The sequence below is a fragment of the Psittacula echo genome, assembly GCF_963264785.1.
Source record: "Psittacula echo genome assembly, chromosome: 9".
NCBI lineage: Eukaryota > Metazoa > Chordata > Aves > Psittaciformes > Psittacidae > Psittacula > Psittacula echo.
The window spans coordinates 22,159,883-22,230,634 of record NC_137745.1 but is presented as its reverse complement, the minus strand read 5'-3'; the positions used below and the strand labels follow the sequence as shown (position 1 = coordinate 22,230,634).

The following is a 70,752-nucleotide window of genomic DNA, read 5'->3' as shown; positions in this document are numbered from 1 at the left end:
CCACTCATGAGCCTTGGGTATCAGGAGAGCCCTCTCTGTTGCTAACAGTGCCATGCTGTTAGAGCATTCCCTGGTATCCCTGTGCCTCCTCTGCAGGGATGATAAGGTCCATCTGAAACTGTCCTCTTCGGCACTTTGTCGTCTTTCTGTTCTTTTTCTGTACTGTGGAATTGGATGGAGGCCCTGGATCAGAGTCAGGACCCACCAAAGAGCCTGTTCCTGCTTTCTCCAGGGCCATGCAACCTGTTGGCTAGTTTACAAGCATAGGGACACCGTGTTCCTCCCCAGGTTTTGCCATGATGTACCATGCTGTGCAGCCATGAAGTGGTTTGTTTGTTCTTTTCCCAACTAGTTCTGATCTTTATCCCACTGTTCAGCTGTGTTCTCTTTCTTCTCAAACCTGATGCATCTCTTTGCGGACAAATATGGTCTCTCTCTGTGCCAGGAAAATATGATGCATCTCTATGCTGACAAATACGGTGCGGATCTTTATCAGAGGCTCTTTAAACACGCAATAAAATGACCCAGTGTACACACACAGGTCACCTCTACCCATTACCTTCCCTGCATACTGATTCATTGGTTGAAGGGTTTTTATGGTGCTTGCTTGGAAACAGAGAGAGCCGAAGCGTGATAAACTCATAAACCCTGCCTAGTACAGGATGCGTTGCTGCTGGCATGTTTCAATGGTATTTGAGTCATTCAGGCTCATTACTATTTCCTTTACGTTTATGGTTCTGCCTGTCAGGAATCCAGTTGGCAGATAGAGTGGCGTACAGGACTAGGGATGCACAGAAATTGTCCTTTATCTGCTTGAGGCCTCTGTGAGATTTTAACCAGAATTAGGCCTTCGTGCTGTCACTTCTCAGTTCCTGGCTGGTGTAAAGAAGTTGGGTTATTATGTGTGGTTATTACAGGGGTTTCATTAGCCTCCCTCTTCCAGCTATTGTGGGCTTTTTCCCCAGTTAGATTAGCCAAAATATATTCCTTTGTTAGCTTTCAGCTTGGAGGAGACACACGTCCACACCAGGAAAGCTGGGAGTGGAGAAGGCTGTACCAACACACCAGCCTAGGAAGCAGCAGAGGGCAGCTAGAGTCTCCCATCTCCCTAATCACCTGCGGGGCAAACGCGTATTTTATTCTGTCTAACCCTGCCAATGCATTTAGCTCCAAGCTGGGGACCCTGTCACAAGGACAGAGTCCACAGGCCATTAATCTTTAGGTCTCTCTGCAGAGGGTGTCAGGGAAGGGGTTGATTAGTGCAAGAAGTGTAAATAAGACAATGCAGTTTAAACGTTGGATTTGACCTGGACTGAGAAACCTGTATCTGTTGTGCCCATCGCTGAATACTTGCTTTCACCATTTGCCTTCACTGGGGCATGGCTGGGTTTGAACCTGTGGCTGGATAGGGAAAAAGCTCAGTTGCCAATGTACTAAACCCTTCCATCCTAAATGGTGCTTTTAAATCACTTCAAATCCAATTAGTTTGCCCAAATTCATTATTAGAAAGGAGCCCCCACAAAACCTCTCTTCCTTGTGCGTGTGACTTTGAGCTTAAGTCTTCACTGACCTGGACGCTAACTCTTCAGCTGTATGCAGCCATGGTGCAGCTCTGGTGCTTGACCTTGTGTTGACTGTTTCACCATGGAGACGCTGGGATGAGACCCCCTCTCTTAAAGGTAGTACTGTGCAGCAGCAGCATGTTTCCCTTTAGGACAGGAAGGGAGCCCAGCTCACAGCATGCCAGGGAAACATTCACCCTTTCTCTCCCTTGCCTCCTGTGCAGTGAGATTACAGAGCTACCTTAAATAAGCTCCAGCTACGAGTCTTATCTTGGCTGTTGCAAACTAGCAGAAAGTTGAAGTGATGACAGCAGATAAGGGTGTTCGCTTTTCAACCTTATTGGTTGGTTCTCTGGCTTATTTCCCCCCCCTCTCCCCAAAAGCCAGTCATTCAGAGGTAAGGCTGGCATAGCCCGACCGTTCCAGTCCCATGGATACCATGGAAGGGACAAGAAGGGCCAGGTTCTAGAAGGGCAGATCTCTCACCACCCGGCTTAGCTGTGTCACCGGCCAGGGCTCCAGACCTGCGTACGGTCGTCAGCTGTGAGGAACGTGAACTCGTGTTGGCTTTGACCTTTCTTCACCTTGAAGGAGAGCAAAACGGGTCCCGGGTGTTAACTCCCCACCTCCTTGGCCTTGGGACAGCGAGAAAAGTTCAGCGTTGCTTCTGGTGGGAGTGAGGGAGCCGGGGCTGGTTTCACAGCAGGCTTACCCATTAAACCATCGTATCAAAGGCGAGCTGCGGGCTGACAAGAAGTGTAACCTGAGCAGAAAGGACACTAGTGCGTTAGAGCACGCTGAGGGATTCTGGCGTGACCTGTCACTCTTTCAGTGCTGTAGCCTGAGCAGGTCTTACTGGTTTTTAGCGAGGTGGTGGGAGCTGGATGGGGTGTGGGCTCGTTTCTATTCGTCCACAGACATCTCCGCAATCTTCTTTTCTCTTTTTTAATTCCCCCCTGGATATAAACCAGAGAAATCGGGTCCGTCCCGTTTGCTGCCACCTGGGCTCAACCCAGCTGCATCCGTTTTGGAGGATACCCTGGCTGCAGCCCTCTGGACGTGCTCCTCGGAGGAGAAGAAGCTAAAGCAATTTGGCATCGTTGCTGTAGTCGGAAGCGAAGAGACCTACCAGGAGGATCTGTGGGATGTCCTGATCTCCCCCCATTTGCCCTGCTGAGCATAGGGTAATGGTGTTTGACCATGGTGGTCACCCAGTTACAATTGGAGCTGTGCTTCCATGGCAAGAAGCTGAGAGGTTTCACCTGCAAGTTGATCAGGTCAGCCAGTGGATTTCTCCCAGAGACTTCATTCTCCATTGTCTCCCAGGTTTTCGTGCCGTTCCTCCTGGCTGGCTTGGGCATGGTAGCTTCTGGCCTCTTGATGGATGTTGTTCAAGTAGGTACATGTGGTTAGACTGCTTTGTAGTGAGAGGGTGGGCTTATTCACTAACCTTGAGTATCTGTATGGGTTTGTTTTGAGTATGTGTGGTTCTATAACCAGTCAGCAGGAGGGCTCTAGACTTTTCCTGTGCTAGAGAGACACTGTCCATCTCCTTTAGATCATTACATGGGCTCCTTTTAATGTGGGATAGGGGCTTTCAGGCCCTGGTAGCGTTGGACTGGGTGCTCCCTTTACTGTATCTGGCTAAACACTTGGGTGATGACTGCTATGAAGCAACTGGGACCAGACTGCAGCATATTCCCCTGTTGCATGGTGTTATTTCTTTCCTTCAGAAAATGCTGATAAGGAGGTCTGGGTCAGGGCTGGTATTAACTACCTGTCTTACTGAGAGACAAGTTTATGCTTTCGGTTCTTTGCAAGCAACCTAATGTAATCTTTGGTCTAGAAGGCATTTAGATCTTGTGCTAAGAGGCATGCCAGCAGAAAAACATTACCATTGCCTCCCAGCTGAGTGCTCCCTGGCCAGATTCTGAGGCGGGTATAAGCATGGAATATGGAAGTGTACTTATACGCTTGCATTGACTTCCAAGCAGTGCTGCTGGATTTACACCGCTGTGCCCACAACCAGACTCTGTCCCGTCTTGTGGCACAAATAGAAATGCAACATTTGAGCTAGTTTGGGCATCTCGTGCCAGTGGATTTACAAATCAAAAGGCTGGCAGAGTTTCCCAAGGATATATTGTGCACTCTGATCTCACTGGAGTACACTGGATTCTCTGGCATTAGTACCACAGCAGGAGCTAAATATGGATACTTGAGTGTTTGGAAAGACAATACCTTGCTGGTTTTTTCTTGCGTTGGAATAAACAAAGGAAGAAAGGGAATATGAGGGCTATTGAAGAAAGGGAATATGAGGGCTATTAAAGAAGGGTTAACCGGAGTGGCACACGCTGTGTTTGTCGTCTCCACCTTGTGCTGTGTTTAGGCAAAGACCTGTCTTGCAGCATTACAGAGGTTCTCAGACTGCCCAAGATGTTGTGCTAACAGTGAGCAGTTATCTCAGAGAAGGATACAGACGTAGGACATACCCAAACCTTGGCAGGTGAATGGGTCTTTGTCTAAAAGAAATCGGATGTGCTTGCCAAGAATTGGGCTCTGTGACTGTATCTAAACTGATGGAGAACGCAAGCTGTGTGTACCTACGTTGCATGTGTCCTTTAAATACCAGAGAGCAGTCTACTTTGTGTATTTCTTCACTAGACTCTTACAAATGGGGTCATGCACAAAGCACAATCATAGGAAGTGTGTATTTTGGTGACCGTGTTTCCAGCTATACTGAAATAGAAACCATCAGCCAGTGAGTTCAGCTCCCAGAGGAGGGAGTTAGTGCACTGAGAGTCACAACTGGCATAGCAGAGATGTTAGCGGGGGAAGCTGCCATGGTGTCAACAACCCCATATTTAAAACCAAACCCGTAGCTGGGAATACCCAGGGGTATTGGCCTTTAAAGGCTTGGATTATTTTTCTGTGCCTTTTTGCCTTTGAACTGCCTGCTGTCAGCTTTTCTTCCTGTGAGAGCTAGAAACTCACTGTCCTGCCCAACTAAAACCGGAGACTTAAGTTTGTTTGCTTAAGGCCAGGTACCATAAGGCTCATATTGATAATCATGAGGGTTCATGTGCTGATACTACGGGTTTTTCTGGTCCAGGAGTCTGTGATTTGCCCATTTTCCAGGGGATGGTCTGGCTGAGGAATGCTTTCCTTATTTGCAATCACTGCAAAACATTCCTAGGAGGCTCCGTGCCTGCCTTTGGCAGGGAGATATATGGGCAAGCTCAGGATGGTATCTAGAGCATATGTGTGAGTTTAATGGTGCTGCCCTTGTTTTGTTACATACCGAATATCTCGAATAACACAGTTCTGTGCTGGAAGTACAGGGCTGATGTTGTAAAGTGAAGAGCAAAGTGGAAATTGCCTGGGTCCTATCGAACTATCAGGGTTTTACCGGTTTCTTTCAGTCCTGGAATGAAACCAAGAATCATTCCTGTTAGTGTGTAAAACACCCCAACCAAAATCACAGGAGAGATTTGTGTGGCCCGGCTGACCCCAAGGTTCAAACCTGGGTGTCTCCTACTGTGATAAAAGGATGCCCAAAGAAATATAGCCATTTGCCGTTGTCTCTCTGGTTGTGCAGATGATGCAGTCTCTCTGCAGGGCTGGTAGCATGGCATGGGTCTGGATGTTTCTGCTTCTGCTCCGGTGATCCTTGGCCAGCTGGTCCATCCGGATTCCGGGCTGGCTGGCATTGCTGGAGACCTCGCAGGGCTCTGCCAGTGTTTGGCCCAGTCTTTTACAGTGAGGTGAAGAATCAGATTGAAGCTGGACGATCAGATTTCAACCCAGAGGCTTCAGGAGGAAAGCTTCCCTCTCATTCTCCTCTTCCGCGTAGTCCACATCTGGGACATAGTCCAAATAAAAGTCACAGATAGAAGATATGCCTGTCCTTTGATGAAAGCCCATGGGATGGTTAGCATTGAAAAGGATTTTGAATTGGCTTGTTTTCTAGTCCAGGATCTTGTGATCCTTATGTTGTTCAGGGCAATGGAAAACCTGTGAGCTTTCTTAGCTGCTGCCATGGATGGATGGATGCACTGGAGAGGTAACAGGACATGGTTGGGACTGTGAGGGCAGTGTAAAGAGGGACAGCAGGGCTAGACTCCAGCTGGAGAGCCTGTCCCAGTACATCACAGCCTCTCCTCCTCTGTGGGACCCCATAAGCAGATCCACCTTGCATGGGTACCAACTGCAGTGGGTTATGGGGTAGCCAAGTTTCCTCAGAGCTGAGCTTCAGAACTTTAATCCATTATGAGGACATGAAGTGGGAAAGGTTTTCAGTGTCCCTGTGCGGGTTTGCAATGCTGCAGGGAATGTTGCCATGCCTCCTAGGCCAGTTTTCATCTGAAAGGATAGAGATGCAGCCTAGGCTTAACCCAACTGTCATCACTGAGGCAGATACCCAGCTCTGACCTGCCTCATTCACCTGCTCCTCCAGCTGACAGTGCTGCAAAGGGATGGCACAGGGATCATCTGCTTATCCTGTACTTCTGCAGTCTCTAACACAGTGGAGTCCTGGCTACTGGGGTATAAATCATGATGAATCTGTCCTTAGGCTCTTGATGAGTCACTGATGAGACTCAAACAGAGGCACTTAGCTGTTTTTATTAGTACAGTTGTGTGATTCTGTATTAATCATTCAAAGCTTTTCAGTGTAATTACATGTAAGGCAGAGTCCCCCCAAAACACACCTCATAAGCTGAAACGTCTGTTATGGCTTCGAGACCTGCAGAATTCCTCTTGAACACAAGGATTGGAGCTGACATTGATACAACAAAGTCTTATCTCCCAAAGGCAACAGAAAATACAAGCAGTTGAGTATTGCTGTTGCTTTTTATTTGTGCATCTTTTTATGTGCAGAATGCAAGGTTTTAAGTAGAAATATCTGCACACGGGTGTATTTGAAATGATTGGGCTTTTTTACATTGTGACTGTGAAGTCCGGTCTTAATCCTCTCTCTTTTCAAGGTGTCAAAGATGTATTTGGATCTTTACTCTTAATTAAGGAGGGAGGAGAGGGGGGATCTGGATCTCTGAAAGAGGTGCCTGCCCCTAGCTTTTCCCAGGTATTTAAGCGTCTGTTATTTCCTCAACACTACCTTCCCTTTAACACTCGAAACGTGCCTGTTTCCAGGTCCCCGCTGCCAGGAAATGTGCCTCTTTCTGTTGATAACCATGTTTTGCCCGTTATCTGCATCTCTGACGGGTGTCTGACTCGGTCATCCTGACTCTGGAGGAAGCTGGGGGGTTCCCAGCCACGTTTAGTGTGAGGTGTCCCTGCGCATGGCAGGGGGTTGGAATTGGATGATCTTAAGGTCCTTTCCAACCCAAACTATTCTATGATTCTATGAACTTCCCACAGCTTCCCATGGCACAGCCAGAGCAAAACACGGGCCTGTTGCACCCCGTTTGTGTTTCCCAATAGCTGCACGTGTTGACATTTAGACTGTGCAACCCCCTGGATTTTTAAGGTTATAGAATCCCAATGGATGTGGAGAAGGTGGGCAGGGATCTGTTGTTCATTTTGCCACCAGGATTTGGGACCCTCAGATGATACTAGCCAGCGACAGAATGAATGAACACCTTGATCCTTCCCATATCCTGCAGCGAAGCTCTGAAAGTGTTTGCCCCAGGAGGGCACATGGGTTAGAGGGGGGGAGTTTGGAATTGTACCTGAAAGAGAAATCCTTTGAGCAGTGGTAAGTGGGCAGAAAACCCCACAGGCTCAGTAGAGAAATACACAGGAGAATGATCCGGTCTACTTGTCATACCTGTAGATTCTTGCTTTATACATCTGAATTTAAGTGCTGGTGGAGATAAGGATAGGTTGGATGTATCTCGGGTCTGGCTATTAGACCCGCTCCTTTCTTCTTGTATTCTTCTCTTAGATGCTGGGCTACTTGGTTTTACTGTGATTTCATCCTGATGTGAACCTCTCTGGCTACAGTGGGACTTTGCCAACATCCATGAATGCATAAGGGGTGAATAACTAATGTTCCAGGGCACTGTATGGTAGATCAATGAGAGAGGACATGTGTTAATCAGCATTGCTTCTTAAGGCTTCAGATCATTTCTAGGGCTGCAGCTGGTTCCACAGCTTTGTGCAGCTCGGCTTCAGAGGAGCAATGATAATGAAGATATTTTCCCAGCACTTCAAGCTTATGGGATATCTTAATTCAAAATCCTTTTTCCAGCTGTGCTGGGAGCGTGCTTGGTAACAGGAAGATTTGGAAACTGCGTGTGGAGAAGAGATAGGAAAAATCCCCTTCCCTCCCACTACCAGTCATAGCTGCTTAGTTAGAAGCTTGGTAAGAAAAGACAGACACAACTTCTTGTTGTAAGATGGTTCCCAGATCTTTGTGTTTATGGGTCTGGATAACTACAGGTGTTCCTGTATCTACACTCAGTCCAAAGGATGGAGACCATGCTGTATTTCGTTCGGCTTATGGACCCTAATGACTTTTCATGGTGTTCTTGGCTGATGCTAAAGGTACATTTTAATGTGGGGCTTTCCAAAACCTTCTGCTGCCTTCAGGAAGCAAGTTGATGCTGTTAGGATGGGGCTTTGCTGTGCAAGAGATCAGAAGGACTATTGCAAGCTAAGAATTCCTTCCTTCACTCCCAAAATGCAACATCGAATCATAGAATAGTTAGGGTTGGAAAGGACCCCATGTGCACAGCAGACACTGGTAGAGGAGGTGGTGAGATAAGAAGCTGCTCTCCTTTGAAGCAGCAGCACTGGGCTGGTCGGCATCACAAACTGAGGTCGATCCCTTGTTTTCTTCCAGCACTGGGCTGTATTTCGGACAATTACGGAAATTTTTATCCTGGTTCCTGCCTTGCTTGGCCTGAAGGGTAACCTTGAGATGACGCTGGCATCCAGGCTCTCTACTGCTGTGAGTGTTAACAGGGTGATGGTGGGGTGTGTGGTGGGGGGGATTAGAAGGGGACATCAGGAGATGCTGCTTCTATATAAGCACACTGTGTGGATGAGACGTGCCCTTTTCTGCTAGGCAGAAACCAGTGGGGTGTGAGGGTTAAAATAATGTGTGTGCCCTCATTTTGGAAGTGGAACAGAGAATTCTCATCTGAGCTCTGAAGGTGAATTCATCCCTGGGGCCCTGTGACACGTGAAGGAGACAAAGCCAGGGCTCCGTCACTGTCAGCTTCAGTACTGGATTGCTTCTCCATGGGTATTGTTCCTTGAGAGACCCAGGGCTTCCCAGCATTCCTGCCTTGAGGGATTCAGAACAAGGCTTTTGCTGTCCTGGATTTGATCTCTCTTCCCTTCCATAGCAGTTTTGTTGACTTTGGGCTGTTTGTATTGCATGTCTTGGGAGAAATGGGAGCTTAACAGAGCAATTCAGGGGGAATGGAAGAGGGAAAACGGTTTAATTTGTTCAGCTTTTGGCCTGAATGGGATGTAGTGGATGTGCCCACTCCACTTGTACCTGGGTGCCCTGCAATGCCTCTGCACCTCCATGGGAGCCTCTGATGCCGCCAGGACACTGGGCTGGAGCGTGATGGAGATGTGTCAAGAAGGACGTGCTGGGAAATCTGGCCTGCACTCGTCTGTGTGGCTTTAGCAGCCCCTTTCCCCCAGGGATAGTGGGAAACTGCCTTCAGCAGAGACCTGCGCCATAGGAACAGGTTTTCAGAGTGTCTCTCTTGGCTCCTAGGCTAACACCGGACAGATGGATGATGCGGATAACCAATGGAAAATGGCCACCTGCAATCTAGCCCTTATCCAGGTGAGTCACTTCAGGCTCTTTCCTCTTGCTACACTGCAGCCCAACAGCATCTTTTCCCAGCTGGATCCAGAGCTGTTTGGGGCAGGTATCCTCAACGGAGCCAAGCAGAGCCTAGGACCTGACCTCAAAGCTTGCAGTTTAGCTGCAAAACGCATCCAGAAATCCACAGAAATTCACTTTGTGGACAAAGTGAAATGTTGAACACCCCTCCTTTTGCAGGGGCAGCTGTGGCACAATCCCTGTTTCACAACAGCCCCTAGATAAAGCCTGTCATTTACTGGCACTGTTTGGGAATCATCCTTGGGCAGGGAGCGGAGAGATGGGAGAAGTGTGCTTCTTGCAGCTCTTTCTGTGTGTTAAAACCCAGCAACCAGCCTAGAGGTTACAGGGCTTGCAACACGTGTCTGTGTGCTCTCCCTTATCTCCTTCCACAGCTTTCAGCTTGCTTGGAGCGCTCTGTTGATGGAGAGCCCATTTCTGTGTTGACCAGGGCTATTCCTTTGCTGATGGCCTCAGTGTCCTTTGCTGAAGTGTTATCTGCCCTTCACAGGCATCCAGAGCTTTCCTCCACAGTTTTGTCAGGATTTTAGTTTTAATCTAGTGGAGCCTTTACAGAGATGCTGCTAAATACAGAAGCAATCAGCATCTCTGCAAGGCTTTGTCCGCCTTGCTCTGTGGCAGTGATGAGCCAGGACTGCCTGGGAGCAGATCATAGAATCATGGAATGGTTTGTATTGGAAGGGACCTTACAGCTCCTCCAGCTCCAACCCCTGCCACAGGCAGGGACCCCTTCCACTGGAGCAGCTTGCTCCAAGCCCCTGTGTCCAACCTGGCCTTGAACACTGCCAGGGATGGGGCAGCCACAGCTTCTCTGGGCACCCTGTGCCAGCGCCTCAGCACCCTCACAGGGAAGAGCTTCTGCCTAAGAGCTCATCTCAGTCTCCCCTCGGGCAGGTTAAAGCCATTCCCCTTTTCCTGTCCCTGCAGGCCCTTGTAAGATGCAGATGGTTCCTTACCAGCTGTCTTTTGGTCTCCAGCTCCAGGCCACTGTGGTGGGACTTCTGGCTGCTATTGCTGCTGTGATCCTGGGAGCCATCTCCAAGGGCTCTGTGGATCTGAACCAGGCTGCCGTTCTGTGTGCCAGCAGTGTCATCGCGGCCTTTGTAGCTGCGCTGTCTCTTGGTGAGTCCTTCTGGTTCCTCAGGTCACATATGCAGCACTCGGGTGTTGCTGTCCCCTCTGCCAGGGAGGCCCAGCTGACATCCCTTTGGTCCAGCACAGGGAGGAGGGACGCAGGGATCACTGGTCCTAGGTCCGCTGCTTTCATCCTCTCAGCATCATGCCTTTGTTTCTCTTCTGATTGGTCTCTCGGCGTCCACAGCAGCAATCAGAATGTCCCACTTCACCTGACACACACAGGGAAATGCCACATACAATGTGTGGGTGCACATACGCATGCACACACGTTCTCTGTATGTCTTGGGTGACATGTTAGCCATCTGTCTCTTTCTGGGGAGAGTGAACTAATGCTATGCAGAAAGCAGAGTATCGAGAGTCGTTCAGACAGCTCCAGAGAGATGGAGATGGGTCACCCATCTTGAGATGGCCTTGGGTCACCCAGTGCCATGCAGAGGACTGTGGCTTGTCTGATGTGAGCTCTGAGCCATCCATTCCTCTGGCTGTTATTCCCCTTGGAAGCCGATGGGGTGGACGGTTGGGAGCTGCTGTCTCCTGCGGAAGATCAGTTTGTAGGTCTGCCATACGAGGGCAGCATGATACCCTGAATAGAGGGAGCTGGGAGAGACGGATACAGCAAGTCTTCTAAATGACAGGGACAAGTTAGAGCAAGTGCATATCCTGAAGCTGGAGTCAAAGGGCGATTGTAGATGCCTTTGATGAAAAACATGGGATGAGGCTGTTGTTTAAAGAGAAAAGCAGCAGCTCGGCTTTCATGAAAGCCTTCCCTGCAGTCTCCCTGCTCGGTGTGATGCACAGAGGCTTTGCTGCTGCGCCAGCCCAGCCTTTCAGCCAGCGTTAGTTGCTTCCCTGCATGTGAGTGTGCATGATGGGAAGCTGTTGTTTTTACGGCCAAGGAGGGAAGTAGCGTGAACTGTGCTATGGGAAGGCTTCTGTGGGTAATGCCACGTTGTGTGAGGATGTGCTTCTGTATGGGGATGTTGTAGCAGGGAAAGGTGCATGGCATTCCTTATGGGAGAGCTGATGCTCCCGTGCATGCTCAGCTTTGGTGAGCCCGTGAGAGCAAGGCACAGAGAGGGTGTGAGCTGGAGGAGGCACCATCTGTGATTCCATGATTGTATTTCTCAGGCTGCCTTTGGTGCATCCTGTCAGGCACGGAAGGACACTGAGGAGTTGTCATGTGTCTCATTTCCAGGCTGCCCTTGCCAGTCACACAGCAGTGGGGAATGGCCAGGAAGGGTTTATTCCAGGTGGCTGGCTGAGGAATTCCCACAGGTTCATCAGGGTTTGGGGTTTGTGCTCCTTAACTTACCTGGGCAAGCAAAGCTTCCCTCCTCTCCAACAGTGCTGAAGAGCAGTGGAGTTTTCCAGGTGCAGCTCAGAGGACAGGGAAAAAGGAGGGATGTGGGACACCTCCATAAGCCCTTGACTCTGGAGCTGCTCATAGCACCGACATCCACCCAGTGCAAATTAAAGCAGCCCCAAAGACATGAGTCTGGCTCTGGTGGCTGGGCTGTGTAAGGCTGAGTCAGGCAACTGTAAGGGAGATCACTGCTCCTTGGTGGTTCAAACTGAGAGAAACTTTGGTCTAAGATGGAGAACATCTTTGTGCTGTGGCATCCAGAGCAGGGGATGGCACCGGAGGGTTCTGCATGCCTGCTATGTGCTTATCTACGAGTGTGCTTCCTGCCTGCTCCTGCTTCAAGGCAGCAAAGATTAAGCTGCTCAGGAGGGGAGCTTCTCCATTTGCGCCGCCTGCTGGCATCTCCTTTGATCCCTGGAATTTGCCTGTGTGCCTCTGGGCCGCTGAGGCAGAGCCATGCTCTGCAGGTTGGTGAAAGCAGGAGGACGAGTTCTTGGGGATGTCCAATCTCCTGCTGTGGGGTACCGCTATGGGCAATGTGCTGCTTGCTTTTCCCACACCCTGCATCCTTCTGGGAAGCAGAAGAGCAGCTCTGGGGCGGAACGCAGCGGGATGCGTTCTCTGATGCCTGCTCTGTGTCTTCCCTAGGTCTGGTGATGATTGGTGTGATCTGTGGAGCCAGGAAAGCTGGGATCAATCCAGACAATGTCGCCACACCCATTGCAGCGAGCCTGGGAGACATCGTAACCCTTTCCCTGCTGGCGGCATTCAGCAGTGTGTTCTTCAAATACATAGGTACGGTGTTCAGCAGCGGGGTGGATCCTTGTGAAACTGCTGCAGGGAACTTCTGGGGTGTTTCGGGATGGAGGCTGCCCCTGGGGTAGAAAAACATCCAAAGATGCTTTTCCAGGCTGTCTTTTAAGAGCAGGTGGGAAGGCAGAGCCTAAGAAACACAACTGGGATGTGTCAAAGAAATGGCCAACATATATTGCATAGCTTTGGAACAGAAGGTTGACCTCTGCTCCTGCATCTCTTGCTAGCCAGGCTGTGCATGCGTAACAGCAGGACCTTCCTCACAAAGCAGTGTCAGGGGGCTGGCATTTGTCTTCTTGCATCTTCTCATGCGGAGAGTCACGGATGACTTGATGTTATCAGAGTGGAGGGAGGAGGCAGTGCTGCCTTGTTTTATGCTCACAGGACTGAGTTGTGGCTATCTGGTTAGCTCTGCTGCTGGTTGGCAAAGACTTAGGTACCCATTGACACTGAAAAGCTCAAAGCATCTTGCAGCTTGGTGGTGTGTGCCTGACTGCTGCTTGTACAGCACTGGGCTATTCGCTGTGAGCCTAACCTGGACCGGAAACAGGATCCAGCAAACTCAGTCCCATTTGAAACCCAAACTGTTGCTTCAGTCTGTGAGCAGAAGCAGCCAGGCAGCTGGTCTCTGTGTAACTCCTTCCATATGCCAGCAAGTGAGGGAGCAGGGAGAGGCCCACGAGTCTCTTCCATCCTCCTGGAGCTTCAGAGGTGCATTGGAACAGGCTTTTTCCATGATGCCATCACCCTGCCTCGGTAAGGCTGGTTTGTCTTGCAGTCACTGTGCCTCTGATAGCATCTCTCAGGGAGCATATGGCAGAATGTGATAACATCTATGGTTGTGATCAGAGAACATCTGTGATGTTGTCAGAGTACTTTAAATAGCCTCATGGGCTGGAAAACACTCAGCACATAGACACCAGGTCATTGGGAGCATGAAGTGAAGCAGGTAGGAGGAAGGCACTGTTGGTGGTGCTTGAATAAATCCAGTTCTCCCCCAGTGTGTGGTAAGGGACAGGTCATGCCGTGACAAATCTGGGTCCTATGAAAATATATCCTTCAGAAATCCTGGTGAGTCTGTAAAGTTTGGAATGCTGTGTGTCCAGATGCAGCATCCTATGGAATACCCTTTTTCCCAATGAAGATTTTCAGGTTTTCAAAGGCCAGCCCTGGTCCTTCCCAGTCCTGCATAATGGAAATACAAACTGTGCCAAAGGGTTTCGGTTTGCTCATGGGCTGTGCCTGAGAGAATGTGGCAGAACTGGAATGTGGAGACTGACGTCCATTCACCCTCCCAGGAGTCTTCCTGTGGGCTTTGATAAGGTTTGATCCTCCAGCGCTCCGTGTCTGCGTTATTTAGGAAGGAATTAATTGCCCGAAACAAGGTGTGAGGTAGGTGATCCAGTGCAGCAGCCAAGCCTATCATGCAACCATCTGTCCTGATCTAGTCCAGGTGGTAAAGCTGCACTGACACAACAGCAGCTTTTACACCCCAGAAGTGGCTGCATTTCAATGCCCGCTAAGCCACAAGTCAAGAGCGCACCTCTGTGTAAGAGCCTTTGATTGATGCACGGTGTCATCACATCAGTGCTATCCCAGCCCAAGGCCCCGGCAGTGTCAGGGACAAATGCACACTCTGGGCCTGCTGCACCTCCCGGGTTACCTGCAGAGTCTGTGTTACAGCCCACCGCCTCTGGCCCCAACACAGAGACCAGATGGAGAGCTTGTTGAAGATGGATTTTTATATCAAAAGGGTTGGCATCATCCCCATTGCTCGCAGGTGTTTCTCATGCTTCTGGGTCATGTTTATTTTCTTTCAGTGCTGCACATTTACTTATGAATTCCTTTGTTTCTAAGGGTCACTTCAAGGTTATGCCCCTACTGAAGAAAGGCAGCTCATGGAAACATAAGCTAGGCAGAAGAAACCCGGGATCTTAACTGGCTTTTACGTGCAAGAGAGCATTAGTTCCTATAGAGCAGCTAGCTTGCCACCAAAGTACTGATTGCCCCTTGTTTTAGGTGAGGGTGTGAGGTGTCCACGGTGTGATACAGCTTCCACACTGGAGTTTCCCCCTTGCCCTGCTGTTTGATTTGTACCTTGAAGCCAGGCATTTTGTAACTTCTTGTCTTCTTGGCTGGAGATAGAATTGGAGACTTCTCCTCTTCAAATAGAACTTGCTTTGAATCCTGCTGAGTTTCAAACAACATCCTTTAGCAGTGAGGTTCAGGGATTCCTTATGGATCTCTGTGGTTTGGGGGGAATATCTTGGTTCATGTGATTTGTATGCTAATGTAACTCAGTCTGACTTCCTTCCAGACTTTGTGCAGTAGGATTTGGGCAACCTGTGAAGCTTTTAATGGGTATTTAATCCAAGATGTCTTTCTTACCAGATATTAAATGCCTCTCTCCTCTGATCTGTGCTTTCTTCATCGTCCTGACCCCTCTCTGGGTTTCCGTCGCCAAGCAAAGTCCTTCCGTTGCCGAAGTCCTGAAATCTGGATGGCTGCCGGTCATTGTTGCTATGGTCATCAGCAGGTAACCCAAGGAGCTGCTCCTGAGCCCACGGGTGTGTGCACACAGCAGAGACCCTGTGCTCCGTTAGAAAGCCATCAAAGTGAAACTGGAAGGGGGTAGCACAAGGGTATTTGTGCAGCGGTCCTCAGCCATGGCCAGCCTCTGACACGTTGCAAGGTAGATACGGAGCCCCCAGATGACTGGAAAAAGCAAGTCATCATTCTGAGTCTCACTCACACATCCACACACCATGTGGGTGCAAGCCAGGAATCCGAAAAGGAGATGATGACTGTCACAAACAGTGACATTTTTATCCAGCTGTAATGACAGAAGGCTGGTGAATGTGGAGCCAGGTAGTTCGTTCCCCTGTGCTACATCTTTCAGAGCCAGCTGAGGTCTGGCAGAGAAGGTAAAGAAACTGGTAAGGACAGGATAGAGGTGTAGCAAAACTGGTGGAAGGATGCTGAAGCTTCCCTGGCTACTGTCAGTTTTGCTCAAGGGATGCGCCAAGGTCTTCCTGATCTCAATGTGCCATTAACAAAAGCTGTAAGGCTATTTATTGGTGAGAAGTGAGCTGTAAAGGAGTAAATGGTGAATAGTCCAGCCCTGGCAAGAGGAAAGAAGCTATAACTCATCTCGGTGTTCTATTTTCACAGCGTAGGAATTGCATTGGGATGGGGGATTGATCCATCCTCACTGCCTGTCCTTTTTTAACAGCATCGGTGGGCTTATCTTGGACAAAACTGTAACTGACCCAAAGTTTGAAGGCATGGCAGTTTTCACACCCGTGATTAATGGTAGGTTGGGCAGGGGGGGTTATATGGATGCTTTCATTTATACCTTCCCCTCCTCCCCAAGGTTTCTGTTCTCCACTGTTGCCCCAGCACAAAGGTCTGTGTTCAGATCCCTGCTCCCATCACAGTGGAAGTGAAGCTGCTCATTACATCCCTACTTATTGATATCTCCAAGTGTCTCTGGAGCAAAATAGCAGGCAGGGCTGAAAAATTCTGGCAGAGCTGTGGGAAAGGTTAACAGCATCTGATAGTTGTGTCTGAGAGCTACACTGACACCTTTCATAACATCGAACCTACTGAGGATGTCACAATAAACCCATTTTCCCCATCTCGCTCCACTTAGTAATTCGAGTTGTGCAATCATCCCCTATACAGATTGTTGATAAAGACTAACATATCAAGATCATATGCGTATATATATTATAAAGATTTTTATATATGGATTATATATATACATATATCAGCATCTTTTGTGTGTATACTTATATATTTGAAGCCTCACAGTACTGTTATACACACATGTACCTCTACAAACTGCTGGGGATCCACTGCGTTATTGTCCTACTGTTGTACCCCCTTTAGGCACTGGAGCTGCTCTAAGGTCTCCCCTTAAGGAGCATTTGTTTTCTCCAGGCTGACCCAGCCCAGCTCTCTCAGCCTGGCTCCAGCATCTCCCTTGCAGCATCTCCATGGCCTCCTCTGGACTTGCTCCAACAGCTCCACGTCCCTCTTGTGCTGTTGCCCCAGAGCTGGATCAGGACAGCGGGGGGTCCCTCGACCTGCTGCGGCTGCTGCAGCCCAGCACATGGGTGGCAGATTTCACATTTAGTGATGGAACATTTCCTTCTTCAAGGAAGGAAAACCAGGAGAAGCCAGCGGGGTCTGGCTCACTGTTATCTTTTCGGTGTCATTTCTACCCTGCAAATACTGAGGGTGATGGAGGTTTGCTCCATAGATCATCATCCCTCTATTTTCTGCTAGAAAGCATAGCTGCTTTTTCATGTTTGCTAGAATTAATCAGTCGGGAAGGAATTAATTTCCTTTTAATTACCTAACATACTTGGTCTCTAATTCATTCTCATATGATTCCTTCTCATTTAACAAAGTCTGTTAGATGCCTTCAGACAGACACATAATCACTCACTGCAATTTTCACTGCTGCTGCAGTGAACTTGTACGTGAATGCAGACCCACTTCCCTTGGGCTAGGTTTTAGACTGATGTTTCCAGCTGCAGGGAAGGTGCTTTAGAGGTTTACTGCTTTTTGTCCTTACAGGTGTTGGAGGGAGCCTGGTCACCATCCAGGCCAGCCGTATTTCCACATTCCTGCACTTCTGGAGCAAGCCTGGAGTTTTGCCATACAAGATGAGGCAGAATTGGCCCAACCCATGCACCATATTCTTCTCATCAGGTAGACCTTGAACCCTAGGTGTCCATGCCTCGAGGCCTGTCATCACAAATAGCTCCTTTATCAAGCCTGGTTGATGAAGGACTAGGTGGGTTTCAAAGGCAGAACTCCTTTTCCCCCGTACAGGGAAGATTCTCACATTGGAGAGGGAACATAGTTGCAGTTGGAAAATGCTTGTGGTACACTTGCTTACTGGTGTGCAGAGAAACTGGCCTTTAGGGAGCACTAAGGAAAGCAATTGAAAAAGAATCTCAGATTTGTTCTCATAGAAAGTCATTTTAAGCACGGCCAGGCATCACCTGCGGACGGGGGGACGAACAGAGCATAACCTTGCTGAAAACAAGCAATGCCTCCATCCATCTTCACCAGGGGCTAAACCAAAGCATCAGCACAAGAAGAGTTGGGTCTGTTGTTTTCCTAGGTTGGAGGCTCCTCTCGATTTTCCCTGCCAGGTTGGCAGTTACTGCTCAAACACACTGAAAACTGGGAAAGCGGGTTACAGCAAGGCAGAGCGGAAGCAGTGGGAGGCAGAGAGCAGCTGAGTGTTGAGAAGTGAGTGGATCAGGATGATGCACGTCTCTGGCACATAGCTTCAGTGATAGACAAAGCTGCTGGGCTGGTACTGCAGGTGCTCCAGATTGCTGTGTGATCTAGAGAAGGCGTTAGCAATGTGGTTGGTGGGAGGGAACAGCCCCAAGTCTATGCTTTAAAACAGGCAGCTGCTGTCATCTCTGTTTCTGTCTCTGTCCTCTGCAGAAGTGAATTCCAAGTCGGCCCGAGTCCTCTTCTTCCTGGTTATCCCAGGGCACCTCGTGTTCCTCTACACTATCCGTCTGCTGCAAGGAGGCCACATGTCTCTGTCCTTCACCTTCGTGGTGTTCTATCTGATGGCTGCTCTGCTGCAGGTAAACCCCAAACTCTTACTCAAAAGGAGCCTCTCAGATGTGATGAAAGCAAAGCAGTCTCCAGGCTAAACAGGACTCACGGTAAAAATTCCAACAGAAAACCCACATTTCCAACCATTTCAGGTGTGCTTCCTACCAAGCATCATGTGTCTTCTGTGGGTCCAGCAATACTCCAGGGTCTGGTTTCCTGCATGAGCATGACCGTTCCTTTAGTGTGAGCAAGGGATCAAACATGAGATGAGGAACAACTTGTCATCATCCGCTGAGCTGCAGTAAGGGTGCAGAGGCATACTCAGCAAGGACCTTAAACAGGGGAAAAAACTGAAACAGGGGAAGTTTAGATTGGATCTAAGGAAGAAATTCTTTACTGAGAGGGTGGTGAGGCACTGGAATGGGTTGCCCAGGGAGGTTGTGAATGCTCCATCCTTGGCGGTGTTCAAGGCCAGGTTGGACAGAGCCTTGGGTGGCATGGTTTAGTGTGAGGTGTCCCTGCCCATGGCAGGGGGGTTGGAACTGGATGATCTTAAGGTCCTTTCCAACCCTAACTGTTCTATGATTCTATGACCTTGTTTTAACATGCTCACTCTCTAAGCCACAAGTATTTCTAGATTGTCCCTGCTCATCCAATAAGGGGCAAGTGAGAGGCTTTGAACCTCTCACCAATAGCAATAATGTGTGTATTTTATATTGTTTTAATGTTTTATTAACTGGTTTCCCACTCATTTTGGAAACCAGTTTCACACATCACAGTGAAGACCTTGGGGATCCGTCTGGGCAGGGCCGTATGGGTCAAAAGCAAAGGGAAAACCCAGGCCTGAGAAGTTTATCTTCAAAAGTAAAAGTCCTGAGCAGGCAACGGGCAGTTCACCCACTGTGTTCTGCCTGTTCCCTCTTGCTCTTTGGCCTGCCCTGTCACCTCACTCAGAACCGCATGTGGCTGTTGGGTGAACCCACAGAGGCTCTGACTTCACTTGCCCTTTTGCAGCAGTGATTCATTAGCTTGCAGGGTGAGGTAGGTGCCTCCTTGCAGCAGCCTCGTGTCTGTGGGTGAATTCCTTGGGCGTGTGAACAACCCGTTTTCGTTGACCTTTGCACACCCCACAGCCACAGTTGTCAAGGCAAATATTGATCCTTCTCTTTATGCATCGAGCTCACTCCTCAACCAGAGCCAAGCATGAAAATAAGCAGGATAAATGAGAGGGGAAAGAGCCGAATCCCAGCAACGCCACTGACCCCGAAAGATTCCCAATGGAGGCCATGGAGGAGAATAGGACTAGCCTGGTTCTTTCTTCCCCTCCAGTGTACTTTGTGAAGCAAGACAGAAAGAAGGAGAGAGGGGGGAAGTTTGGGTCAGCTGGAGGAAGCCCAAAGGGAAAGATCGGAGGCCTAGAAAACACGACCTCAGAGGAGCGATTGAATGGGCTGGGGTTAGCTCGTGTGAAGGAAACAGGCTTGAGAAAAATCTGGTTAACAGCCTTGAAACTACCAAGTTTCTGCAGGGAGAGACACAATAACGTTTTCTCTGTGGTCACCAGGGGTGAAACGTGAAATCATGGGTTTTAAATGGGGTAAAAAAAGGCAGATTTGTGTTAGACCTTGGGAAAAAACAAGAATGGGGAAAAAAAAGCCTTGGGACTGATTGCTTAGAGTGTGTCATCTCCATCTCTGGGGGTTGTTTAGCATAGGTTAAACAAACGACCAGCAGGAAAGATGTGGGCATATTTGATGCTGTATTGAGGCAGGGGAACAGTCAATGTAACACTCCTGAGTTTCCATCCAGCTTTAGTTTCTGTGATTCTGTTATTCACCATCTCTCCTCCTCCCTCTCCCCCTTCCCAGTTTGCAGTTTTCACCTCTGGAAATGCTGCCTCTGGCTTTAGTTCCTGTTGTGCTGTGGTCTCCCATGGAGGGACCACAGATGTGGGGTGCAAACTCTCTCCCTTCTTAATTCTATTAACGAGACAGTCTTTAATCTTTAACCAAAGTATTTTATTTGCCTCCATCAGTTTATCAGGATTGGGAATGAAACAGGAATTTAAAGAAATCACAACAGAGATTTAAAAGCTGTTGAGATGAAAAGTAATGGGTTTCTTTTTCTAAGTCAATGTTGCTTGGGATAACTTTGATGTAAAAACTGCCTCAAACTCCAGTTGTCCACTGAGACTCATAGGAAAAGCAAAGTAGACACAATCTGAATTTCTAATGGAAAAAAAGGATGAAAATTAAAAATCTGGCTAAAACCTCACCTTTTGGGGCTGCATATTCACAGCAGCCCTGTTTCTGGTGTTGTGAATGGAAGCGCTCCCATTCATGGTGTGGGAAGTGGGAGCTGTACCTCTTAGGAGATGCTTTTGGTGTGGCCACACTCCTGTTTTGGGCCATGCGATGCAGGTGAGTGGTTCAAGTGTGGTCCCTGTGCTTGTGGCCGCTGTGGCACTAGGAGTGATGCCAAGCAATGCAGTGCCCAAGGCTTTGAGCCAGTTACCCCATCCCAGTGCGGCTCCATCCCAAAGAGAAACAGCAGTTGTCCAGGGAAGCTGTTAACTCTCAGCGATCCCCGCTAGCTCTGGTACCTTGGCCATGGCCGCCTCATTTTGTCTGTGAGCCGAGGGAGGCTGGCTATTACCTTGCTGCCTGTCTTGCTTCTCCTCAGGTGGGAATCCTGCTCTATGTGGCTGAGGCCATTGTGCGCCTGATGTGGAGGAAGGCGCTGGATCCGGATAACTTCTCCATCCCCTACCTCACTGCCCTGGGGGATCTCCTGGGCACAGGATTCCTGGCTGTCTGTTTCCACCTGGTTGTGCTTGTCCATGGCTTGTAGGTGAACTAAGGCGACTGAGAGACCGGTTTGGGTCCCCCCGTCACCCTGTCTCTCCTACCCATTGTGCCTTACAGCTGGGCTCACCCTCCCTAAGGGAGCAGCACCCACAGACTTGTGCCCAAGCCCACTGCCCACGTGTCCACCCACCAGACAATAAAGAGCGTTGGCCCATGTGTAATGAAGGAGCTTTGTGATTGGTTTCAGTCCTAGCATGGACACAGCCCGTGAGGCTGCTCCGAAGCGTGCCAAGGTCACCGCATCTGATCCTGCAAGTGGATGTCGCAGCCTCTCCATCGGACTGACTTTCCACCAAGGGAAATATCTTATTAACCCTCCTTTCCTCTCCTGTCGCATCCCTGGAGGAGGAGAGGAACCAGGTCTTGGAACTCCTCTCATCTCCATCATGCAGATCCTGAGGATCTGAAGCTCCTTGCTGGCTCGTGTCCAGCGGGATATTACCTACCTGCCCCAGCAGTGTCACTGTTGTCTGACTGACCAGCTGGATCGAGTGCAGTTTGGGGATAGGAGGGTTTGTTTTTACGGTTTATGAATTGTCCAGTAGTTAAAAATGGACACACATGAATAAAGTGGTTAAAAAAGGTAATGCTGTGGATTTGGGGGTTGGTTTTCCTTGCCATGGCTCTGCCTGTTGCTAGTTCAAACTTGACAGGTAGAACTTCCTGCTCGCTTGCTTCTCATCCATTCAGGCTTGGACCACACAATTTTAACAGGGCTTCGGGAAAATCAGTGTTTCCTAACAAAGAGCAGCCCTCTGCAGCCCACATCTTTCAGGTGGGAATTAAGGTTGGATGAGGCTTGGATATTCAATATTCACTGGCATTGAAGAAGCAGTAGGATCCTCCAGATGCCTAAGACTCAGGGGTTGAGGTTGTGGATCAAATGCCACTAGATCTCAACTTCTGTAATAATCTACTTTAGTATGTTTTGGAGGAGGGAAATGGGGAGGTCGAATCCCCATCCTGCTGCCATACAGATGCCTTGTTCAAGGACCAGCTCCTGAACAGGTATATTCGAGCTGTGTTGGGTACCTGCTGGCCTTGGGTGGTTCTCTGCTGCCTGTGCCAGAGATGCTGCAAAGCTGAGAGCCCTGAATGGGATCAATACATGGCTGAAGGTCCCTAACAGCAAAAGGCTGCCAGGCGTGGGGAAAAGCACTGCCTGGAACAACATAAGGTAAGCCCCTCTTCCTTGGTTTGTTACAAAGGATGAATTACCCCACACACCAGCTCCGTGGTGGCGGAGATGTCAGCATTCAAGGCACATGTTCTCCCCATCTCAAGCCTCAGTGCTTTATCTGTGGCTGCAGCCCATTGCTGTCAGCTCTGCTCCAACACTCACGTGTGGTAATGACAGCAGCAACTGAGGGGGCCTGCAGGGAAAGCAAAGCTTTCTGATCGCCGGTCCCAGTTTGAGGGGGCTGCATGAGGAGATAGGTACATCTATATTATAAGAACTTGAGCTTAGGGTTTTATTTTGTAAACCTTTATTAGCTCTTTGGCACTGGCCTCAGCAGTCCTGGCAAGTAACTCCTGCCCCAGCATGGTCTTTTGTCCTCCTTGCTGCATGTCCCTGCTACCTTGGCGGCTCTTCTCCGGACCATGATGCTTTTGCTGCTGGCATCGATCAGGTAAAGCTGGTCCTAAGGTGAAGATGCTGAGGACACCCCGGCCCTCTGCAGGGACCCAGGTATGTGAAATGGCTTCTTTTATTGGCACAGATTTGTGCTATTAAATCCTCCCAAAGCCCCAGATTGGATTCTGTGGCTGGTGCAGACCACAAGGGACCCAGGCACCCTCCTCCAGCACCAATTCCCGATGCCCAGCACACGGGTGCTCCTCTGCCATGTGATTGCAACAAAGCCCTGGCACTGATGCACCCCTTCATCAGGGATTTCTGGGCAGAGCTTGGCTTGTTCTGGCTGTCACTGTTGACACAGGACATGGATGGGAACATGTAATAGATGCCATCTGTGTCCTACTTGTGGGACCCGGCTGGGCTGGGGTGACCTGTGCTGCACCCTACCCGTGCTGGGCTTGGGGTTCCCCCATTGCAGGAGGTGCTGGGGCTACGAACTGATGTGGGGAGATCAGCAAGGGCCTGGCAAGATGTGCTGTTCTCCAGGGTAGCCCTTGTTGGGCAGCCAAGCATCAGCCTCGTGCACTTAGTGCAGGGAGCACGCTTCAGACTGAAAATTGCTTCCAGCCTCCAAAGAAATGATGTAAGCGAAGGAAATGGTTTCAATAAAAAGGGATTTTTATCCCTTTGCTGTTTCTAAGGGCAGTGAAAGGGTAATTATTTGGCTGTTCGGCTGGTTGACTCTCCTCCTTCCTTTCCCTGTGCAAATGAGAAAGGGTGCTTGCTAACAAAGGTTATGCGTAACCCTGGAGCATGCTGGGATCAGCATTCCTGTAACTCCATTGGGACCTGCTCCTCTGAGGAAGCACCCCCATCTCTCCCAGTGATTGTCAGCACAGCTCCTGCCCCTGGTACCAAGCACAGCCGGGCAAGAAGCCACTGCATTGTCCAGGCATCATCCCCTTTCCCTCCTCTGAAAAGCAGAGATTTGATGCTTAAATGCCTGCAGGATCCTCAGTTGGGGGTTGGAATTAGGTGATCTTTAAGGTCTTTTCAAACCCAAGCCATTCTGTGGTTCAGAACATCACAGGAATCCCTACCTGGTTTTATTGTGCCCTGTGGTGTTGTATTGGAGTGATTTTGTTGGGAAGGGGGCTGCTTTCCTGCCTTTTCCTTCACAAAATACACAAGGCTTCAGAGCAGACCCGTGGGCAGCAGAGCCCAGGCAGGGTATGGATGTTTCACAGTGATTTCTGTCTTTCATCTAACACAGCAGGAAAGCCACTGTAGGTGGTGGGTATTGCTCCCGTGCTGCTGCGTCTGTCACTGCTGTGCCCAGCTCCTCACTGGGTTGCAGCCACCCTACTACCATCACCAGCACCCCTCTTTGAGCTGACAGGACTTTGTGTTTAATCCTCACAGCTCCCAAATAAGCAACATCCTTAAAAAGGAAGAGATGGGGGAAAGCTCCTTTTCTTGCTGCTCCTTAGTCCTCGGCTGCTGCCCTGCCTGTGTGGGCTCAGCGCTTGCCCTGGACTGAGAAACCCATCAAAGGCTATGGGATCCCAGTCAAAGGTTTACCTTGTTTTAATCTCTAGGGGAAATAAAGGTAGATGTGGAGTGTGAGCAGCAGAATGAGACTGGCTGGTTTTGTACAGAGCAGAAATAGAAAGAAAAGTGCTTTGTGCAGCTCATCCAGGCTGCAGAAGGACACAGGGAAACAATGGAGATGTATTTGTATCTATCTATCTATCTATCTATCATCATCATCATTATCTATCTATCATCATCATCATTATCTATCAATCATCATCATCATTATCTATCTATCATCATTATTATCTATCTATCTATCATTATCTATCTATCATTATCTATCTATCATTATCTATCTATCTATCTATCTATCATCTATCTATCTCCCTTGTTTTGGCTTCACACTGGATCAGCAGAGCAGTTTAGGCTCACTCCTGAGGATCAGCCACTACTTGTCCTCCAATGAACTAAATCTCAGGTTCATGTCAGTGGATAGGACTGAGGAAGGGCATTGGAGCTTGTGGGGGGGTGGGAATGGGTGCCTGCCCCTTTAGGGCTGGTGCGTTTGGGTGCATGGGGGACAGAGGGGCTTCCTGTTCCTGGTTACAGAAGGGTTTCTCTTTGCAAAGAAGGGGCTGTCAGCAGCCACAGAGAGAGATGGGAGCAGCTACCAGAGTAGCTGTTTTCAGGGCTACTCAAAGCATTCCTCTTTCTCCCCATCAGCTTCCACTCACTGCCTCCATCCTAATGCAGCATTTTTCCGGAAACCACTCTGTGTGAGATGCAGCATCCTTCCCAAGGACAAGTGAAGTGCCAGCCAGCAAACACAAGCAAGCCTGAAAAGCCTCCTCCAAGCGAGACACCGCTTCCAAGACATACTTGAAAGCACTTACGTACTTTTTTCCCCTCAATGGAAGTCTATTTAATCCTCCAGCTGGTAAACAACCCAATCTGCAGTGCACAGCAAGCTCTGGAAGGAAACCTCCCTATTGCTGAAGCTCAGTTTGGTTCCATTGGAAGGAGAAACTCGACAGCTTCCAATAGCTCCACAGCAGGATGGAGTAGGCAAGGTGGGGAAGGGCCTCCCTCTTTTATGGTGGGGGTATATGTGTAGTAAATATGATGTTGCACACACAGGCATATGTAGATATACATAAAATGGCTAGTAAGTATTATAATCCTAAGCAAATATAATCACCCAATATATAATTATGTAAGTATAATCATAATGCTGTTTAATTATTCTTGTAATACATACTATATACATATTAAATATAATGTATTATTACCTATAAGCATTTCAGTTATTTGTAATCATTCTATTATATATTATAATAGAATTGTTATTTACATTGTATGTATGTGCACATACGGGCACAGAATCAGAGAATCATGGAATGGTTTGTGTTGGAAGGGACCTTAAAGCTCATCCCGTTCCAACCCCCTGCCACGGGCAGGGACCCCTTCCACTGGAGCAGCTTGCTCCAAGCCCCTGTGTCCAACCTGGCCTTGAGCACTGGTTGGAACTGGATGAGCTTTAAGGCCCCTTCAAACCCAGCATCATGATTCTGTGATCCCAGCGGTGCATTTATGCCCTCCATCCCTGGACCACAGTATTCCTCCTGGAAACACTCCCTGCTCTCAGCGGGATGCTGTGCGAGGCCAAGGGGATGATGTCCTGCTCCTTGCCTTTCATGTTCTTGCTGCACATCAGGCATTGCCACGTTCCCAGTTCCAAGTAGAGAAGAAAACCAACCCCAGTTACACTTCAGAGGTTGCCTAGACTACCTTGATGTTTTCTCCTCTAGCAAGGAAAAGGGATGCAGTGAAACAGCTGAAAAAGCCACAAACAACTTAGGAAGCCCTCAGAGAAACGGTTCCCAGCGCCCAAAGTCGGACAGGAAATGAAAATGCTTGTAGTTGGGGTCAGCAGTCACACGGTGTCCTCCTAACTCCGTTTTGCTCCAGCCCTGCAGCGTTTTTAGGTGCTTGGTGCTGGTCTTTGGCAGGGGGGAAGCGTTTTCAGACCCAGACTGAAGGTGATTGCCTCACTAATACAAAGTGGGCGTTTTCTGTTTGCATGGGCAGGTTTTGCGTTGGAAAGCAGTGTTCAGTCAGGGGGAAAGCCAAGGGTATGACCTAAATGGGTTGGATTGTGGCTGGTGGCTGGGGTTGTTTTAGAAAAGCCCAGAGGTGGGTATTTCAGAAGGTCCTACGTGACCCAAAATGCCCCTGTTACAGACCAAATCTCAGCAGGGCATTGCCCTCAGCACTCCATGGCTGAGGCTGAAGGGCTGCATTCACTCCATACATGTGGGTTTGCTGCTGTCTGGGGCAATGGGTCAGGCCTGGTGGGGATGCTGGGGGACAGGCAATCAACCAGCACTTCAGAACCGGGACCGTCTCCAACTCACCACCCATTGCAGCAAGGTTAGAAACCAGCTGCCTAAAAGACAAAGCCCAGAGCATTCCCTTCCCTCCCTTTCAGGCTAAAGAGCCTAAATGGGCTCCTGGCCAGTCAGATCCTGCCTGAACAGCCACAGACAGCCCAATGGGGAGAGAATCCATCTGTCTGTCCTTGCCCCTCACTGAGCCATCAGCTTTTAAGAGCAGGGAGCAGTACTTAGGAAAAAGGAAAAGAATCCAAAACTCCAGCTCTTTGTGACTCTGAATCTGACCCCGAATGATGGATGATTCATGTCCAAAAGTGATGAAAAGAGCTTGTGGTGACTCTAACAATGATTTTTCCAAGCAGTGCTAAGGGGGAATGGGAGACTCCTGAGAAAACAAGAGGAATGCACCAAGCCTGAGTGCTGGAGATGAAATCTGCTGCATCACATAATCTGTGCTTTGAGTTCCAGCTAGATGGGGAGATATGAAGACAGCACAAGAAAGGCCATTTCCATGAGTTCTCCACTCCAGATTGGGAAAACCAAGTCCAACTGAGCACCAGCAATTTTATTTACTTTTCCATTGCTTTGCTAAACCCACTCTCCTAATGGAGCGACCAAGGAGGGAGTGTCAGCACATAGATACCAATTGGAGGAAACAGGGTAAGATACAGCAGCCAAAGTCATTAGCTGAAAACACTGGGTTTTAGAAGAGCCTGAGAGCACTGGGGCTTTATAAACCCTCCCATTGTATTGCTCTAATAAGTGAAGTGTTCACAGCCCAGCCAGCAGACACACTCCACAGCATCTATTACCAGCGTGTTTATTTACAGAGGCAGCCACTGAGCCGAAGCCAAGCAGCAAAGCAGAAAGCCTGAAACGAGGGGTTAGAACAGAGCTCCTTGGCCTGGTTTTAATTGAAGATCCTAAGGCTGTGTTTGTCATTTTCTTTTGTGTTTCGCCCCTCCTCCCCATTCCTTCCTCAAGGAATGGATTGTCCAAAGCCAGCCTGGCAAAGGGGAGTTTTCCTCTAGGTGTCCCTGTCCCCATTTGTATTCTCATACAAAGACACACGTGTGTGCACGCACACAGATGCACTCTGTTCTGGCCTTCCCAATCCAGCATCACCTTTCCATTACCACAGCCCTTTCCATCTCCCACATCCCAGCACAGTGCTTCCCAAAGCACTTTGTAACTCACTTTTATGAGCCTCCTCACTTCATAATGGCCCCTGCTCCACCACCCCCAGTGCAATGTGGTCACCAAGTGCCATGCAGGAGGCATGGGCTACACATGGTGTTAGGGGATGAGCTGCATAGCCATGGGTGGACACCGCGGATGACATGATTTCACTGAGCAGACACTGCACAGGTATTGTACATACAGCTCTGCAAAACACTCATCACCTGCTCTTAAAACCCAGGAAGATGATTGGATTTGAGCAGAAATCCAGCCTCACACACACACAGAGGCAATGAGTGCCCCACTGTTGTTCAGGAGACAGCACCGTGTCTCTATCGGCACATACCTGCTGCAAACCTGCTCCTCTCTCTGCTTGGAGTATTTGACATCCCATGTGGAAGGAAAGGAACAAAAAAGCCCTCCAGGCTTCGTCAGGGAGAAACGCGTGGTCACAGTAACACACCACTGCCTTTCCCAGTGGGAAGCTGGGGGAGAATAGAGGAGAATAAGGCCAAAAAGAAAAGATGGGAGCAATTTTAAACAAAAAGAAAAACTTACATTAAATTATTGCTTTATTTCAGGAGCTATGCAAGTCTCCGTCCACCCTGCCCCTCCCCGAGATGCCATGTCCACCCCAAACAGCCCAATGAGGAAGGGAAAGACCTCAAGGGATCCTGCCCGAGAAAGGAGCCTTCCCAAGACTTGGAGCTACAGAGGAGTCTCTTGGTTAAAAGAAAGTCCCCAGCCAAGGCAAGCCCCCCCCGTCCAGCAATGTCTGGTCCCACCACCATCCCCTGGAGATGACGAAGGGTGGAGGGAAAGGGAAGGAAAAGCTCCAGCCCCGGTGTTTTGAGAGATGCCTTCCCTCCAAACCATGCATGAACACGGCATCAGGATGTGGAGACCATCAGGATCAGGAGACCATAATGGAGAGGGCATAGGGAGGAAGTCAACCAAGAGATCAGCACAGGGTGGGAGGAGAGGAACTGCGGCAAGATGAGAGTTACCCAGCTCTCCCTCACCTCTCCCCCCAGTCCCTGCCTCATCGGACGCGGAGGTAGGAGGGGATGGAGTAGTTGAAGAGCAAATAGTCCATTTTGTATAAATTAAAGAGTCTCCTTTGGTAGAAAGGGCTAATGTCCTGGAAGAACTGGGCCGTCATGTCATCCGTCGTCCTGGTGGTCTTGGACGAAGACGGGAACTTGATGCTCGTGTCGGCCCCAACCAGCTGGAGGATGTAGTTGGCATCTTCAGCCAAGGTCTCGTACTTGCCCACCACATCGTAGTGGACGATGCAGGGGTGGCAGAGCGAGTGCACCCGCTCCCAGTGCTCATTGAAGGGCTCTTCCCGCTGCGTCCGTGGGTCCAGCAGGTAATAGACGAACTCCTCGAAGCGCACATCATCGCCGCGCTCCAGCGCCGCATCGCTGGGCTCCTGCCGGTGCCGCCGGATGATCTTGGTGCCGTAGCGCTTGTGGAAGGCCGTGTTGTAGCTGCGGGTGAACTTGTTGCGATACGCCGAGACCAAGCGTTCGAAGGGCTCCCGCACAAAGATGAACTTGAGGTAGGTGCGCAGGCGGCGGTTGATCTCAGGGATGCTGTACTCGGAGAGGGTGCGCAGGTTGGACGAGACGTGCGCCTCGTTGGCGGGGATTTCCAGCGGGTCCCGGTACTTGCCTTGCCCCGTCAGGACCATCATCACCCGCTTCCAGTTAGTGCAGGCCACTTTGGGCACGTAGCAGTAGAGGAGCCCGTGTGTGTCATCCACCACCAAGTGCCGCAGGTCATCCGGGTGCAGGAGACGCCGCTTGCGGGTGTAGCGGTTGCAGATGTTGCTCAACAGCTCCCGTCTCTGCTGGTGAACTGCCTGCAGCGACGACTGCTCAAACTAGGGGGAAAAGAAAGAGATGGTCACCAGCTTGGCCATGGCACGGGGGTTGGAACTAGATGAACATAAGGTCCTTTCCAACCCAAACTACTCTATGATTCTATGTTGATCATGCCCTACACACAAGACTTGGCCCATGACTGTCCCCATTCCATCCCCTTTCCTGGGTTTGGCAGTCACCCATGTGGGATTTTCGGGGATGGTGTTGACTTTGAACACAGCTTGATTTGGTGCATTTAAGCCTTGGACCTGCTGGAGGCAAAAGAAAGAATAAAATGTGATGAGGAGACAAGTTAAAGGGGGTGAGGGAAGAATGGGTAGTGCAGAGAGTCAGTAAAGGGAATATTTGTTACAGCATCCCCCACATACTGGGCTAACACTGGAAGGTAAGGTGGGGTGGCAGGGCATAATGGAGGTGCTGCTGAAGATGATGGTGGGGCCCTTCCTGAGTGTTTCAGGTTTCTTCCATATGGGCCAGTCCAATGCCTCAGCGCTGGTCACGGTCTCCTTTGTCCACAGGGATGAGGAGTCCACATATGGTCCTTTTTCTTTATCCCATCTGGCCTTTACATTAAGGCCTGGCAGCTGCTGCATCTACTTCCCCCCTCCAGATATGGGGACGTGACCTTTCCTGTCATGGTTTTCATCAAAACTCCCAAAACGCCAGTAAAACATCTGGGGAAATAAACTATTTCCAGGAACTCGGAGGGGGAAGGTCCCCTCCTCCTCCTCCTGCCCACTCCTTCCCCGTGTTGCTCACGAGGGGTGGAAGGTTTCACATTCAGCCTTGAGATCACCACTGGAAACCTCCAACAGCCTCAACCACAACCACAAACAGCTTCACCACCCGTTTCCTACCCCGGGGGCCGCTCTGACCCCACGGAGATGTTGCTCTAATGCAAGGCAATGACCCCCATGTGGCAACATGACAACAGCTCCTCCTACAAGGGATGGATTGTTGGATTATGAACCTCATTTCCACAAAAGAAATAACTTTGTCCAGGTCACTTTAGTCACCACTTTCTCCAGGAACCTCACAGGCAGTAACCTGAGTCAGGGGCAGCAGAAAGCCTTCCCATCCCTGCTCCTTCCAAAAGGGAGATGATAAGGGAAAATGTTCAGATGGAGGAAATGCAGGTTAACAAACAAAAACTGCTATCAAGACATGACTTTGATACTGTTGGCTACTTGGATATGAAGAAGAAACAACACATAACAGCATAGTTGAAGAGGCATCCTCATGGTACACCTCCCTGCAACACAGCCAATCCTTCCTGTAGAAACATCTTTTGCTTGCTCATTTTGGACAACAACCAATTGTCCATCACCTTTTATCATCGGAACCACCTTTTGCAAGTGTCAAAAAAATAACAGAGGCATTCTAATAATGTGATTTTTTTTTCCCCTTAATTCCATAATTCAAAACTGTTGGATCAGAGACAGACAGACAGACACTGCAGGCATGGCAACAAAGAAATGTGACTACTTCTCAACAGCCACCCACAGGAATAAGTGCAAGTCTTGCACTCCTTTCAGAGCAAAACTGCTCCCTTCATTTCTTTCTCTTTAAAAGCCAGAGAAATTAACTATCACTTTTAAGGATGTAACACCAGGACATTCCAGTAGCATTAGGGATTGTCGGCATCGCAGCCAAGGAAGTCCACGCTTGCCCTTTCTCCCAGAGAAAATGTTAATTTGGCTGCTTATAGACACAAAAGCATCAACCTAGACAGTAACACAAAGCATCATGTATGGAAAGGAGGACAAGCAGTGACTGCGGCTTCTCCTGCAGCATAATCCTTGCATGGGCAGGGACCCACTAAGCCAACCTGGAAGGGAACATTTCCCTGCACAGACTGTGCCTGGCTGCTCCTTCTTCAGCAAGTGTGGCTGGCACAGGTCAAGGTGATAGAGAGGGCTGAGATAGCCCAGGATTATCAACCCCGCATGGCTGCGTCCAGGTTTATATATATATGCATATACATGTGTGTACATATATATAGCTCTCAACCTAGTAGCATCTACCCGTTATTAGCTGAGAAATGCAGTAATGATGCTCTCGCCCTGCCATGATGGCCCAGAGCTAGCTGGCTTTGAAAGTCTCAGATGCTGAAAGCTCCCACGTTTGCCCAGCTCAGCACACCAGTAATGGAACCATCGGCCCAAGAGCCAAGTTCTTTATCAACAATTACTCCAAAGCAGTGTGATCTTTCCCTATGGACATGGCCAGAGGTTCAGCCATGGGGACCATGGAGTAGTCAGAGGCCCATACACTGGAGGGGTGGAAGAAAGCATCAACCCCCAGCACTCCACTCCCTCTTCATCCATCATCTCCCTTACCTGGTCACTCTCATAGAGGGCCTGGAGTGGGCTGCGACCAGCTTTCCCTTGCCAGGTTGATCCCATAACCCCATCTTCTGCTGGAAAAGGAGAGAGAAAAATCAGATCTTTCAGTTCATTGGCCACCACCAGACAGAAGCTCATTTGTTCTACAAGCCCCAAATGGCATCTTTTGAACCTAAATAAGCACAAGTTAAAATCCAAATCCCATCTTCATTTTCATGTGTTGTATTTTGCTTTAAGTGAAAACTGCTCCAAAAGCACAAATTCACCAGGGTCTAAACTAAACATCCTCCATTTCTGGAACCGTAATTAGGGGGAAATGATGCCCTGACCTCACCAGATTTCATCAGCAGTGCCTGTACGCTTGTGTGCTTGTGGGAAATGACACTTCCTGCAGCACTGCACTGATCGAGATGTGACTCAACGCGAAGGTTTGGGTTCTTCCTCAATCCCCTCTATCAGTTACCCCACAGGAGGGTGAAACAGCATCTGTGCTAACGAAAGATAAGCACAAGACCCAATGTACGCAAGATGCTCGTCCCAGAGGTGCCCTGTTTCACATTTCCAGCCTCAGCCCTCTGCAGATGACAGGGAATGAGATGGACTTTAAAAACTTAGCTCACCGCAGCTCCAATCTGCAAGCAGAGAGCACTGAACCCGAGTCCCATTCCTCGCTGGGGTGATAAACTCCTGTTTAGTTTAAGAGCGTGACCCTGTTGTCAGCAACCCTGCAGCGCAGCAGACGCTTCTCCTATATTTAGTAAAAGCAAAGTGGAGGCGTTTGGTTTTGAGATGAACACGTGCATCAACCAGAACCTTTCTTGCGAAGGACATAACAAACCCTGGCTGGTTCACACTGACCTGAAGCGGCTGGAAATGCAAATTGCTCTTGCTGGCGCTGCGCTGGGACGCAGGGAAATGCCATCCCAGGAAAGGCTTCAGCATCTGGTGCAGAGTCAGGTCATGGACAATGGTATAGGACATGAACAGGGCAACAGGACAAGGGGGAATGGGTTTAAACTTAAACAGGGGAAGTTCAGGTTAGATACAAGGCAGAAGCTCTTCCCTGTGAGGGTGCTGAGGCGCTGGCCCAGGGTGCCCAGAGAAGCTGTGGCTGCCCCATCCCTGGCAGTGTTCAAGGCCAGGTTGGACACAGGGGCTTGGAGCAAGCTGCTCCAGTGGAAGGGGTCCCTGCCCGTGGCAGGGGTTGGAGCTGGAGGAGCTTTAAGGTCCCTTCCAACGCAAACCATTCTATGGCAGGGATGGAGCGGGCTGGCTCGGCTGGAGGATCCTTAGGATGAACAAAAAGCACATCTGCAGTTAACGAACAGAGCGAGCAGAGGCTGAGCAGGTCAGATCCATTCTCTGATTGCTCCAGGCTGCACTTTCCAGTGCTGCTGAGGCAGAGGAACAAGCCTGGCTGGAGCCTGCTGCACTCCTCATGCCTCCTGCCAACAGCCCCAGCAGAAACGCTTGCAAGATGGATCTCCTCCAGCCTTTCCCCAGTGAAGAGCTGGCAGGGAACAAGGCGCCTTCTCCAGATAGCAGCAACCCCCTTGGGATCCCACTGTGCTCACGCTGTTACAGGCTTCCAGGAGGAAAAAGGGGAAGAGAAAGCAAGTAAGGCAAAACCCACGCCGCCAGGACGCTCCTGTGTGGCTGGAGGAGCTGGAGCTGGCAGGGGAGGACACCAATGCTCCACACTCACTGCATCTGTCATCCAAAGCAATGACACCATCCCTGCCGCAGGCACGCGCCAAACCCTTCTGGCCCAACAGCAGGTTTTCATAGGCTTCAACTGCAGGGAAGCCTCCCCCCTCCTCAGAAACTGTCTGCTCACGCTGCACCCAGCATCCCAAGGAGAAAACCAGGCGTGAGGATGAGGTTTGGAGACAGCGTTAAACCCTGCAGCACAGGGGGATGCAGCAGACGCATCCATGCGCAGCATGCGGAGGGCAGCAGTCAATGTGTGTGCCCCAGGACCAAAGCATGGACCAAAGCATCCATCCTCTGCAGGGGTCAGATACCTATGGATACCTACAGCGAGGGATGTGTGCTTGAATGGAGACCGGAGACAGGCTGCCTGTGCACAGAGCATCCCCAGACCATCTGATGGTGCAGACGGGCAATGGCACCTACATACCCCTCTTCTTCCATTCATTCATTCTGAAAGCAAGTCACTCACCCCATTCCCTGTGCCACTGGCTTACGGGATGCTCTGGGATGCTCCTGGGACTCCAAGAAGTTTGGGAAGGCCAAGGAATACTGAAGGATACGGCAGTGTTGAGGAGGGAGTATCATCTGGGTAAATTAATGGTTGGTGCTGCATTTCGGCACCACTGCCCTGAGTACAGCAGGATCTCCCATCATGGGGGAGCTGCCAAGATATTTGCATCCTGGCTTTCCTCCTGACTTTACAGCTTGTTGCTGAGGTTCCCGGATTCCACCACATGCAGTGGTAATCCACAGAAATTGAGTGTTGCCACAATTGCATCCGAAAGCAGGGATATCACTTAGCCAAGATATATCGAGGTTCTGAGGAGGAGAAAACATCAGCCCTTGGCAACTGCTGGATCACCACTTGGATAACGAGTACCAAGACAGTGCCTGTCCATGACCCAAATCCAAAACGTTTTGAAAAAGGAAATATCCCATTTGTTCTTTGTGTCCTCAAAGGATGAGGTAAGGAAATAAGGAGGGTGCAGAGCAAGTGACCAAAAACCTCCCATGGTAAGGCAGCAACATTGATGCGAAATCACTCAAGATGAGCCTGAAAGGGAGCTCAGAGTCTCCTGTGCTACAAGTGCTTTCAGTCTTTCCTTCAGAGCTTAAAAAGGCAATGTGCTCCTTCCCTCCTTTCCCCCTATAGCACAGATCTGCCCCATCAATCCCAAAGCTATTCCGCAGTGGGCTGACATCGACACCGCAGCAGGATCCGTGTTTCAGTGACTCACCAGCTCTCTTTGGAAAAGGCTAAAGCGAACCTTTAGGTGTACTGGCTGATTGCAAAGACAGCCAGACATGTGTGAGGCGAGGGAAAGACTGGATCATGCCCATTCCAGCCTTCTGGAAGCACCAGAGAAAGGATTTGCTGGTTTGGCTGCAGAGACTCTTTGTTACGGAGGGAGGTTCTCTGCAACCACAACAGCAAATCCAGTGCCTGAACTGAAGAGCTTGGCTTGGAGACAGGGCTCAGACAGCAACAAGCCTGCCAGGCTGACATCAGCATTACCACGGCTTTGGAAAACAGTCTGGAGGAAAGAAAACAAGGAGAAGACGTGGGTGCAAGTGGATAGGGGGATAAAATCAACCCGGCGTTGACAAAGCGCAGCTCATACCCCTGCAACCTCATCTGTCAGTAAAATAAGCCATTCCCGTAGATCAAGCTCATGTGGTAGATGTTCACCCAGATATAACGCGTGAGATACGGCACACCGCAGGAAATGGGGACTTCAGGCAGAGGAGATGAGGTTTAAAAGGCGAACTCTAAGGGATGCAAGCAACTGGAAAGCGGGCGGCATTCACGTAATCCATCTCTGATGTTTTACTTTGGAGTAATGAGTTGATATAGAAATAGAATGAACTGACGATGGCCAAAGCATTGAGAAAGGCAGCCATGGCTGGGAGAGACAGACACCAAACAGGGAAACTCAAGCTGTTTCCTGGAGGGGAGTGGAAATTCAGCAGAGTTTAATGTCACAATGTTGGAATTCAGCAGCCTCTGCTGCTTTGCTGCTGGAAGTGGCAGGAGGTCCCAGATGCAACACAGAATCATAGAATCAGCCAGGTTGGAAAAGACCTTTAAGATCATCAGGTCCAACCTTTACCCTAACACTGCCAAGTCCACCGCTAAACCATGTCACTAAGGGTCTCATCTACACAGGTTTTTAACACTTCCATGGGCGGTGATTCCACCACTGTCCCTCACAGCCTCTTCTGATACCTGACCACCCTTGTGGTGAAGAAATTGTTCCTAATATCCAATCTAAACCTCTCCTATCACAGCTTGAGGCTGTTTCCTCTTGTCCTATCGCTGCTCAGGAGAAGAGACCAGCCACCTCCTGGCTCTATCCTCCTTTCAAGTAGTTGTAGAGAGTGATAAGGTCCTTCCCCAGACTAAACACCCCTCAATTCCCTCAGCTGCTCCTCATCAGACTTGTTCTCCAGACCCATCACCAGCTCTGCTGCCCTTGTCTGGACACACTCCAGCAACTCAGTATCTCTTGCAGTCCCCTTCCTCTGTACAGGGCAAGAGGCTATCAGCTGCCAGTCATATAAAAGGGCAAATGAAGTCCAGAAACATACCAGGTATTTGCCATGGAAGCAAAAAGACACCAATACTATTTCCCATAGCACTAGTACCCTTCACCTGCAGCACTGACAGCTCAGCTCTCCTGGGACCAAGGCAGACCCAGAGCTGATGACAAGGGCTGTGGGGCAATCAGACAATCCCAGGACTTGCTCCCCATGGATGTGTGTGCTGAGCCAGAATGGGATAGTCCCCTGGGAACAGGCCAGCAGAGAGGGATGGGAAGTGTTTCACATGCAGAACATCTCCATGCCCTGACTCAAGTGCCAACTCGGAAGAGGCTTGGAAACCCCAGCTCTGTGGGAGTCTGGCTGAGATGCAGCAGGAGGAATCCCAGCTCCTGTTGGGCTGGAGGATGGAGCTTTCAGGCATTTTCCAGGCTGGACCCTGCAGCCACCAGGAGCCAAAAGCTCCACTTGTGAATATGAATATATGAATTATATTATATATATTATAATTATATAATATATATAATATATATATATATAATATAATATAATATATGAAACACTGGAGAGGGTTAAAACCTGGAGATTCAGTGGTCTCCAGCCAAGAGAAGTGAAGGGACAGCACCCATGAGAATGCACCCAGGGGCCCCAAGCAGCTCATCCTGACCCCGCTGCTGTCTCACAGCCCCGGCTTCGCTTCCTGTTGTGTCTGCACAAAACCTAAAAAAAGAGAACAGCAAATTGTGGTGCCTGCTCACCCAGAATGATCCGGCTGAGCGATAATGACAGCCTGCAGCTCCCTGTGGGTGAGTGGGACTCCTGCCTGCTCGGGGCTGCAGGAAGACTCAGCTCTCATTGTAGCCCCACTGGGAAGGGGATGCTCTATCTCAGGCCAAAAACCCCTTCTGAACTTGGGGGAGTGGGATGTGAAGCCATCACATTTGTGATGGATTCACGTTTGTGATGGAGTCTGGACCTGAACATAGGAAAAGGTACCAATGACATGAATTGGCTGCCTGGCACATATGGCACACATGCAGCAGGAAGAAGAGAAAGAAGAGTTGCCAGTGAGAAACAAGTAAGAACAGTATGACTGCTCTTTACCAAAACGGGAAACAACAGCCAGAGCTCTACAGTGTAAAGGGATTGGTCAGTGGGAGAGCCAGAAATGAGGACCTGGATCTCTGTGGGCACAGCAATGAGCTGCTCCAGACAGCACTGATGCCTCTCCAGCACCTGCAATGGCAATGAGCAAGTGCTTCAGTCATAGCAGGGATGCCTCACTCATCCCTGACTGCAGAAACGCAGCCTCATGGAGACAGGCTCATAGCTGTTAAAATAACTGCACCCAAGAGACACGGAGAGGATCTTGCCATCTAATTTAAGAGAGTTACTCCAAGCCAAGCCCTTGCTGCAGCCACTGGCTGCTGAATCAGTCCAAATCTCAATTTCAACATCCAAGAGGGAAAAAAAAGCCCTGCTTGGAAGGCTCAGAGCTATTGGGTTCAGCAGTGCTGGTCCCAAGGAAGCGGTTTCATTCTAGGAAGCTCTGGCTTTTCTGCTTGGGCTCGTACTGGTGGAGAACACATTTGTTCACTTCCACATAAGCACAAGGGCTGGTTGTTGGGTTGGTTTATCTTAAAGAGAAATACTTTGCAAAACAAGGGCCCAAACACCACAATCCCACAGCAAACTCCAGGCCCTCTGACTTAACACTGCTGAAGGTAGCGACCTCTCTTTGATGGAGATGATCAAATCAGCGACCGCTTGCTACCCTGCAGGCTGCATTCAGCTGTGAAACAGCATGGTAATACTGTCATTCACACTCCCTCAGTGCTAAGGGAGCACCTCTGAGAATTAAAACCAGCACCCATCCCTATTTTTACTCTTACTGTAAGGTTTTGAGTTGGGAATGCAAGCTTTTGGCTTCAGCAAAGAGGCAATCCGACCGACTTGGAATCCTGCGACTGCTCATTTGTACTGCATCTAAAAAGCCAGGGATACAGGAAATATGAAACACTAGAAAGGAAAAGGAATCCAACAGCAACATGCTTGATTTGCTTAAACACAGCCTTCAGCTTTGTGAATTCAGACACAACCAGCTCCTGGGGCAGGTCTGCAGGCAGGCACATCCCTGTCCCCTGCAAAGCCAAGTGATCTAATGGCATCCCTCCATGTCACCAGCTGAGCACAGCCCCCAGGCATCAACATAGGACCTGGAAGCTCAACTGCCCCTCTGAAACAACTGAATAAGTTCTTCTCTCACCAGCACTGAATCCTAACTTTCAGGCTCAGAAACTGCCTCCAGGTAGCTTGGGTTTGGGCCATACAACTCCATTTTCAAGCACAGACGTCACATGGATGTCACCATTGTTATTCATCTCCATCTCCAGCCAGGAGCCGCCACCTCTCACAAGGAGCATCACAGCAGCTTGGCAACTGTCATTGACGTCACACACCCCAGGAACACAGACAACCCAAATACGCCTGTTCTCGCAGGGATGGGGAGTAAAACACACGCCCGAGACTGAAGCTCAACTGCTTGTCCATCAAAGGGTTTAATGAAGAGTATTTCATTGCTTTTACCATTACGAGGTCACTGCTGTGCATTTGCAAAAGGCACTTCCTCAGTGGTACCCACAGGACATGGGCTGTAAAACCTGTGCTTGCTTTGGGGCTGAGCAACAGATCATTGGGACCTTTGGCTCCTTGTTTAGAGGTCCAGCTGAATGAGACAAGTACAGCATCATGCCCAGAGACAGGAGTGCTCTCCATCGGGAGAATGCTCCAATTCGGTTCACATGGTCTTGACTTAACGCTGCCTCATCCAGCAGAAATTAAGCCAACCAAGTGACTTGAACTTGGCTGGATCAGACAGAACCGAGTCCCAGCAGCACGAGGATGCTTGAAACCTTAGCTCAGGCTTTTTTCCACTGCTACATGTCACCTACCATCCCCCCGAGGCCCTTCTGAAACAGCCAAACCAAGTAATTCACCCACCACCACCACCCCCTCCACCTTCCAGCACTTAGAAACTGCAGAGGGATAAACAGGGATGTGTTGCAAAGCGGCTACCCACAAAGCTAAAGGAAAAGCCACAGATAAAAGCAGCTTGGAGGCAAACCTGAGCCGGGCAAGACAGGACGTGCCTATGAGGAGGTTTACACAGAGAACAGCCCAGGTACGACAGGCTTTTCGCCCAACAGCTCGGAGGGATGACCCCACACGTGCTTCCATATGGGAGATGGTGGTTTTGCAGCACCACACGCACCAGGGTCACCTGAAAGTGATGTTTTAGCTGCTGTGCTCAAGTACCATTTCAGGGTGAGAAGAGGGAGAAGAAGAAGAGGGATGAAGGCTGCACAATGGTCCACTCCTGCCAATTGAGGAGCCCTACCAGCCACTGTCACACAGACCTTCTTCCCCTGGAAATCTCCCCCTTTTCCCCAAAGGACTCTTTTGGCTTTCTGGGAACCTACTTAAGGCAGCCATAGACAGCTCTTGAAAGGTGATGGGACACGCCATCCCCAGCTCTCATTTTCAGCCCATGTCTCTGCTGATGAAGAACCCCCAGTACCTCCTTTCCAGCTATGTTCCTAATAAGAGGTATCCCAGGCAATCACCTAAGGTGGCACTTCTCACTCCTGAGGAAGCCCTGCTGTACAGACCTCGCAGATAAGAGGGAAAGGAGCATTTTCCAACCTCCTTCCACTAAATGCACATGCTCCATAGACACTATCCCCTGGGCAAACCCTCCTGCAGCATTTCCAGCCCCAAACCACACAGCTCCTACGCACACAGAGATCTCAAGGTATTGGGCACCATCACAAGGTGTGCAATCACCTCCTTGCAGCTTCTCCAGAGTCCCAGGGCTGTGTGGCACCAGTGCATGGTAACAGCAGCCGAGCTTCCTGGCACTAAGGGCTGTCTCCCTCCAGCCAAGAACCACACTGTGAAGAGGGGACAATGAGTCACTGTTTTACATGGGATAATTTGATCGACCACGTCTCCTTTAATGGGAAAAACCATTCCCTCTTCTTGGGATGTGCACTGCTCGAAGGCAGCGGTCCATGGGCAAGAGCTGGGCAAAGGAGCGTGATGCCTTCAGGAAATGTTAATGCAGGGTGTGGATGAATGTCCTAAGCTATTCTCTATGGAAAGTGATGGATGGGATGAGTACACGTCCTGCTCTCATTCCAGCCAGACAGGGAACGGCGAAGCCTGCCAGAGGTTGTGGGGAATGTCTGGGGTGGAAATGCATGGCCTCGGGAACTGAAATAGGACCAAACATCCAAGTATACCTGCCTTTATCTGTGCAGGAGATGCCTGATGTCTGCACAGTCATCTGCTGTCTGGGACCCTGTGCCATGGCTTACAGGATGGGAGTGCCTCTGGCATGCTGCACTGGGGGATGGAGCTCTCTCTGCCTGATACTGGGGCACTTACACCATCCACAAAGTGCACATCACTCACAGCCTGGGGCTCTCGAGCACAGAAGTCTGAGGGCAAACAGATATGGGCAGCCCAGGAGCCTCGAGCATACTAAACCATAGAACCCCAGACTGGTTTGGGATGAAGGGACCTTAAAGCTCCTCCAGCTCCAGCCCCTGCCACAGGCAGGGACCCCTTCCACTGGAGCAGCTTGCTCCAAGCCCCTGTGTCCAACCTGGCCTTGAACACTGCCAGGGATGGGGCAGCCACAGCTTCTCTGGGCACCCTGTGCCAGCGCCTCAGCACCCTCACAGGGAAGAGCTTCTGCCTAAGGTCTGTGATTCACTCCTCAGGGTTTGCTGTGCCTTTGGCACACACCGTGGCTGGAAACAGGACACAAGGTGAGGCCAACCACTGCCACATCACAGCCTGCGTGTCCCATTCAGCACCATGGGGGATGTGAGATGGGAGTGGGGCAGCAGTCCAGCATTCAGAGCTATTTTGGGTTTTCTCCAAACCACTAAAAAAGAGGGATGTCTGCTCAATGCTCTCCAAAGAACCATGGCAACACTGCTGACAACGTCACCTCCATGGTCCACTTCTATTAATCCTCTTACAGATCCAGCAGGAACCACAGGGCATGGTGCTGGCTTTTCACCATCCGAGGCGTGCAAGCCAGTATGACCCTGAGTGCAGCCCCACCAGCACCCTACAATGGACACATCCCACCAGGCTGCAGGGACACTTATGTGTCAGAAGGGACAATGAGCTCCTGTGTGTGTTTTGCTTCTCGTGCCTGGATGCCAAAGCCAGCCCACAGAGTATTTGCAGTGCAAGCTCAGCATTCTGCAGTGAACGCTGGAGCTGACGGGTTAGCAGTGATGGGTCTGCAGCCAGCTCCATCCTCCGTATGCTGCACAAACTGCTCCAACAGCAGCCCCAGAGGCGCTGGGAGGCCTGGGGGGTGTTGTCAGTATTGTTTTAAGCTGCCACAAAAAGAACATGAAACTCCTGACATGAAATGGGATCTGCACATCCTGCGCTAGTTCAGGTTTCTGCTGCGTGTCTCATGCACTGGGAAGGAAAATAACCATTATCCTAACCCTTTTTGCTCCTCTTTCCCCCCTCCCTCTAACAGGAGACAGCTCCAGCCTCTACCAACTGCCTGGAATAGACTCCTGAACCTGACATCCCTGCTCTATCCAGGCTCCAGCCTCCTGTTCAGGGAGTGCAGGCTGTACACAAGCCAGCGCAGGGACTGGCAGTCGCTGGTTCCAGAAGCGACTGTGATTCAGAGATCTGTCTGCTGGATGTGCTTTAAAACCATCTGAGCATCACTCTTGATGAACTGGGAGGTTCTGCCAATGCCATTAGGAAGACACTAAAATTACATACGGAAGCTCCTTGTTTTCTCTAAAGCCTCCTGAAAGCTCTTTCCTCTCTTGACTCCTGCTTTCTCACATGGCCTTTGTTCCTGAAGGTAATTTTTCCTCACTTCTCACTAATGGCACCTCTTGGACCACCACAGCATCACCAGCCATGCTCAGGGACATACCCAGAGACATCTCAGGCTCTTGTTTTTCAAGGAAGGCTTTTCAACCCCAATTCAGACAACTTGAGCCAGGGATTATCCAGGGAAACTGTTAATCAAGTGATGGAAAAGGCTGACAGCTATAGGGTTAGCTCACAATAAATCATGCAGAAAGGGACAGAAAGAATCCAGCTGCTCCAAGAGACCTGCCAAAGGCATCATCTGTGGGGAACAGAGCCAACAGCAGCTGCTCTGGACACTCTGGATGCTCCATTCAGTGCTTCTTCCTGCACTCTCCTGTCTCCTCAATGGCAGGAGGCTCTGTTCACCTAGTACCAGCCTGAGTCAGATGTCAGAATGGTTTAATAGAAGGATCACAAGCATCTGAGGTGGGGGGATATATTTTGCTGGGGCAGCGTGCCCAGTTCTCTGCTGTCACAAGCACTGTGATTAAGATCTTTATAGGAAACAGAATTCCCAGTATCCAGCAGGAATACGGCCCTCTGCGAGCAAATAAGATATCTGTGCACAAGTACCCTGCAACTTCATGCTTTCAAATGGTTAACTCCCCCTACGAGCCACGCCAGAAGCTTTCCAAGAGCAATTTCTCCTCCCCATTATGCCTGTCGCTCTCCTGGCCCCAGCTGGCTGCCAGCATATATAATGCGAGCCTGACACGCTAGCATTTCCATTCCTTGTCAATAAACTCCTCCTTTCCCGTCTGCTGCTCAGCAGGAATTGCAGCAGAAGGGCTTGTGCTGGCAGTGCCAAAGCAGAGATTCCAGCTGGGATGCACAGGGGATGATTTCCAACTGGCGATGCTGCACCAGAGACCCAGCATCTCCCTGCACACCGTGGTGCTGTCTGTACCTCTGCAGCTCCCATCACCAGGACAGGCTCAGGCAAGCCACTGCTGCAGAAAGCTCTTGGGCTCAGACAGCAGCATGGATCTACCAAGCCAAGAGACCACCTGCACCAGCCTGATACCTTCTGCTCAGCCGAGGCCATGTGCTGCAGGACCAGGACTTGCCCAGAACCTGCCTGCAATCAGGGCTGCTTCAGCAGATGCCCTCAGCGCACAGGTTACCTGCACACACACAGGAAAAAGGAGTCGAACATCGCATGGCTCCAGGACGTGATTGCTTCATCTGCTTCAAGCCATCTTGTCAGCTCTGTAATTGATGGAAGCCTCAATGAACAGATCTAGGAAGAAATGCACACTCAGCAAACCCTTCCCAAGGCAGCGCCCTGCGCACACTGGCTCTGTTCCATGGCTCTCAGCATGCTCTGGGCAGCTGAGGAGCTGTGTCCTGCCTTTCTAAACGACAGCAGGTTGTTAACCTGGGAGACACTGCCACAAGATACACGCCAAGAGGCTTTACAGTGCACTGAAGAGCTGCATGAGCTTGTAGAGGAGGACAGGAGCTAATCACATCTTCCTGGAGACTAGGAAGAACCATCTCCAGCACATAACCTCTCAGCACACTGCCTCCTGCTGCATTTAATAGTGGGCATTGCCTGAGGCCAACAAAGAGCCCTGCCTCCCCAACCAGCACGTTTAGCATGATACAAGCATCTCCAGGGTCACTGCAGCACCGGGACGCAATGGATCCAGCATCACTGGTAGCAACTTCCCTGAGTGGTTGTTGGATTTGCCTCCCTGTTGTCAGTGAAGCCTTGAGAATGGGCGAGAGCAGCAGATGCTTTGAAGACATCTCTCTGCTTTACAGGGAATGAGCAATGGACACCTCAGGAAGAAGGGAACTGGGGGTCCTGCACCTACACGCTGCAGTAGCATCCAACCTGGCCTTGAACACCGCCAGGGATGGAGCATTCATAACCTCCCTGGGCAACCCATTCCAGTGCCTCACCACCCTCTCAGTAAAGAATTTCTTCCTTAGATCCAATCTAAACTTCCCCTGTTTAAGTTTGAACCCGTTACCCCTTGTCCTGTCACTACAGTCCCTGATGAAGAGTCCCTCCCCTGCATCCTTGTAGCCCCCTTCAGATACTGGAAGGCTGCTCTGAGGTCTCCACGCAGCCTTCTCTTCTCCAGGCTGAACAGCCCCAACTTTCTCAGCCTGTCTCCATACAGGAGGTGCTCCAGCCCCTGATCATCCTCGTGGCCTCCTCTGGACTTGTTCCAGCAGTTCCATGTCCTTTTGATGTTGAGGACACCAGAACTGCACACAATGCTCCAAGTGAGGTCTCACGAGAGCAGAGTAGAGGGGCAGGATCACCTCCTTCGACCTGCTGGTCACGCTTCTCTTGATGCAGCCCAGGATACGGTTGCTTTCTGGGCTGCGAGCGCACACTGAAGCCGGCTCATGTTCATTTTCTCATCGACCAACACCCCCAAGTCCATGGTTTAGTGTGAGCTGTCCCTGCCCATGGCAGGGGGGTTGGAACTGGATGATCTTAAGGTCTTTTCCAACCCTGACTGTTCTAGGATTCCACGAGTCTATGGGCATCTGAAGCAGAACTCCCCCAGCATTGTCTGAGGCTCACAATGCCTGCGCCTGCTGATCCTATTAAGCTAAAGGAAATCAATCCCTCCAATACCGCCAGAAGAAACTTGGAAGAGCCCCAGCAGTGAGTGTGCTACCCTGCACCATTGCCAGAAGGAGCAGCCCGGCGCTGCAGACGTGTGCAGGACTCAACTCGCCGCCTGCTCACACCATGAAGGAACACGACCGTGCAGAGATGCTCCCTACGGCCAGGGGAGGGGCAGAGCCCACAGGGCATCGCAGTAAGAGTGGGGATGGGGAATTGCTGACCTCCAACTGATCTGTGCTTATTTCCCAGGTCCTGCATTGAAGAGAGCCCTCGGAACAGGGGAGCCGGCCCTAGAGGCACCCACACCCAGCAGATCCACACAAACATCACCTTTGAACCTCATGTCAACATCACCCATCTTCATGCAAGGTCAGTGAAGCAATATCTGGCTGGAGAGCAGGCTTGGATCAGGTTTCCTAGTGGTGAGGCTGCAAATCCACAGGGAGAGCAGCATTCCAGGAGAGACCACTCAAACCCACTGTCTGATCCCTGGAAGGGCCGGGAGAGCAGCCAGGAGATGGAGGGCTATTAATCAAGTAGCATTTACAATGAAGAATAAGCTGTGAGCACTGTTGTGACAAGAGGCCAGCACTATGGCCTCAGCATCCCTCTGTCCCACAGGTGACAAGGGACCCACATGCCATGCCATGCCCTATGCACTGCTGTGAAGGTGCAGAACATTCCATGGCACACCTTCATGCTCATGTACCATGAGTAGCGTGATCCATCTGGTGTGCCCAGGCTAAAGCCTTGCTGACCTGCCACTGGAGCCATTGCAGGGATAGTGCCACCTTAGGATCACATAATAGGGTTGGAAAGGACCTTAAGATCATCTGGTTCCAACCCCACTGCCATGGGTAGGGACACCTTCCACTACACCACGTTGCTGAAACCTATGACACATCATCATGAGGGTTTGGTGATGGTGATCAGGCAGAGCAGCATCACTGGGAACACCGACTGCATTTGTCTCTCATTGCTCCAGGGCATCAGGGAGGATCATTCATAGGGTAGAGGCAAAGCAGAGGCTGGGAATGGCTGGTGCCTGAGGAACCCAGCTATAGGTCAGGAAGGACCAGAGACTGCACAGAACAGCAAAACTAGGCAGCCACCGAATCCACGTGCGCTCACATGCTCAAAACCAGGTTCTCAACCATTTCTACTACCAAACAGTGACTTTCATCTCAGCACAGAGCTGCCGAAGGATGTGGGTTATGTGGCCAGGCTTTCCTGCACGGGTGGATGGTGACGAGCCATCTCGATGCGGATGTTGCTGCCAAACCCAAGAGCTGCTGCAGTACTAACCAGCGAGCAGATACACTGCTTCCTTCTCCCAGGGAACACCAACTCCCAGCTCTTCCCAGCCAAATTCCCATCAGCCTATCTGCCCATAAATTAACAACTGTTTATCTAATCAAAGCTCATCCAAACATTAAATGCTCAGGGGCACTATGGGGAAGCAGGAGCAGGCAAGTCAGGCTGCAGGAATTCCCAACGGGCTGGATCAAGGCTGGGCACCTCTGTGCCCTGAAGCTAAACCTGCTCGGTGCCATCCCTGCAAGCTAAAAGGCATGGATTTGAGCAAGCTGAACAGATTCTGAATTCCTTCTCTGAGGCAAAGATCTGGTCCATCGAAATCTTTGCCTCTGAGCCTTCAGAAGGTAGGAACTGGAAAGGGTTATAAGGCAGGGGTATTCAGAAGGATACTCACCCCAGCCAGGGGGGCTGCAGAGGGACTGGGAAAAATGAAACCTGCTCATTTCTATGCTGGGGGAGAGCTCTGCTTCCCTCCCAGTAACGTGCCCACCAGCACAAAGATGTGCCCACATCGACTGGTCCTGCCAGGCTGGGCGGGCAGTAGGACAGCACAAGGTTCAAGGTGGATCTCCAATGGCATGGCTGGGATCCTGATCCCAGCCCGTCACCAACTCAGAATCATAGAATAGTCAGGGTTGGAAAGGACCTTAAGATCATCCGGTTCCAACCCCCCTGCCATGGGCAGGGACACCTCACACTAAACCATGGCACCCAAGGCTCTGTCCAACCTGGCCTTGAACACCGCCAAGGATGGAGCATTCACAACTTCCTTGGGCAACCCATTCCAGTGCCTCACCACCTTTACAGTAAAGAATTTCTTCCTTAGATCCAATCTAAACTTCCCTTGTTTCAGTTTGAACCCGTTATCCCTTGTCCTGTCACTACAGTCCCTAATGAAGAGTCCCTCCCCTGCATCCTTGTAGGCCCCCTTCAGATCCTGGAAGGCTGCTCTGAGGTCTCCACGCAGCCTTCTCTTCTCCAGGCTGAACAGCCCCAACTTTCTCAGCCTGTCTCCATATAGGAGGTGCTCCAGTCCCTGATCATCCTCGTGGCCTCCTCTGGACTTGTTCCAGCAGTTCCATGTCCTTTTGATGTTGAGGACACCAGAACTGCACACAATGCTCCAAGTGAGGTCTCACGAGAGCAGAGCAGAGGGGCAGGATCACCTCCTTCGACCTGCTGGTCACGCTCCTCTTGGTGCAGCCCAGGATACGGTTGCTTTCTGGGCTGCGAGCGCACACTTCTCACACTGAAAGTCCACTCTTTAGGCAGGACAAGTCACAGCCTGGGGCTGACCCCGAGACGTATTTGCTGCCTGAGGGCAGTGTGTGAGCAGGGCCACTGTGGTCTGTTTGCTTTTTGCAATCCCTGCGCTGCCTGCAGGGCTCAGACTCACAGCACGCTGCAGGGCACTGCTGCGCTCCGCCAGATTCAGACCAGCAAGAGGGGAGCAGGAATCTGGGGGCTGTTGAATGTGGGGTGTCAGCTGTGGATATTAACCACTGCATCTGGCTACCAGGTCTCCTTGGCTTGCTGGCCCCATGCAAAGCTGGGTTAATCACTCCCGCATAGGACCCAAGTCACACAGAACCACTCCTCACACCCAAATCCCTTGGCTCCCTTTCCCTTCCCTGTTCCCATGTCCTCTGTATGCCCCCTCGGAGCATCACGCTCTCCTTCCAACACAATAAATGAAGCATCGTCTTTGCTCCCTGGCTCATTAAAGCTGTAAGAGAAACAAAATCAAACCACATGTTCCAGCGCTACCTCCTACGCTGGGTGATCTCCTACGGAGGGCATGCAGAAAGTGGAGTTCATCTGAGCAGTGGCCACCCAGCTCCTGGGATACAGAGCAACTCTTTCATCCCACCTTTGCCCATGTAGGGCTTTGATTCAGGCTGAGATTTTGGCTTCCCAGTGGAAGTCACAGGCAATTGGGAGACAGAGAACAGAGCGAGTCCAGGCTGCAGAGGAGACATTTGGGGATTGAACCCTATTTATCTGAGCTCTACAGCTGATTTTACTGGATCGGTTACTGGAATTACATGGGGTGCAAACTTGAAACAGAGCAAAAACTGGACTAGCCAGAATAAATCATGAGAACCAGCTCTGAAGCAAGGCATCTGGAGAGGAGCATCAGCGAAGAGGGACATCTGCACAGGGCAGCAGCATGGGTAGGGTGCATTTAGCAATACCTCCCACTGGCCACCCCTCATGGAAGCATTTTACTGCCAAGGGGACAGCTGTATTTGAAGAAGGGAAAAATTAATAGAGCCATGTGAAACAGTGGGGAAATAGCAGAGGGCTTACAGTTGAACATAGACTTGTCCCAAAGCTGTGGGGACAGAGACAGGGTGTCCTTGCTTACAGCAGTGCAAGCTCCGCATGTACACGTATGGGAGAGAGCAGACTGGTTGGAACTGGATCACAGAGGGTGGGAATTCTGGGTTCAACTCTCCATGGACAACAGTCCCTCTGCCTATGAATGATTTTACTGGGGGGGGGGGAAACATGACCAGGTCTTAAGGTAGCTCCATTTGTCTCTGTTGTCAGCATCAGCGCAAGCAGGAGCTAGGCATGGCGATGCTCATCCCAGCGCTACTCGGTGAGATGCTCCCTCCCTCTCAGACCACTAACATTCTTTAACTGCCTTTAACAAGGAAAGTTCTGGGCCTTTGCCCAGCTGTTCCTTAAAGCCTTAATGTGAAACATCCCCCCTTTGGCCCCACAGAGGTATTTGGGGAGTTAAGCTCTTCTCTGGGTACTCAGCTCCGAGGGGGAGTAATGGGAGTTAAGCACCTAATGCCTTTGTAGTTTCTTGGCTCCTGATAGGAGTCCTGGGTAGGACAGCTGTGTTTGGACTGGGATTAAGATGGAGGGTTTCATGCTCTCCATTTGGATGCTTGCAGGACGCAAGGACCAAGAAAGAAACTCCAGCATGTAATAAACCCACTGTGTGAGCACTCATCTCCCTGGCTGATGAGCACCACAAGGTCCTTCCTGCACCTACACAGACAAAGGACTCACTGCTCCCAGAAGATGTTTTTGTGGAATCCCTTTTGCAGGATAAAAAGGGGTTTGGGGAATGGGGACAAAGCGGAAAGTGCAGGTGGAATGTGCTGCCAGAGAGAAACAGCCAGAGGGATGCTGGAGGGATGTAAAGGCTGGATCCACCTGGAAGACCCACTGAAACGCTAAGCCTCTTCTGCAGGGACAGAGTTAACTCTGGGTGTGCCAAGTGCCCTCCTTCCCCCTCCCAGCTCCCTCCCACAGATCAGAGATTATCAGAAGCTGTATGAAGCCAAGAAGGACCAGAGAAAGCATTCCTCATCCAAAGCCTGGCTCTCAGGAGCAGATGGGCTTCATTACTACCCTGTCTTCAGCACTGGAATGGGCAGATTCTTTTACCACAGCAGGTCACAGCTACAGCATTTCATGTCTTCTTCAAACACAGCTTTCTAGCTCACTTTACCCAATGCCTTGGCTGACAAACATCCAAGTCCTTTGAGCACTGGCTCCTCCTGCATCCCGGGCGTGCCATGACCGGGAACCTGAGCTGGGCAAAAGTGCCCCATTACAAAAGCAAACAAACCAAAGCAGAAAGACCAGCACTGTCTCAGAGCACATCTGGGATTCCACATCGCTGCCCCTCCTGCAGCATTGACCAGGGTGAAGGCAGCGTTATCTGGATGGATGAGGACATACATCAGCCAGCTGCAAATACAACCTGGTCTCACAAAGCCCTGGCTGGGTGAACCACACTCATGTCCCAAAGCAGAGCCTGAATTACAGCCTCAAAATACCTTTAAACAATGGGAAGGAACTGAGGTCTAAAATAGGCTCTTTCCAGTCTGGGAAAAAATCCCTGCTTTGTAAGGGTCTGCTAACATCTAAGTGTCAGTATCCCTGTTCAGGCAAGGTATAGGTGCATTTGTAGGTTGAGAGACCTCAATCAAATCACTTATAAACTCTACATCTGTAATTATTTGTCCCCCTGAAGGGACAAATCTTTAGGGACAAGGATGGAGCTGACCCAGAGTTCACAAGAGCAACCACAGACTATGGATGCATAGCTTAGAAAACCTGAAAGGCCAGATTTGCAATCATCAGAAGCAGGAGTTTCTCCAGGACCTGCTTGTACTGGGCAATAGGAAACCATCCCAAAGAGTGGTGGCAACAGGCATCTTCTACATCCATCTTGGTACATCAAAAGGCTGCTAACCACACCAAAACCATGAGGCGTGGTTTCCTGCCTGTGATATGTGCTACGTGCTGCTAAAGAGATGTAAGAGGCAACAGTTGGATGGTGCAGTCAGGCAGAACTGGAGCAGAAATAAAGCAGCATGTTGAGATGGAGGGGTTTTCCTTCTTTCTTACTGGAGAAGGTGATTCAGTGCTGGAACAAGCTGGAAACAAGAGGAAGTAGAGCATGCCCCGTCACACAGGCTGTAAGCCTGGAGTGAGATAGCTGAAGGCCAACAGGACAGACAGGTTATCACCACCCTGAAGTGAGCAGGGGACCCCATGGATGGGGGAGAGCAAGGACTACAGCCCGTGTCTGCTCCCTGGTACAGCCAGCAGCAAGGAAAGCCAACATAAACCAGCCAGGGATATGAAGGCTGTACCCTTGAGCACATGAACCCACAAGTTGGGCTTGATCTTAAGTCTTTTCCAACCTAGTTGAGTCTACGATTCTATGTGATGCTATCCCTCAGGAGCACCCACCTCTCCTGAGGCTGGCAAACCCACCAAGCCCACTTCAGCCTCTGGGAGAGAGACAACGGGGGATTCTGCTACTGACTCCAATACAAGCACATCCAGCACCAAAATAACCAACTCGGTGGCATTCAGCTATTTCAGCACACGCCGGAGCGTGGGTGTTCCTAAGGCAGAACAAGAAACCCTTATTTCAGCACAGCCACGGAGCTCAGCGCAAACCGCTCCAGCGCACGACCGCCCCAATGGAGCTACAAGTGGGAAATGCAAACGGAGCAGTTTTCTTCCCATTTTCCTCCCATTTTCCCGCTCGCTGAGCTGAGCGAGCCCTTAGCACTCTCACACTTAAAGGTTTCTGGTTATTCCATCTTTCTTCCCATGTCGTTTTCCTTGTCCTGGTCACCGGATGGTTCATTGTCTATGTTAGCAAGGCTTAATTCAGCACATTGTACGTAACAGACTGTGGGTGGCCAAGTCAACCTGCTGAAGCCTGCTAAAGGATCTGACTGTTCCAGGGGGAAACTCACAGCACTGCTGCTTCTCCTAGCATTTGTCTTCATTATTGTACAGAAAGCAAATGACACCGGATAACCAGAACTCCAAAGAACCTCCAGGCAACCATCGCTTTAAAGATGACATTTTTTGTCTGCGAACTTTTTACCTATTATTATGACTTGTAACTTCCAAACTTCAAGTAACTGGTCTCAGCTTTGCTTTCCTTTAGGGTAAAAAGAAAAGCAGCATTTTTCCCTTGCTTCTTTTCTGTTTATAGCAATGACCTTTCCTCTGTTAGTGCAAATTTTTCACAGGACTGAAGAGGAAAGGGAAAACTGTAAAGTGAAAAATAATAAGGGAAAGAAAGGGCACAAAAATGAAGGCTGGAACCAGGGAGACAAGTAACTGTGCCTAGAAAATAACCGGGTTTTAAAGGGCATGAGCATCACTTGAATTCACCTCTAATGTGCTCCCCACCCTCGCAAATGGGCTGCCACTGCAGACAAACCCCACCTGAGGATCCTACCCCAGACCTGTGACCATCTACAGCACCTTTAGCAATCACACTGCCCCAGGTGAAGAGATTTGCAGCTCATTAAGGGTGCTGCATCTCCTAGAGCCTCATCTGGTGCTTCTCAAGGGGTCGTTCCTGACTGGAAAACCCCTAAACCCCTGGTGAGATGCCATCACCATCACTTGCTTTCTCTGACCTGATGGGAACTCTGTATGAAACAGCGCTGAGATCACCCAAAGGATTAAAGTCAGCTCAGCACAGAAAGTTCTGCTGACTCAGACACGCAGAAGTCTCTATTTGAAAAGCAGAGTCCTGAAAAGAGCCACGTTTTCCAGTCAAACACTAAAAAGCAAACCTAAGGTAAAACACAACCATCTTCCCATTAGAAGCCCTGGAAATCAGAGCCGACTCAGTGCTGCACTTTATGGAGTCCCAATACTAAAGTAAGACGCACGTATCACTACTTTAAAACAGAGTTACTCCAGAATACAGCACTGACCATGCTCTGCTGGGATTACTGAATTCATTTGACAGACTTCACATGCTCTCCTACAAATAGGAAATGCTTGCCCAAACCTAACTGCTTTTCAATCTTATCCAGCCAACAAGTTAAGGCTGTATCTATTTATAGGCAAGGAAACACATTTAAGTGATGGAGCAGCCCCTATAAAAGGAAAATCACTTTTCATTTAGTTCCCCCTGATAAAATCTAACATTTCAGGCAAATCAGCCATCTGACTTTTAAGGTGGAACTTTAAAGGCCCCATTGATGGATTGCTGCTGTAAGCACAGAACGTTAGTACATTGTTAAAACTACAGGCATTACCCAACAACGTCTCTTAGGGGAAGAGGAGCCGATTTCCCCCAGAGAGCAGAAAGCAGGCAGGGAAATGAAGAACCTGCAGAACAAAACTGTTCATATTGTAGCTCAGAATCGTTTCCCAGTGTGGAAGATGGTTGTAAGAGCACACAGTAAAGTCCCTTGAGCAAATCAACCAGATTCCCCAGGAATTTTAGTGGCCGTGGCTGTGAAACGGGCACTCACGGAACAGAACAGCTCTTCCCTCCCTTATCCCGGCACAGCCCCGGGAGCATTCGTGCCCCGCTCTCACCGGACGGGACGGGCACCGCAATGAAGTTTGCTTTAACAATACAACAGGAATCGCTGCAGACGATACCGGCCCCGCACCGCCAGCAAACCCAGCAGCGAGGCTCCCAGCCCCGAAACGAGCCGAGTTCACCGGCGCACCCGAACTCCAGCTCCCCCGTGGCTCGGTCCCGCTGGACCGCACCAGACCCCGCGGTGATGGCCGGAGCCGGCTCAGCGCTGCCCGCGGTCCCGCACCCCTCTCCGCGGCGGACCCACCTGGGTGGAAGCTGCTCTGGAAGTACAAGACGCCCAGCAGGAAGGAGCCGAGCCCGGCGGCCAGCGCCATCCGCGGCGCCCGGCTCCGCCGCATCCCGCGGCCGCGCAGCGCCCCGCGGACAGGGCCCGCCAGCCCCGCGCCCCGCCCCGCCGCGGCAGGAAGTGAGCGCGCCGCGGATCAGCCGCGGGAACGGGAACTTCGCCCCATGCGGGACCGGGAGCGGCGGCGTTTTCCTTCCCGGTGCCGGGTGCGCGCTTGCCACCGAACGGCCGTGGTAGGGTTAGAACGGGGGAAGAGAGAGTTACGGATGTGCTGGCGGGCGCGGGAGCTTCCTGGGGACTTCTCTCAGTGTTTCGCAAGCATCGCAAAGTTTCGTGGGCTTAAAATACACCAGTAGAGCTCCTCTTTGTGTTCTTGGCTGCCTCCCGGCACTGCAGTCTTTGACCGAAAGCAACAACCCTTCTGCCTAATTCTGACTCAAGCAATAAAGTTATATTGAAGGTTAATTATATAAAGTTATAAGAAGAATAATTTTCTACCGATCTACCCATGTTTTTGGGAAGCGGGAGCACAGAGCGCTCTCACCACGTCCTCTAACCTCCAGGCTCTGGAATTGCAGGGAAAACGCTCTTGAGCCTTCTGTTGCCCCAGTTTTGAAATAGCAGCAATGCTGTTGGCCCGCCTGTGTAGAATACACTCAAAATGTACTCAAAGGGCACTTGGCACATTGGGAAGGCAGCCTGGGAGCTGCGATCTCACTGACACCAGTCAATCACTGCTTCTCTCTTCATCCCTGGAACACAGCTTTCAGAAAGAGAGAAGAACTCAAGGAAGAGCCACTAAGAATTGCTAACAAAGTCCAAATGTGTGGCCATGGTGGGCTTCATTCTGCCCTTGTTTAAGGCAGAGTAAACCAGGAAAAGGAATTCATTGCAGTGAACTGAGCACTGTCTTGAAGGCCAAGTTGAGCGGTGACCATGAAATTACAGAGCTCTTTAACATCATAGAATGGTTTGGGTTAAAAGAGGCCTTAAAGCTTGTCTTGTTCAAGCCCACATCCACAGGCAGGGACACTTGCCACTAGACCAGAGGAAAAGTCATCCCTGTTGGATGGCCTAGAGAGGGGCAATGTAAATGAGACCTTGATACAGCTCCTTGCAAGGACACACCAGTGTCTGCAGTAACCAGTTAAAAGATAACCTCAGCTCCTGAGCGCCCCAACTGTCTGATATCCACAGGGAGGGACTGTAACCTCTGCCACAGACAGTGCTGCTGGCTGGGAATGGCTCTGCACATGCAGATTGCTCTCTATTGTAAGTAATGCAGCAATTCTGGTGCCCTTGGCAAGTGTGCCAAGAGCTGGGATTTGCCTTACATGCAGAGATGGGCTGAGAGACCCCAGGGACAAGGGTTTTGTCAGCGTTAGAAGAGGCCAGAGCTGTTCTCTTTGTGTCCACTACAGCTAAAGGGACATCTGGCACTGCTGTCCTCTAACCTCTCAAGGGACCAGAGCGAGGTTCAGAGACTGAAGGCATATCCAATCTGTGCGGTGGGAACCCAGGACATCCCTTTAGCCCAACTTCCCTGGGTTCAGCTGGAAAAATACAAGCAGTGGAAGTGATCAAACTTTACCCATAGTTGGACATCCCTTTAAAGAAAACACTGTAAAACGTCCCAGCTGGAAGTCAGGCACTGACCTGTTGAGTCCTGCTGACTGCTGTCTGTATTTCATACCTGCAGGGCAGGGCTGGAGCCATCTGGGATCACATCAGATATGCAAGGCTGGTCTTCCAGCCATCCAAGGTGAACTGCTGTTCAGATCCATGGGGGTGGAAGGGGAAGCGCACCATGGAGATTTCATAGGATTCCTGTGTGGGCTCAGCTGCAAATACACCTTTTTTAGAAGGACAAATGCATTCTCAATGGGGAAGAGGTACATTATGGTAAGAGCTGTGTGGTGGCAATGGCACCAGCTGCCCAGAGGTCAGATCTTTGCTATTGCCTATTTCTATGTGTCTGAGAACCCTCCTGATCCCACATGCTGATGTTTTGTAGCATCCCTCTTCCGCTGCAGCCCCACCATAAAGGAAAGAAAGAGCAACCCTAGCCCATAAAGCAGACAACAGTGGCTGGTACTTACAAAGAAGAAAGCATAGATGAGCACAGGTTTCAACTTAAGCTTTCAGACTCCCAAACTCTTACCCCAAGCCTGTTTCTAAGGGAATCATCAGATTCAGTGTGAATTGGAGAAGCCACTCTCTCCCTCCCCAGGCACCACTGGAAGGACCATCCTCCTCCCTGTCTGCACAGTGCCTGAACCCTGGGGTTCGGACTGTGGCTGGAGCTATTTATGACTATAAAGGCAATATTAATAACCAAAAGTAATGGTCAAAAGGTATTAATGACACAGCAGGGAGGAAAATTGTTACTACCAAGGGCTGGAACTGCATCTGACTTGTAGCTGAAGAGGGAGTGCTTTTTGCCTGCAGAAGGATGCTGCGCCTTTGATGCAGTGCACGCCTGGTTCCCTCCCTGCTCATTAGTGGTGCTCCTTACTGTCTTCTCAGCAGGTTTCTCCCAAATGCCTTCAGTTTCCCAGGACCTTGGTGCCACGGAGTGAGATTAACCCCAAGCTTTGGTCTGATGACCACGCTGAATGGAAATTAAACAGCAGCTAGTTTCAGCTGGAGATGGGAATCTTTCGTACTCCCCCACAAGTCTCAGTTTTCCAGCTACTATGGAAAAGAGCCTTTAGAGGGGATATCTTGATTTTGCACCCAGTGATCTAATTCTGGAGCCTGAATGCCACAGGAATTGGTTTACCCTGGACTCATACTGGTGAGACCTGCATCTGCGGGTGGCCAGGTACCAGTGCTTGATGCCTTTGCTGCCAAAGCCCCCAGTGTCACCAAGCTAGCAAGGGCTCCAGCAGGCATGCAGGGAGTTACACTGATGGCTTTCTTCAGGGACCAGCAGCTGGAAACTTGCACACAGAGATCACAGAATGGCTTGGGTTGGAAGGGACCTTAAAGCTCATCCAGTTCCAATCCTCTGTCATGGGCAGGGACACCTTCCACTAGAGCAGGTTGCTGGTCCTTCAAGGCAAGCAGAGTGCCTGGGTCTGTCCCATTTTTGGCTTAACCAGGAAAGGTCAGTTCTGCTCATAGCACCAAGCTGCATTACTTGCTCTCTCAAGCAGTGCATTGATTTTCCACTCTCTCCTGTGGTCCTTTAAACCTGCAGAATGTGAGTTTTCAAACATTATTTCACCAAAACACTAGCATTTATGCCCGCTTTGCACTGACAGACAACAGCCATAGTTCAAAGCAGCAGAGAATCGTGCTGGGATGGACTTTTCACCATTAAGTGCTGGAGTAAGGATTTGCAGGCTCAGTATATAAGAGAAACAGATTGGACAAAGGGTTAGAATTTACTTTAAATACCTCTGGAAAATTAAGAGTACTCATAATAAAAGAAGACACTTGATGGATCTTTTAAAGCTATGGCTGCATTTTGCCACTTGTTCATAAAAAGTAGCACTGATGGCTTGAGAAATCTCCTTGGTCTCATGGGGACAGGGTAGGGAATAAGCAGCTGATCCCAAAGCCACTCCACACCCTTGGGAATCGCACTGATTTGGTGGGTATGACAGCGCGTGTTGCCTGAAGTTAAGCAGGTTCACACAGCTTGTCAGTAAGAAAGTACTAAGGGTTAGGAGAGTGCAAATAGCATCTGGTCCTGAGTAGTTAATGCTGTAACCTGGCGAATTCCATAGCTTGCTGACCATTCTGTGCCATAGCGAAACTCTAATCACTTCTCAAAGATCCTTTTGCAATTGTCTCCTGATCTCCTGGGTAATGTCCCTGATACCCAGAAACCAAAAACTGGGCTCTTGCTCCTTGCTGTGAAACGCTCGCCTCTGTCAGAACAGATTTCAAGAGCTCGGTCCTTTAACTTCCTTGCTGCCACAATTGGAAAAGAAAGGAAAAGCAGCAGCTGTTTCCTTTTAAAAGCACCAGTGGTGCCGGGAGCAAACCAAATTACAGGCTCCGTGGGCTACCCTCTGCGTGCAAGACTTGCATCAACTGGAATGCTGTTGGTATGATGGAAACTCCCATCAAGCGCTTTGTTCAGTGGTGGCAGCTAGGGACCGTGTCTGCCTTTTGTACCAGCCATTTATGTTCCATTAGTTTATCTACAGCTACCAGCTGGGAGCTTGTTCGCTGCTGGTGTCTGATTTAGGGGCTCACATGAGGAAGGGATGTGATTTACAGATACACACTGGGAAGCCAATTGCTCTTGATCTTAGCACTGCTTTGGGAGCTGCAGTTCCTTCTGACAGCAAGAGCAGCAAACCTATGGAGCCTCCCACTAGGAGCACAAGACTCAGTCCTGTGGTCCATGTTTGCTTCGTGCTGTGCTATTTCTTGCACATGCAAAGCAGTAACTCACAGCCTTTCTCTTCGCTGCCCAAAGCACTGGTTGCAACTGATAGTCTCTATCTGCCCACCTTGTATAGCTGCATGCAAGGTTACACAGAGGGAAGGTGATGCTGTAACGTGGCTGAGATGGGAGCCAGCTGATGACTTTTCTGCTAAAGGGAACACTGTAAAGTCCTGGAGCAAGCTACTGCTATGGTCCTGCCCATCATGTGTCAGTGCAGAGCCAACGACTCAATACACAATAACTCCTTGCACTGCAAGGAAACACAATTCAGAGGGAGGAGATGGAGAGGTCATTTTTCTACTGTGTCAACATAGATCTCCTGTGAGCAAGGCTTTGCACAGAGCAGGGACTCAGACACTCGGTGCACTTCTTTACGCTGATTATGGTGGCTGGGAGAGAGGAGTCTGAGCATTTCAAGCACAAATAGGGCCTTGCAAAAAAACACACTTGCTTCAAGTTCCCCTCTGGAGGTGGGAATTTCACCCTCTCATTGTGGCTGCCCCATTGCTGGCAGTGTTCAAGGCCAGGTTGGAGCAACCAGGTCTAGGAGGCCATCGGGAGTTCTCTCCCTGTTTCAGGGCAATTGGAGCCCTCTGCTCTTTAATCCACTTGGCTGAAGCTGGTGATAACTAAGGGGGAGGCAGTGTTTGCCCATGCAAACACGACGCCTTTGCTGATGTATTTGCAAGCCCAGAATTGTTAGTTTGAAGCCTGTAATGAAAAGGCCAGATCTTTGGCTGCTACAAGCAGCCAAAAACAGTCAGAGGCTGTATTCATTTTTATCCCAGCCAAGGGACCACGTCCAGGAAGTCTATACATACATTAGATAGAAAGCAATTTAACAGCGTGTTTTGATATAGTTACAAAAGGTATAAACCAGATTATTCTAAGCTGGGCTTTATTTGCTCAGGAGCGTGTGACTCAATAGCACAGACAAGCTGGTACCTGAGGAGGAGAGCAAGCAGCAAAGACTGCTCAGAAGTATCTGTGGAAAGTCCTTTTTTCCCTGGAATTCAGGCTACTTACAATGACTTGTTCATGCTAAGAGCCCCCAGGACCAAGTGATGTGGTCTTGTGATCCTCTATATCCAAGCAGCCAAAGTATAGCATGAGAGAGACCTCCATTTAAATACCTCGACTTCAAAGTCCCCTTTCTTAGCATAGCAGCGATGAACACAAGGTTGAGATCTGGGGTGGTTCACTCTGCAGCTCCCTAGGTCTGAGCGAAGGCAAGCTGGTCCCTGCCTGTGACGTGGGGCTTGTACTGTGGTCAGAAGTGCTCATGGCCAAATGAAGCAGCTTCTCAGGCTGACAGTGCATTGTGTGCTGGAGAGAGCTCCCTTCCCTGCAGCAGTCACATTGCTGCTGTTAGCGCACATCCGTCTGATGTGGCTCCAAATACAAAGGGAAGGGTAGAAAAACACACTGTAAATAACAACATAAAATTGCCATCAGCGATCAGAGCAGTGCTGGAAAAGTCTCCTTCATCACACAATGAACATGCTGAGAAACTTCTGTTTCTCCTTAAATCCTTGTGGTTTAGGCAGGAACAGAGGTCCCGTGTCTTCTTCTCCCTCTCGCACCAGGGCAGCTTTTCCCTTCAGCACCCCATACCCTGACAGCATGGCCAGACCATCCAGGAATACTGACGTTGATGAAACTCCCTACAATGAAGCATGCTGGCCCTGGAAGAAGAGAAGAAGGGAAGAAGACAACAGTCCGGAGTGGTGTTCACAAAGAAAACCATCTGACTTCACTCCTTCCCTCACTGACCACGTTCAGAGGAGTCCTTAGATCCTAAATCCCTTTAATACTGCTGAAACATTCTCTCATGACTAAACCCAGAGTTTCTTGTTTACTAAAGGGGAGACGATTAAAATAATCATCATCTAAATAGCATTTGTGAGGCTGGACCCTGCACGTACTGCCACAGAGTCAAACCCGGCTTTGTTACTGCAATTTTAAGCATGAAGAACTAATTGCCTGTGCCCAGACATGACAGGGCTGGTCAAATCCAATCCAAACAGCTCCGATTTCATGGCAACCCTGGCTGAAAAGGCATATAAATAGTCCTTGTGCAGCAGTTGTCCGTGCCACTGTGTTTTCCCTATTCTGGGAAGCCTGAGATACTATTTTGGTTGAGACTAAAAATAATAAAGGCTTTTCTGCAATCCTCTGGGTGACCTAATTGAATTACGTCTGCATTAGTGAACTACGGCACTGTTAGACTCAGCCACCTACCCATACTGTCTAGGAGGTGTATCTAGGAGGCATGGTGTCTGGAGCTTTTATTACTACCACAATTAGTTCAGGAGAGAGTAGCCCTGGAGACCGAAGCCTAAAGAGCTTAGATCAAAGGTTTGCTCGTGCTTAAGCTCTTCTTGCAGATGCTAACCATGGGGTGATGATTCACGAGCTTCTGCATCAGAAACTTCAGCCTTTGAGTCCCAGTCTCAGTTTCCAGGTGCTTTCAGTTGCAGCCTGGTGAGAACATGCCTGTTGCCTTGCCGTGCGAGACTCTTGAGGAGGTACCAGCATGGCCTATAAGGTGAACCCCATTTAACCTGGGTTAGTGATGCTCTGCACTGCTCAGGGCATGGCTGAACTTCCTCTCAGAGCACTTGGCTTGCAATGGTAGCACTGCTGCAGACGTTAAAAGACCAGCCCGACTGCTACCACATCTATACATTGACAGCAGCTCAATCCTATACGTTCTAAGCAGTTGCTGGTTGCAAGGAGACGGGCTCTACCCTTTCCAGTGTAGCTAAAATAACCCACAGAAGCACCCACGAGCGTGACCTCCTCTGAAGTTTGCTGTCAGTAAAAGAAGGGAGAGAAAAAGGCAATTCTTCTGTACAGATGTTCTCAGCAACACTGGGATTTCAGCAGAGCCAGAGGGAACTCAAATGCCTCTCTCAGCTGAGGAAGAAAGCACAGTCGTATGCCTTCCCAAAGCCTTCTTTCCAGCTAACAGTGCAGCCAGTGTCATTGAATGGAATATTAGGAGAAGAAATGGAAGCAAATAGTAGGTTTGTTTTTTCTCTTTGGCTGTTATTTCTGTGGTTAAAGCAGCAATAGCAGGTTACAGCAGAAAGTGAATACGCTACTGTGCAGAGGTTCAGTTCAGTGAACTGGGCAGCCTTAAATGGGCTTTCAAACCTCAGAAATGGATTTAAACAAAACATGACTATCTCTTTCAGTGGGGGCATGTTCAGAAAGCACCAGCTGGACTTGGTGCAAGATAGCTCAGACGTATGTTGTAATGTTTAAAACCTGAAGCAATGGGAGCTGCACTGAGGCTTGCTCTGTTTTACTTCCATTTGGCATCCTGGAGCTATCGGAGCGGAGGAGCTTGAACAAAGTGCTTCAGTCAGGCTCTACGGCTGGTGCCCTGAAATGCCCTTGCCCAGCCATTCAGCACTGCAGTGCCCAAGTCCTTCAGTCCTCCCAGACATGAGATGGGGGAGTAAAGCCACCCCCAGACTCAAGGTTTTAGCAAAGCAAGACGAGGAATACTGAATAAGTGATGAGGAAATGAAAAATTGCTGCTTAAATTGCAGGGGGGCAGAGAAGGGACATGCTCTGATGAGAACATAAATCAGTGCAGTACTACAGCATAGCATCATAGAACGGTTTGGGTTGAAGGAACCATAAAGCTCCTCCAGCTCCAACCCCTGCCACGGGCAGGGACCCCTTCCACTGGAGCAGCTTGCTCCAAGACCCTGTGTCCAACCTGGCCTTGAACACTGCCAGGGATGGGGCAGCCACAGCTTCTCTGGGCACCCTGTGCCAGCGCCTCAGCACCCTCACAGAGAAGTGTTTGGACATGGTCCTCATCTAAGTTTGCATGGTGTGTATAGGGTGAGGCTCCTGGTGAGATCCCGTGGCTGCTGCTGTGCGTCAGCCCTGTGCTGAGGGTGAATCAAATCCCTCTGGGATGAAAGCATCAAGCTCATGACCATGTGAAAAAGGTTCGTGATGCCCAGCAAAGCGGCTGTAACCGAGCAGTAAGACAATCAGGGTGAGGGACCATGATTATACATTATCTAGAAATAGGGCTGGCTCAGAATATAGACTCTGGCTCCGTGTAAGGAAAAGATTAGGAATTGGGGAAAAAATGTAATAAAGCTGTGTTATCCTGACAGTTAGTTCTCATCCACGCTGCAATGCAGTATATATGGCTTTACTTGCTTTTTTTCCCCCTCCAATTCTCTCCCCATCTCATGGCAGAGGAGAGGTTAGAAAGTGGCTGTGTGGTGCCAGGTTAAACCATGACAACTGTCCTCTCCTGTTCTGCTCTCTTAGCTGTATTTGCTCAGGTAGGTGGTTTGTAGCCAGCCAAACTATTCCTGCAGAGCCCAACAGAGATTCGTGATGCTAAACCAGCCAAGCATGCAGTCAAGGCTGATGCTGGCTTGCCAGGACCTCAGGACGTCCAAAGCTTGACAAAGTGGGCATGAGTCCATGGGTCTCGTGAGCCACTGTTTGACTCCACAGGAATTCAGAGCTATGTGGTTGCTGCAGCTTTAGCCGAAGAAGGGATATACTTTAGTAGTTAACATTTTCCAGTGAAGTCTCCATTGGATTGTGCAGAAGCCAAGATACGCAGCCTTCTCAGCTGAAGGCACTGAAGCGTATTCTGCAATCAGTCAGGACAAGTGCACAGTAGGGAGAAGCCTAATCCTAAATCCAAGTGCATGTGGACGTTGTGTATGCGACTCTGAGACTTGAAAAATTATTATAAGTAACATTATAAGCAATAAAAAGTAATATTATAGTCTATACATATTATTATATTATATTATATATATTATTTCATTATATTATATGTATTATAGATAGACTATATTATATATAGTATATAATATATATTATTATATATAATATATATTACTAATAAGTAATATTATATATAATATATAGAATCATAGAATCATAGATCTATGTGGCAATCATAGATCTATGATTCTATGATTCTATATATTATATATAATATTACTTATAAAATTACTTATAATTGCTTATAATATCAATATATCTTACTTATTAATATTACTTATAATATCAATATCAATTACATATTATATATGTAATATAGTAATATATAATATAATATATAAATTAGTATAAATAATAGTATATATTGCATTATTCATTATATTACATTATATATAGTATAAATAGTAGTATATATTATATATTATGTTCTATTTTATATATATTATATATATAAATATATAATATTAGCTATATAGTATATAAGTAAAAACTTAAAAATTACTATAAGACTATAAAGGAAAAGGTATCGATCAACAGCAACATGAAGCCCTTCATGTGCTTCCTTAATGCATTAAATAATGCCTAAACAAAGTAGGAATATGGAACAGCCAAGTGAAATATTCCACTGCAAAAGACACACATGGCAGTGCTCAAAGTATCAGCTTTTCCTGCACAGAGCAGTAATGCTGTTCCTGCATGGATTCAGCCAACAGAACTTCCCATCCACTCCAGCTTTTGAGACAATCAATCTCATGGAAACCAGAGCGGGAAATCCTGCTGGGGAACCAAATGCTTTAAAAACAGTGCTTTGGAGAAGGATCCAACAGCAGTGAAAGCAAATGCACCTGACTTTCTGGGCTGCCTGCAGAAAGCCCCCTTCAGTTGCAGTGGCAGATGTGAATACCTCTGTTCTCCTCTACGGAGCCTTTCCTGCCAACCTTAATTCATATGATGTGCAAAATAGGGGATAGAGTAAGTGCAAACTAAGAGATAAGTGCAAAATAAGGCTCTTTCCTTAACTAGGTTCAGGAATCTGGTTTTCTCCTTGTCCAAAAAGCCCTTTCAGCCTCCTGCCCTCAGGAATATTGGCTGCAAAAGCAGTGATCAATCTGAAGAAACTCCCTTAGCACGAGCGTTTCTCGAGAGATCAATGTCCAAACCCTCTCCAGAGGCAGAAGGACAGCACAGGACTTGGTACCAAAGCAGCATCTGAACTGTCCCCATTCCCAGACCCATACACATACCTGGGCATGTGCTAGAATGGGGCTCTGAGGCAAAATGAACCTGGCATCCAGGGAACATACAGAGAAAGTGGAAAAGGCGATGTCCATCTCCCAGTTTTGGTGGCTGAGAACCGAGGGGTTGTAACAACAGGGAAATGTTCAAGGCGTTATTGTCCAGTCTCATACAACCAACTAAAATCAGCCCATTTGCTGACTTTAGGGAGGACAAAAAGGTACATCCGACCACGAGAGATGCTCTCCTGTCACTGTCCCCCCAGTTCAGGGTCCAAGGACAGGTTTACAAGGATTCAGCCTTGCCACACAGAGGGGAAGGAGAGATGAGCCCCCAGGTAGATTTGGTGAAGAGAGGGAGAGAAGAGACAACAGTGAGCTACTTGTCCTGGATGGCAGGAGAGGACAGGAGCAGGGAAAGCAGGTCATCCAGCAAACAGACTGCAACAGCAGGCAATGAAACGGGCTGTGATTTACCATTTGTTTCCTACAGGCTCTCAGGACCGCCCTGTCTGACACCAGAAAACACATCCAAGACATGACAAGCTTCAAGTCCAACACATCTGGGTGTTAGAATTTCTTCTACAAAAGGGAGAAATACCCCCAGTAAGCAGCAAGAACAACGTTCCACAAAACATCACCTTAATCTTGGTCAAAGAAGAGCTGAAACATCTTTGCTGATATTTAAAGCTAATTAATCAGCACGAAGCAGACATTCTCTGGTTGGGAAGTTTCAACCCAAAGAGCTGCAATTTGGCAAAGCAATAAGCATCTGAAATGAGTTATTGCTGCTGGAAGTGCTGGTCTATTTTAACAATAGGTGGTGTACCTGCATCACGCACCACATGCACACAATCTGGTATGGGGATGGCAAAGACAGAAGTGAAGGCTGACACGGTTATCACCAACACTGAAAGCAGTGGAAGGAAGTCAGGGAAAGCAGCTCTTTCCTTGGAGTCAAGAGATGCTCATTTCACCTTCTCTTACACTGGGTGTTGAATTAAAGCTTCACAGTCAAAAAGCCCAGCCCTCCAGGTTGTTCCTAATCCATGCAGTGAACTGAGCCCATGAATTCCGAGGCTCCCGCACATAGGCAGCATCACTTTCCAAGCCTTTCCGAAAAGCCTGATAAAGGTGAAATGAGCAGCGGTTTTATTACCCATTCCAACACAGAGGCCAGGAGTGGAAACATCAGGGGACACGGCTGGGTGGGTAGAGACGTCCTGTGGTTTCTCTGTGTTAGAAACTTGAAGATGAAGGCGCTGGTATAGTTTGTATAAAGACGTAGACAGAGCTGTGTAGGAGAGACTGAGGTTTGAGAAGGAGATGATGGAAAACAGTGGTGCACAGAAGGAGCACCCAGTGGGTGCCCTGGATTGACAGCTGTGTAAAGAGATTAGTACAATGACAGCATCCTGGGGGTTGAATTTAATCCTTTGATCAGATTCTAGAGTGATTTGTAGCTATTGCCTGAGAAAGACAAGGGAATCCTCAAAGTAACTTCAAACAGGAAGAGCAGTGAAGACTCACTGGGATGGATGTTTGCAGGGCGATACCCTTTGGGATCAGCCTTGTATTCAAGCACATCAAAAGATGCGTAGAAGGGAGTCTTCCCAAGCACCTCATCAAAGTGACAGCAGCCTCCCAAAGCCACTGGTCCCAGGTTACCACAGGGAGCAAGTCCTGTGGAAAACCAGAAGGGAAGCAGTTGTGGATGCAGAGCCCTGCTCACACATCCAGCAGAACTTCCACAGCCAGCACAGGCAGGAGGAAACCCTATGGGCCCAGGGCTGTCAGCAGCTTCCTCTCCCACTTCTGCTTGGGGAAGTGGGTACCCAGTGCTTCATGGCAAGATCACAAGGGTTTTAGTGATGCCATTATAAAAGCATTTGATTTAGAAGAGGCTGTGTTGCTGGACAAGTTAATGCCAAGGGGAACGCAGCGCATTTATGGCTGCTTATAGCAAAAAGAACACAGCTAAGCATGCAGTGAATCTTGAAAGCTTTGCAGGAGCCCCATAAACGCTTCTGTGTGCTGATGAGGTGAGAACATGGAGCTCTGTGCCCTACCAGTAGCCACAGGTTCCTTTCCATTTAACTCTTTAACCAATTAGACGTTCACTACCACTTTAAACCCTCTGCTGCACGTTTGGCTCTTGTGACATTTCCAATCCACGCTATCCTCTTCCAGACATGAAAACTCCACAACAACCAAACGTGGACAAAGCAGGCAGGGAGCAGAGCCATTACAGGAAAAGCATGAGGCAGACTCTTCTCCTGGAGGCATGTTCTCACTAATCCTTGCATCAGGGCGAACCGACTTGCCTATGATGGAAGAATGAGTGAAATAGAGGATTGAGGTAACCTGATTCCTATCAGTTTACTCCAAAATGTTAATCTGTGCTCCCTCCTAATCCCGTTCACTGTGGGACATCCAGGTTTATTACAAACCAGTCTCCCTTTCCTACCTGCCCTGGAAGGTGCAGCAGAGCCAGTGCTCAGTGCTGGAGGTCAGTGCCTGAGGATGAGCAGAGAGCACCTTTTTGAGGGTGCTGGTGTTGTCAGGGAACCCCTGCCTGCCCTGCATGCCATTAGGGCAGCAGCATTAACATGCTAGGACAAATGGTTTTGAACACACGGTGTCCGTGTTGTGACAAAGGGTCCGTCCAAAGTGAAACCCATGGGGTTTCACACTCCTCAAAAGCAGCCTGCTCTTGGCTTGTCCCGAACACCCATCCCATGTGAACATCACAGACCTGGAGGGGTGTTCTGGCTGTTTGCTGGCCTGCAAAAGAGCTTGGTGTGGGTGAGGAGTCCTCCTGCAGCACAGGGCATGGATCAATGGGATGTGCCCTTCGTTGCCATTCCAGGATGTCCTCAAGACAGTGGCTTCTACTCTGAAAAGGAAAGAGGGTTGCAGAGAAGTCAGGCGCGTGGCTGAGCATACACAGGTACAGGGGCATGGAGGGTAACACGTCTCTAAGGGGAAGGAAAGCATTCAGCCTGCTACTAAATTCTCTGTATTTGCAGATCTGTTTTATTTATTGGGGGTCTCGCACAGTTCAGGAGCACGCAGAAGAGTTCATTTGGTTTCCTATGAAGTGCCACGCTGTGGTATGAAGTGTTGCATATGCAGGCAGGATTAAAAGGTTTCACTGCACTGGAAAAACAAGTTACATTTGATGATATTCAAAGGGGGCATAAAACAGAGGGATGGGAGGAAAATAATTGCCCCTAGGTTGAAACGAGAGGGAAGTTAATGATCTCTCATGGTTAACTCACAGCCTTTTATGCTTTCTGGGTGTTAATGCGAAACCAGCTAGGCTCCTGCCAATTTATCTCCTGCAAGATGCTTCTAACTATTAATCCCATGGTCTTTGTTCTGTTCAGGCTCTTTTACTTGCACATCTCCGAGTGTAAGTTCACTCGAAGTTCACTTCCAGAGTAAAGGGCAAACCTGTCGCTTTGCTTCAGCTTGCCTCAGAAAACCCTATCTTATCAGTGCAGCAGAACACGAGCATGGGTACGTAGCCTGGGGTTTTACCCTTTCAGCAGGTTCTCCCTCATGTGCACCCATAATTCAATCCAAAGAAGCTCTCACAGTGCTGCTGTTCTGTGTTGGAGCAAGCAGCCTGGCCCACTGGGGTAGGCATGTGGGCATTAGAAAGGAAAAGCTGCAGAGAACGTGGTCTAGTGGGAGGTGTCGCTGCCCATGGCAGGGGTTGGAACTGGATGAGCTTTCAGGTCCCTTCAGCCCAAACCATTCCATGATTCTGTGAAAATGAGGCATTCTCCCTAAGGACCATTTGCAAGGATGCACTGAGCTTTCTCCTGGGAGAAAAATGCTCAAGAAATGGGAGGAAATGCTGGGAACGCTCTAACCCCCAAACCTACGCTTCCCAAGGGTGCCCACTGCAGCAGGAGGCCAAGTCCAGTGTGGATCAAGCTCAGGCTGTTAAATCAAGGCATTTCCATGCAAACCTACTCGGGACGCTGCGGAACAGCAGAGGGAATAATGCCATTTCTAGCACAAAGACAACCTTTATCTGCGGAGAGGTTTTGCTGCTCTTTAAAGAGCAGCCAAGAGCAGCGTGTGCTCTCCGGTCCCCCCCAGCCAGCCCCGAGCAGCAGGAGATGCCACACTAAGCTGCCAAATCTGCTCGCATCCACAGAGGCACCACCACAAAACCCCCCCAAAACACCCCTTGCGCGTGCCTGTGATCTTGTCTAAACTCACCCTCGAACCTCACGGGCAATGTAGGCTCCCCCTCTCACCCCTCCAAAACGCAGCGCACACAGACCCCCTCTTCGTCTCATTCAAAGGAAGGAACAGATCTGAAAGCCCTGATACAGAAGAGCACACTTCCCTCTTTGTGCATGGGGAGCATCAACTGGAAAGAAGCCAAGCAATTAGTGAGCCCTAGAAGGAGAAAACCAGCCAAGTAGTTACGGTGAAGAATTACAAACCAAGGCTGAAAGAGATTTCCATTAAAAATACATAGATAAAACCAAAGAAGAGATCACAGCTACAGCAAAGCACCCAGACAGAAAGAGTGTTCATCCCCCAGCAGTGCTGTGGATGGCTATAACGAATTCCCCTTCATGTCCTGCACAACGCATGCCTGCCCATCAATCACAGCAAGCTCAGAGGAGCCACGGGTGGCTGAAATCAGTCAGAAGTAAGTTGTCAGCAGAGGGACGCTTCCCTGGAGGTCATTAATCCTGATGACAAAATCAGGGTGGATGGACTGGCCTGGCTCTTGCATGGCACTTCCCATAGGTGTTTGACCCAACCGAACACTTACACAGCCTAAATAGTTCTAGTTTTATCCCACAATGCTCTCTCAGACCTTAGGAAGTGTGCACTGTCCTTGTTTTATCATCTCCCAATGAGGAGAAAGGGATGGCTCCCTTGCAATGACCAGCTTGGTGCACACATCCTCCAGTTCAGCCTGAGCACTGCTCATGAGCAGCCCATGGTTTTCCCCAGCAGATCCATTACTCAAGCTGACCTTACACCTTCTGCTGGCATTTTGGTTTTGGGCTATTTTCTCCCGTCTGGACTCGTTACAAGGAGTTCACTGACCGAGCAGGCTATTGCACAGCCTTCAGGCTGTGATTGACCATGTAAGATCATGAGATGTGTTTGTTATAACCCCTACAAGCGGAGGAAAGGCATGGCTTTGAAGTAGGGAAGGTTGTTGTGTTTTCTCTTGAGAACATCGAGTCTCCTGGAACGGACAGGCTTTGCCCAGGGCATTGTTCCTAGAAAAAGAATTGGTTTAGCTTTAACCTCCAGCTGGCCCCTGAGCAGCAATGGCCTGTGGATGCAGATGGATATAAATTCCTCTGGCTAAGTTTCTAGCTGGCCACATGCAACCCAGATCCAGGCCAGAAGCTGCTGGGCTGTGTGAGCGTGGTGCTGAGCCCGGTGTGCTGGGTTGGAGCCCCCATGCACAAAGCAGGGGTGGGATGTGGCTCCCTCCTCTCCATCCAAGGCTCTCTTGGGGGGGAAGGCTGCCAACATCTGGACAGGGCACATCTGCTCAGCATAACCTGTATGCTAACGGCTCATCTGGCTCAATCTGATGCTGCCAAGAGGGTTGCGCCTGCCTGTGAGCTCAGCAGGATGCATTTTTATACCTTTTTTCTTCTTTTAACTTAGATGCATATCTCTTTACCATGTTCATAGAATCCCAGACTGGTCTGGGTTGGAAGGGACCTTAAAGCTCCTCCAGCTCCAACCCCTGCCACGGGCAGGGACACCTTCCACTGGAGCAGCTTGCTCCAAGCCCCTGTGTCCAACCTGGCCTTGAACACTGCCAGGGATGGGGCAGCCACAGCTTCTCTGGGCACCCTGTGCCAGCGCCTCAGCACCCTCACAGGGAAGAACTTCTGCCTAAGAGCTCATCTCAGTCTCCCCTCTGGCAGGTTCAAGCCATTCCCCTTGGCCTGGCCCTACAGGCCCTTGTCCCAAGCCCCTCTCCGGGTTTCCTGCAGCCCCTTTAGGCACTGGAGCTGCTCTAAGGTCTCCCCTTCAGGAGCCTTCTCTTCTCCAGGCTGACCCAGCCCAGCTCTCTCAGCCTGGCTCCAGAGCAGAGCTGCTCCATGGTCAATCAGCACCCCCACGTCCTTCTCCTCAGGGCTGCATTTTACTCACAAACACTTGGCTATGCAGCGAGCTGTGATTTCCAGGGAATTACCCACAACATCATCCATTCTGTGGAAACACCAAGAAGATACATCACCAAAACTCGCAGGGTCACTTACAGCATCAGCCGCACAATCCCAGCTCACCCCTTTGTCCCCGATGCCAGGAATCTAACAAGGCAGCTGAGGAACTACAAAAGCTGTACATGAAGCAGGGTTCCATTAAAGTAAATATATACCAGCCCATTGCTTGCATTGATTTGTAATTCTCACCAGTGCTTGTTTTCATAAAGTAATTGCAGGTGCTTCCTCTTGTTGCTTGCAAAGAGAGCAGGCAAAAATCTCTGTCTTGCTTAACTGCCTCTGCATCAAAGACCTCATGAGCAGTTTGGACACTTTAAAAGGATCAGCAATTATCTGTGGTGCTGGCTTTGCATTTACTTTCCTTGCCTATTCATGCCAATGATATTTTAGCATGCAGATAACACGAGGAAACGAAGACTGGCAGCGGGGGATGCAGCTGAAGTGAAGCAGATGTCTTTTAAATTCAGAACACATCCAGCACAGGAACACCGAGTGATGGGACACAAACTGGATGTGAAACCAGGAAAAACAGCTTTTCTCCTTAAAACTGAGCACCACAGAAAGAGCAAAGAGCTGGAGCGGTGCAAAGCAAGCTCCCTTTTACAAACCCCAGTGCGTTGCCGAGTAGCCCAGGTAAGGAATTCCAGTGAATTGAGCTTCATGTCAAGCATGTCCCTTTAATGATTACTCCTTGGCACAGCATGTAGGACACCTCCAGGCCAAAACACAAGTGATGTCGAGAGTACATCCTGAAGCTATTCCTTCCCTTTAGGAATGAAGGTTTTCTGATTGTTACAT

At 49.6% G+C, this 70,752-nt stretch overlaps 2 protein-coding genes across 6 annotated transcripts; one reads left to right on the top strand and one right to left on the bottom strand.

The window, feature by feature from the left end:
• Nucleotides 1-1,963: 1,963 nt before the first annotated feature.
• SLC41A3 (solute carrier family 41 member 3) lies at nt 1,964-21,834 on the top strand. Of its 5 annotated transcripts, XM_080625295.1 has the most exons (11): nt 1,964-2,746; nt 2,889-2,957; nt 8,365-8,472; nt 9,256-9,327; nt 10,365-10,509; nt 12,536-12,682; nt 15,092-15,236; nt 15,933-16,012; nt 17,285-17,419; nt 18,173-18,321; nt 20,975-21,795. In XM_080625295.1, exons 2-11 carry the CDS (start codon nt 2,922-2,924, stop codon nt 21,140-21,142), a joined length of 1,185 nt encoding a protein of 394 aa, XP_080481421.1. In that variant the 5' UTR covers nt 1,964-2,746; nt 2,889-2,921; the 3' UTR covers nt 21,143-21,795. The 5 variants fall into 5 exon arrangements, 4 of the variants coding, with proteins under 4 accessions (XP_080481421.1, XP_080481419.1, XP_080481422.1 ...); XR_013957622.1 differs by having other exon boundaries at nt 1,964-2,957; nt 18,173-18,444; nt 20,975-21,090; XM_080625293.1 differs by having other exon boundaries at nt 1,964-2,957; nt 20,975-21,798.
• Nucleotides 21,835-28,888: 7,054 nt separating this feature from the next.
• CHST13 (carbohydrate sulfotransferase 13) lies at nt 28,889-53,388 on the bottom strand (the record flags this gene model as incomplete). The annotated part of the gene is made up of 3 exons (XM_080625238.1): nt 53,261-53,388; nt 32,075-32,154; nt 28,889-29,734 (listed from the first exon to the last, which is right to left on the bottom strand). Exons 1-3 carry the CDS (start codon nt 53,352-53,354, stop codon nt 28,889-28,891), a joined length of 1,020 nt encoding a protein of 339 aa, XP_080481364.1. The 5' UTR covers nt 53,355-53,388.
• Nucleotides 53,389-70,752: the final 17,364 nt, after the last annotated feature.

Bases quoted from the DNA above. Each gene is read 5' to 3' on its own strand.
- SLC41A3 (XM_080625293.1), top strand. From the start codon at position 2,763: ATGGTGGTCACCCAGTTACAATTGGAGCTGTGCTTCCATGGCAAGAAG. The intron at 16,013-17,284 runs GTAGGTTGGGCA...TTGTCCTTACAG, and splicing joins TTTCACACCCGTGATTAATG to GTGTTGGAGGGAGCCTGGTC. The intron at 17,420-18,172 runs GTAGACCTTGAA...TGTCCTCTGCAG, and splicing joins CACCATATTCTTCTCATCAG to AAGTGAATTCCAAGTCGGCC.